The following is a 61,871-nucleotide window of genomic DNA, read 5'->3' as shown; positions in this document are numbered from 1 at the left end:
AAGTAGCTATTATTTACCTTCAAAAAAATTTATTTTACAATTTTGAATGTTATAGTAGCATAGATACGTTTGAAATCACTTTATTTTAATAATTTCTCAAAATCGGCTGGTCAGCTGCGTGTGCTCTAATTATTTTGTTCTAACTGGACAAACGAATAAGATATACCCAGTTTTGACTATGTTTCAAGACACTTATGAAAACATGATAAGGCGATTCTACAAACTAAGAAACCAAGCTATTAATATTAAGGACTGTAGTCTCGGTCGATTACCAAGTTAGTATATTAGGTATGTTGACGAATTTTGAATTAATTAAATTAAATTCCCTGCCACCTGAAAGCGTTACATACTAAAGAGGCAACTTTCAGATGTTTAATGTCCTTGAAGATTTTAATTAGATATGGATGCTCAATTATGTATTTCGTAAATGTTTTTTTCACAATTCACGTTCTGCTTAGTTTTAACATTCTGTGCCATTGCCAAACCCGTTGGTCAGATATGCAGGATCATCACCTGCCTCAACTCATGAACTTATAATTTCCTACTTAAATGCAAAGTATAAACATTAAAATCCTGACTTCATTTGATTTTGTTCGACTAATGAAATTAAATTACATTCCTCGCTTACCTGAAAGCGTTACAAAATGAAAATCAACAGCTTTGGCATGTTTATATCTTAGAAGAATTTAATTTATGTGGCCGCTCAAGTTTATATCTCGTATATTTTATTCACAAGTCGCGTTTTACTTTTTTGACGTTTTGTGACATTGCCAAACACTCTGAGATTTTTGACAGGATTATCACCTGTCTCCATTAATGAATTTTAATCTCATCCCTTAACGCGAACTAGAAACACAAAAATGCTTGATATCAACTTTGATCTTTTTGACGGCCAGAATGTAAAAGCTACCATCAACTGTAGCATGCTAAGTCTATTTTGGCAAAAATGAAACAAAAGTTGCCATTCATGTAATCTGCTTGATTAAGAGTAATAAAATGACTCATTAAATTAATGTATGCATTGTATATTATTATAAGGTGTCTTTCGGTCATGGAATTTGTCACCGTAATGAGTATGTACAACATCCTGTTTGAATGACTGCGAAAAATAAGGCCTTGATCGAGCAAATTAACTTTATACATTGTAGTTACATTTATTAGGATGGAGAGGGTGTGAAAAATCTGCCATCTCCCATCCGACTCTATCGAGTTGCGGGCGTACAATTGTTGTGAAGCTAAGTTATTAGAGACACTTATTGTGATCGCTGTCCGTATGACCTGACAAACCTCATCTGACGCAGAAAGCAGTGGTTTCATGCAAGCATTCATGTGTCCCTGAATGATAATTGTCTTGTTTTTGAAATGCTCTTTGTTCCACTTTTCTCAACATCTCATAAATTTAGCTTGTCTAGTAGTCTTACACAGATTGCTTTTATTCGAATGACTAACGACCGTGAAATGTAGTGGGTGTATTTTATGTGCGCCTGTCAGCCAAATGTGGTCGCGAAGTGTCATTCTGAACGCAAACAATGTAAGCAAGAGATTACGAGGCCGTCATTATTTACATACTGTGCGCTCGAAAGAATTTATGTAGGGTGACGCAAGCAATCAAATACTAGTACTTTAATTGCGGCGGTGCGGGTACTACTCAAACTTTGTACTATTGCAGAGGCCTACTCAAACATTTTGCACACACAACTGCGTCATGACCTCTAGCATACCTAAGTACTACAGAATGTATTGTTATCTTTACCTGAATAAGCCGAGTAGTCCCGCTTTCGGTCGTTTTCAACGGCAAAATATCACATTTTAAGTGTTTTGTTGAAACTGAGGAACATATACTGACGATATGAGTTAAAATAAATAGAAGGCAGATATTTGTAAAGCCATGTGTGACCAGAGACCTGGAACGCTATCAAGAACCACTCCTAAGAAATACCCAAGGCGGCCTCTCAACGTTTGATTGTACATGCCAGGTACACTAACAATGCGTTACGTCCCTCAAGGGATACTTGACATGGCCTCCCTCTGCACTTCGCAAGATCTATTCATTTATGGCCACAGCGCAATGCTTTTGTTTCATCTATTGTTTCACAAAAGCGAAAGATGATCCGAAAATGTCATCACATCGGAACTTTGAAAAAATATCTGTTTAACTGGCCCGGTCGACTAAGATTTGACCTGTTTCACAATTCCCTATTCAATACTACATTCTGTAGTTGTGAGACCGGAATCGTGGTGAGAAAGTACAATAGATGATGCCTACTATTTATACCAGGCTCTGTATGCGGTGGTGAAGAATTTTCTATACCGTCTACTGATATTGAATATATCAGTGGATTGGAAGAGAAGTATGTATTTGTTCGTCCATTATGCAAAATCTAATGCTAATGCAGCGATCATATGGCAAAAAGCTCTTGTAATGCAGCAAATCAGTGTCGACAAAAATGTGAAAATATGAAGATGTTAACACTACCCAGTATATAAATCTGTCAGAAGACATGAATACGAAGAAAACTCGTACACGCTGCATGTTCTTTATAACAAACGAAATACATTAAAAAGAAACATGTTAAAATCTGTTAGGTACATGTTTCTTCTTAACATACGGAAGCCAACAGTACAGAAGATATTTTGCAACGAATTTAGGAAAAGCAAACAGAAACTTAAAAAAAAAACTTGTTGACTGACCTACCTACCACTGCTGTCAAGGAGGCGCAAGACCTCTTATTAGTTTCCCACAGGCCACCACAGCAGCGTTTAGTTCAATTTTTCTACTTTAAAACATTCAGCGACACGAATCCTCTTGCTAGGTGTAAGATCAATGTCACGTTGACTACCGATTATTTTTGTGTGCGCAATCCCATGGAAATTTCGAGCTAGTTATGAAAATAGCGCCCTCAGTTCTCTTTTTGCCGAAATTCAGGCTCATTGCTATGATTCACATGGGCTTTATAAACTCCTAATATTACTACGGAATGCTATATCCATCTTTCACAACAGAAGACTGCATTTTGCTTGAGGCAGACGATTATCATTACAAAAATACTTCATTTTAAAGTTTAAACAAAGCAAGCGCCAATGCAGAAACCGTAACTCAAAGGTCGATACTATGCCAAAAGAGCTGTATCCATAAAGAATGTGGATTCTATTAGAATATTTTGGAATCCTGAGGGAATCCATTATGTATTCTGGTACTGGATTCTCGCTGCTGTAGAATCTGTATATTGTACGATTCCATTAAAATTGATCATGCCTTAGCTCGCTGGATACGGAACATTTTACTCGGCACTATTTTTCACTCGAATTACCTTCACGAACCAGGAAGTGAATTACTGATCTTGTGCAATATAAGAAAAGAACTTGGAACTGTTTACGAAAATCAGCGGGAATTTATCCACCCTCTATTCAGAGTGCGATCTGTTTAATGCGTCATATCCGACGTCGTTGTATCATTCCGATCGATATATGCCATGTAAGTGAGAATCCCCCTTTAATAATCATTCGGCAATCATAATGAAATGACTCAATAAAGCTGTCGGACTGATCGTACCGGTAGCGTGTGTGCGTAATTACGAGGCAGGCTTTAGCATTATCGCTTCAGTGTTTGGTAATTTTTAACCAAATATCTCGTTAGATAAAAATTCCTATGTATCAAAAGGTAACTCTGAATAGTTATGAGTGTTGTCTTTCGAATTATGCAAGGGACCTGCCACCGTACTCAGCAGGCTGTTAGGCTAGCAATAATGTCCTTCCCCGGAGTAAGGTGTGGTGGGGGTGTTTTGTTCTCAGTACAGGGGTTTCTTGTTGTTACAGTTTATTTATTTAATACATTGGACCACGGTATTTTCAATAGAAACTTATACTATAGACCTTAGGAGCGTTGGCCTTATATCTTAGCACTAGGTTTGTAAGGATTTCTTTTTCTGTTTCACTTTGTCATGTATTTGTTCTCTGATTGTCTTAAGTTGGAGATGCATGTTACCAATACAGTTTTTTCAAAGCAATATTTCTCATCTAAGATGACAAGGAAACCCCCTCATACTGTATATTTTCAAAAAAGCCGATGCTCTAAAGTTTAGTATGGTAGCAATAGATTACTCGAAGGATGAAGTTAGTATATATTTGGGGTAAAAATCCTCAATTTAAGTATTAATGATGAAAATTAATTAGAAGTCAAAAACTTGATGCTATTTTCTGAAATGTAATATATCTCGACTATTTTGTTTTGCATTATCTATCCTCATTCTAAAATTGCATGGGTTGAAAGACTGACACCCAAAAAGTTATTAAAATCATGATAAGCAAATTTAAAATGCGGCTAATTCACAATGTAAGAACTTTATTGCCAAACAAAATAGTCGGTTTTTATACAGCATTTAAAGAACATAATGTGAAAATTTCAGAACATAATTTGATCCGGCCAGAGTGGAGTTAAATTCTTAGGAAATCTTGAAATCTGGAGAAAAAAATGGATGACTGCATACATTTGCAAAAATTAACACTTGTTATCATGCGGCTTATGACTGCTTGACAAACTAAACGATGAACCCAACCAATATATGAATCTAGGGTTAACAAATTATAAATGAATGAGTGTTTGCAAAAAAGTGATTTTTGAGAAAAATACACTGTGTTGGGTTCAGCGCCCCCTTACGCTAGGTTGTATCACTAAGGTGAATCTATTATCTGATGCGTTCGATTGCCTAGTGCGCCAACGCAAGCAAGGGTAAGTTCTGCGGACGCTGCCACAAGTTATCATGGGATTAGCTTTAACAAAGTCAGCATCGATCGAACCAGAAAGGGTATAACAGAAGAAAGAGGAGAAATTCTGAAACGTCGTATCAAGAGGACATCTGTAAACCCTGTGAACACTTTATTTTCATGCGTTCAGAAGCAAACAGGAGGCAAATCAAGCTCTATTATATTACCATGCCCTGTCCGTCGCATTTTGATTGGTCGAGCTGAACCAGGTGACTGACCACAAATACACAGTAATGGTTTGTTTACATGCCCGTGAATATGAATAATAAGATCAACAACTCAAAGTATCGTAACTTTACAGCTCAAACGTAAATCATAATCAATCACAAAATAAAGTGGAGCACTTGTAGGTCAAGTTGAGATACTTCTTTCTGAAAACATATCCGGATTTGCCAATATTTACAGCGCGCGTGACAGTGCGTCCCGTATTGCTCAGTTTATGGGGCCAAGTTCAAGATGTCGTTCGCTCCGGAAATATTCGCAAATTTTGACGGTTTTCTCGGGTTCGCTGATAATATAATGGAAATAACAGACTCCGCTCTGACCATTAACGTTTATTTGTGGGCGCGGGCTCGGCTCTTGCCCACAAATAAACTTTAATGGTCCGCGTGTCGCCCGTTATTTCTATAATATTCATTTTTAAACAAACACATAGGAAAGATGGGCGGTATGAGTTCCAGGCACATTTGGAACGCATCGTCGGTATGTTGAAACTCTTTATAGTGGCCAAGCGAATTTGCGTTGGTCAATGTGTCTAACACCGGATCAAACTAAGGCAGTCAAGTGGGGTCATCAAATGGGCAATGTAAAGATTCCAAAAATAGTTTTTATTAATTCACAAACACATTTTAACTATATAGGTCAACTGAAAATTCAAAACGAAAAGGATTTACTAACTTATGTTTACTTTTAATCATTACCTATGCAGTACTTATCAAGCACTTTCATTTTAGTATTTTTTTCAGATTACAAAACAAAATAATCTTAACATTTTACATACATACTAATCAGCAGAGGCTGTGGACAATAGATATTTGCGTGTAGTAGAAAAACATAAGGAATACACATTTCATAAAACTGACAATTCCTAGGCACCCCGAGTGTAGATCATTCTATGAGGCTTCCATGCGGTCACGTTTGGACAATTTTGGGCAACTGCATTGGACAATTGCTCGAATATGTCTTGCGCTCTGTAGTTGTACAGGGTGTCGGCAGTGCGTCCAAGATAGTGACTTCCATACTTGCACTACGAATCAGAGGAAACACTTTTTATAATGCATGAAAACGGTCACTACCGTACTTAGACCGTTTTGTACCTCAATCATTCATGTGAGATGAATAATGAAAAGGTCATTTTGACAATTTCGATATGGATGCACTTTGACATTAGAGATGCCCGCGCGCCTGTTTTGCGTTGGGCAATAAGCTGTGCATGCTAATATCCTCATGCATTCTATGCAGTGTTTTCATAATCAATTTACGATATGGCAGAAATGCAGGCAGTACAATGAAAACCAGAGTGTATATAACTCACTTCATCACAGCAATGAGGATTACAAAGTTAAAACTATTATCATAATGATATGTACCCATTTTCGATGAAATTTCGCCTTTCATTTTTCAGGCACTAATTAAGTTTACTAGGTTGTCCTATGACTTTTGTGTGTACTAGTAGTAGTATGTGATTGTCCTTTGACCTAACAATCTCAGTATATGCTGTGTATGTCAATGGATACATTCTCTCTCTCAACGTCATCTCTCTCTCTGCCTCTGTCTCTCTTTGTCTCTGTCTCTCTCTGTCTCTGTCTCTGTCTCTGTCTCTCTCTCTCTCTCTCTCTCTCTCTCTCCGTGAACTCTATACGTAGTGATGCGTGGTTGCTTTTGTAATTTGCGCTGTGTGAAGTTGGACTGCACCTCACAGATATACAGGACTCATAAATTTTACAATACTTTTCGGTTCCACTTCTGGGATCACTTTTAAGCCCTTGCAGTAAATAAACGTTTCACCATGTTACTCTTGGGAAACTCAAGATATACTTTTTTCCTAAAGAACTAACGCAAGGATGGTGATCCATTTTGAATTTCAAATATCAGTAAATTAGAGGTAGCTTGTTTTTGTGGTATCAACATTTACTCTATTCTTGACTTTGAAAGAGAATTTTCAATATGTCCCAATGGGAGAATTTGAGCAACAGTTAAGTATTTCAGTTTTGAGGCTCACACTACCTTACTACTTTCAGTGTTAGTTGGTGTAAACTACAACAAAATGGCATGTCAAGTAACTGTCTTTGTCGTCGAGGGATACAAGAAATGTGGATTCGTTTAGAAACCAATACGTCTTGTAAAATTTCCATGACTGTTCCATCTTACAGGTCAGACTGTCACAACGGTTGGAGGAGAGTTGAAGTACAACCCAAGGCTGACGAACAAAAAGACGAATTTATCACTATCATGCAAAATTTGAATCTGACTTCCCAGAAGTAATCGGTAAGTACGACGTAGAGGGCGCTGTAACATTCTGTGGCCACACAGGTACCAACAGATATTGTACAATTTTTGCAGTTTTTGAACCAATCTGAAATCATTGACATTAAAGCGCAGTGGTCGTCGCGCTGCGCATGCTCCTGAGGGGGTCCCCCCTTGTTGACAACATATCCGAGAATGCCGCATGAGGTTACGGGTTGATTATTATGTTTGCGATATTGCCGCTGATATGGCGGCTGATTTGTCACAAGCATACCACCTTTCCATATCTAACACGCAATAAAAGGTCAATTAATTAAAGTTAAATATCTGCTGAATATTTAAAACCAGTAAGGCCAGGAAGAAAAAATAAATTGTTCATCGGAATCGCCGCTTCTACTTTGGCATATTTGGAATTTTTTTTTTTTTTGATCGCGGCAAATTCTTACTTCCGCATTACAAATATTTTTAGTACTGCCGCTGGTGGCGCCCTACACTGTGTCGGGTTTTCGCGGGCACGGGATTTTGAATGAGACTTCATTCGTGTTCGGACTTAGTTGACCGCCAACACGTTGTTGTTACGTCTGAATTTGGCGAATCACGACGCAAAGTGGGTCGATTTGGCCAGAAATTTGCTCGTTTTGTCAAGGTTAGTACATGTCACATGAGTATTAATTTGATCGCCAACATTCGACGTGATGGCCAACAGTTAGTTCCAGAGTCGCTATTCAGTGCAGTGTTTGTCCTGATATTATACGTTCGGCGATTTGTTCAACAAGATCGTGACAGCAGATGGACGGTGCATCCGATTGAATGAAAATTGCATCGAAAGTATAAAAATTTACGGCAATGACAAAACACATGGTTGCGTCGATGTTAAAGTACGATCTGAATGATGACTATATAACTTCACTCCGATCACAGTACAGTGTTGTTAGACCATTATGTAAATAGACAGTGGTAAAGAGGCCAAAACATGGGGCCAAAGTAAAATGAAAAACTCAGATGCTAGGTCCCACCAGGACAATATTAAAGGACAATACTGAATTGTTGAATTTCAGTGATTTGCTGTACATTTCAGTTTTATTCTGAGAGAATGTTGAAATGCTCAGAATATGTTGTGCAAACACTAACTGTGAATGTAATGGCCTATGTTATTGTTGGGAAATATAGTATTGAATTCAGTTACCAGTATCAGTGTTTCTTGTCTGAGATATTTCTGGTAAAAAGGGAAACAATTATCTTGCCTTGTCTGCATCTGTGCAAAAATGCCAGAGAACCGCGTTTACCTTCGGCCTAAAAAAAAAAAAAAAAAAAAAAATTCGCTCGCCGCTCCTGGGACTTGGTCCAAAAAATCCGATGAACAAGATTTTGTTTTCCTCTGGCCTAATCAGAGTAATTACACGCTGGATTGAGATCACATTTGATCATGATTTTCTTGAATCAGTTGAATGGGGCTCGCTCGAGCCATGGAGCTAAACACTTACCCGTACGCGTGTATATGCCAACCCCGGTGGTGGCAGTCCCCGGGTTGGTGGGTACCCATGCGGTTACCAAATTCACGGAAAACGGGGTGTTTTTCTTCAGTCATCTCGGAGATTCTAGGTCCGTGAAATCATGAAAAAGGGGTACTTTTTCAGAGTAACCTAAGCCAGATGAACTTAAACTAAAAGAATTTGTGAAAAACATAAATGCAAAATCCAGAAAAAAGACTGACAATGTGAAGAATAAGCAAAGAATCCTAGAAACACGAGGGACGTGTATTGTCACACAGGAGCCAGCAGAGAACTCCAGATCCAAACGGATAAGGAAGATGATTGTGTATGAATGTGACTAAAATCAGGTGAGGACAAACATTTGTGATGTATGTACATGTATACAAAGTCAACCTCCAGGGTCAACCCTGGAAGTCAACATACTACCTCCTAGATTTCGAAAATAAGGGTGTTTTTCTCAGAAAATTCTAGGAAAGGGGGTACTTTTCAAACTTGGGTAACAAGCATGGGTACCCACCAACCCGGGGACTGCCACCGCCGCGATGCCAACAGACTATCAATGACCGGGTTCTGGTCTACGACATCGCTAGCAAGGACGAGAACTTTCATTTCAAGAGGCCCAACAGGAGTACAATTGACAAAAACGCAAGCTACAGAAATCTACAGCTCGCAGAGCAATGTCCGCTGCAGCAAGACACATCTGTTCCGTGGTCTGCATGAACGTCGGTGTCAAGAGGACCGGGTATATGGCGCGCTACACTCGGCAGTGGAGAATCCAACTCCACCACGAAGTTTACCCCATTGGGGGACCAAACGAGAATTCCAAGCACAGGTATCAAGTCAAGCGAAGGACCTTTCATAGGTCTTCTTGTTATGTGGGGGTTATCTCATTTGAAAGAGGATCTGACCTACCCGGCAATCAGGAGGTACAACAATAGAGTGTGCGTAGCACCGGTAGGCCTACACTTGCTAGCCGTTGGATCTCTGCCATGACAGTGCACAGGATCGCTCAATACGTCCCTATGTGTAGCCGTGCAATTTTCCTGCCAAATGCCGCGAAAACCCGCTCGTTTTGTCTATTGTGTCCTGTCATTTGACTATTCCTTGCCACGTATCATTAGAAGAAGTAAGAAATAGTGATCAACAGTGGGTCGTGGGCCAAGTCGTCGCGGGACCGGTATGTTGTGCAGCTGGTTGTGGGACCGGATTCTCTCATATATCCGTGTGTACACAGTGTACACGTCAACGCGGTGACCTTTTCCCTTATCGAAGCAACAGCATCTCCCGTGTCTTGCCGATCATGGTCTGTGAGTGTAATTTTTGTGTTAGGCATTGTGCTTGTTGCTGGTCTACATATGATATGTACAATGTTGATCATTTAGAGATGTATTTTTACCGTCACGTGCTGTACATAGCATTGTGTACAACCAGCGTGACCGCGCGCGATCAAACCCATATGTTCACTGTGACTGCATTCAGTAAACTCAGCGACATAATGTGCAGAGTGTCTCAATGTTCGTAGCCTAAATGAGTTTGTAAATAGAAATACACCACTGAAGTTCGTTTCCGATCTTGATATTTTACTATTGCATTATGTTGAGTCTAACAGCGGCGTTATCAAAGTGGGGGACCGCTCCCATCTCAGTCCGATTGAAGTTGAAAAGACTTATGTTTACAAACATTTATGTTTATCAACAACAAAAAACGCGCACGCGCAGCGCGACGACCACTGCGCTTTAATTTTGTATTGAATCTGATTGTGAAAATATACTTATAGCAAATATAATTCAAGTTGTGAGAATTTTTTTAAGCTTCTGTAAAACGTGAGATATTGCGGTTGCCGTGACAGTAGAGGGAAAATCCCAGCAAAAATGATATCTTCACTTAGGTGTGTTGCGCAAGATTCACAAACCGTTTTTGTCTCGACTTGTATCTATAGTCTAGTACTTTTTTTAACATCCCCTCAAAAGAGAGTATTTTCACTGTGCCCCATATCCCAGATGAATGCACCCGGTCAAAGGTTCAAATATTTACAGTTGTTTAGAGTTATGTCATACCATAGATTCTCGAGAGTCTATGGTCATACCAACATTTTCAAAGAGCCCAAGATACCATGTTTCAGTCAGATCATTGGCCACCACTGTCCGTGTGTTCTGGGTCTGTGAAATCATCCTTAAAGTACCAATCATATGCTTTGTTTCTATTTCTAATTAATCATAAGGTCAAGATAACAATATCAGCAAACAAATGTTTTGAAATTACATAATTTATATATCCATTCTGACCATGCCATGTGATTCTTTCTATCGTGTTTCAGATCGAGCATTGCCGGCTAATTTGGTGTGTGGATTGTACGAGGTGGAGGAAAACAAAGGATAATTTGACTTTCATGGAGTATGGAACGCGGTGAACAGACTTGAATTTGTAGTGCTAACTTTGGACAAATAATGCCAAACCCCAAAAAGGAATGTTTTAAAAATGTAAATGCGATGCAATATCTTCTGTGAAAATTCAGAATAATACATTATAAGGAGGCTGTACTCATACGCATAAAATACGATATTTCAAAGGGCAGAATGAACCTTTTGGACAGATTTTTAACATTGTGTAATTCTTTTCAAATCTTCAGACTATAAGAAGAATATACTTTTTTACTGTCTTAATTTTAAGGAAATCACACATTTTTGGGAATCGTACGTTTATTATTTAGGGTTATTACACAAAGTTTAGGCGATACCGCGTCCTATTCGAGTGATGTACCCGTATTTTGACGAGTTGCGCAGCAACTCATCAAAATGCGGAGACATCACGAGAAATTCCATGCGGTATCGCCCAAACTCCGTGTAATAACCAATTCATGCCAGGAAATGCCAAGAGGATTTGACCGGTTAACCTCGCTGTTAATTTTATGCAGGAAATTACAATAACAATGCTTGGTCGAATAACGCAGTGCCTTGAGGGCGGGATCGCCAGTGGTATAGGGGGAGGAGTACCTTCCCGATGGTGATAAGTGGTGCGGATTACCGTCGCCTAGGTGACTGGCGTATACGCGTGCCAAAAGACACCTATGATTGATTTCCTGTTGACCAGTCGGATGGCAGAGTTGCAAATACCTGGGCTGAACCATTTTGTTTTTTGTGGGGTCGGTGGTACTTTGACAATAAAAGTAAAGATGCACACATATGAGTTTATTGTCTTGTTTATGAGCGGCCAGTATTTCCAACAGCATAAATTATGTGCATTTGCCCTAGAAGAAATAATTTCGAATAAAACATCGCGAATGTAACCAAATTCCTTAAGCTCGACGTACACTTAAGTGCCCCAAAGAACCATGAAATCGCCCGACTTTCGATTGAAGAGATGAGTTTTGCCAAACCGCGTATAAAGAATTTCAAAGTGGCAGATGACTTTATTTTTAGAATCATAGACAGTATAGCGAGATGTAAAAAATGTGAAAGATCTCCCAACCCAACTATCCTAAATGTTTTTTGTGTCGACTTTGTGTTTGATTCGTTTCGAAAATGTGTTCCTACATTCTTATCCGATTTTTGTGTTAATAAAATGTTTGTTTCGCTTTGGATATTTGTAGGGAAGTTGGATTAGTGTATACGGTAATGTTTTGTTTGTGTGGGGAAAGCTTATGGCGAGACGCAGCCGGGCCTATGGTGTTACAAAGCTGATAGAGTGGCCCTTTGACGCTTGCGGCGAAACCCGAGTGTGCTTTCTTATCAGTCGCAGTGTAGATTCTCTCCTTAGTTTGTGTTTGTGAAAATTTATTTTAATGCATTTTCGTGGTCTTGTTCTTCGAGTAGCGAGGCAAGTGTATTAATTTTTGGTCACGTTGTGAGTCCGTTTGGTGGTTCGGTTTGTTTGTTCTATGTTTCTTTACTTCGTTAAATTTTGTTTTGACTGGTGTGTCTTTTAGATTTTTGCGGAGGTTTGAGAATTTTTAGGCAATATAAGTACCACTGCGGGGTACGGAATTTATGTTTATTGGATCAAGATACTTACAAGTATCATGGTCGATGTGCTTGTTCTCGCACATTTTGATTAAAAGTTCGTTTACTTTGTTTACTGTTTGTTCTGGCTTGTTGTGTATAATACTGAGTGTAATTGCCTTTCGCATTCGAGTAGGTAATCGTTTGTATTGACAATGACGAAAACCCGACCCTTGTCGAAGGTTTTTTGTCCGAAATTCGTCTATTGTTTGCAAGCTGGTTTATCGCGATTCTTTTGGCACGCGACATGTTTTGTTTCCTTGTTTGGAAAGATATGTCTAGAAGTGCGAGTTTAGCAGCTTCAGATAGCTTTCAAGTTTGTTGTTGTTGTTGTTGTTGTTGTTGTTCGGGGAGTCCAATTTGACGTTTCTTTGAATTGGTGTTGTTGCGATTGTTTGTGTCTCACGATGTAGCGTAGTCACATTTTACGACTGTATTTGTCGAAATCCTTGGGTGGTTTTATTCTGTTTGGTTTTGTTGGCGTCCGAATGAATTTTAAGGCTTTTGCCTAGAGCTACTTTTCGGAGTTTCATAGTTTGAGCGATGATAGGTTCTTGCTGAATTTCATGTTGTTGTCGGCTTTTCTTTGGAAATAGCTGATTTCTTTCCACGGCCATTTTTTCTGTTACGTTACGGTGATTGTTTATTTTGTATTTAATGTTGTGTTTCAGTTGTTTGTTATGTCATAGACTCTCGAGAAAACGGGACAGGCAACTGCTGAGGTTCTTTGTGCGATCTATCTTGGAATACATTAAAGTTTACTAGCCAAGAGGTCCCCGACAACAATACTTCGTACTTAACACTGAATCTCATTAACGATCAAACTGACGTTCTGAATATGTACACTTTGCTCTTGCATGGCACGTTCCGAGTAATGACACAGAGAATTTTGAGGGTTTTTTGATACTAGTCATGGTGAATGTTCTGGTAACGATGAAGATCACATTTTGGATTCAAGCCGAAGCCAACGGGGAAAAAAAACCCAGATGATAAAAACAGTGTACATTTAGCCATAGACGCTACAGAAAACTCTTGCTAGATATCGACAATATAAGTTTACATTCCCTACCATAAAAATCTCCGATAACAACAAACATTTACAAGTTAGACAGGTTTACACTTCCCCAGTCCTGCGAAACAAAAATCTGACCTTTATTTCATCTGTCACGCAACATTTGACGAAAATCAGGGAACACAAAAAATGACTACTCCATCGGAGCTCAAATACACGACCTCTAACATTTTGGTACTGTTTTAGCCTAAAGAAACACCAAAGTTCGGATAAGCTACACATGTTTACATCCGCAAAGTACTAGAAAATACATTTGTAACACTGACTTTCGCTGTCAGGTGAAACTTCGCGATCAATCGGGACTATCCATCGGATCGAAACAGTAAGGTAGACATGCATTTACACAAAGCTGAACGCTGTCCTCGTAAATTTGGCCGTTCACAGTTTTCAAACAACAACATTTCAGTAGTTAACATACATACTTTACCGAATCATGGAGCACTCCTCGCACAGAAAATATTCCGACGGTTAAAAAACTGCAAAAACGAGGGAAAATTCGGAGATACACGGACGATTGCGGAATGTAAACAACTCTGTGATGTCAACTGCAGCGGTATGTGTTTCTGATTTCTATTCGAAACTTTGTCACTTTACAGCAACATACTGACTCCCTGCAGACTTCTAGTTGCATCGAATCTCGCTACCAATATGTAAAAAGTAATTTAAAACCATTTTGACGAATTCTTCTCAAAATAGTTGTAACACTTTTCTTTCTAAAATTGGACTTGCGGGTAATCCGAAATAAGTTGTAATCCGAAAACATTATTACCGTATACCCGCATGCAGGTGTCTGTGAACCGCCGTTGTGCAGTCGATCGGGTCCAGCTTCATTCCGTCCCCGACCCATTAACACCTCTTAATTATTCCAAGTAGGATCGCGAGCTGCTAATCCCTTACACCCTTTGTTCTCTATCGCAGTTACCTGTCCCGTTTTTCTCTCGAGTCTATGGTTATGTGTACGATTTTTGTTATTTCTTTTAAGTGTTTGTGTGTTCTATGTCATTTTATGTTTATTTTGGTAGTTCTCTTTTTGGAGTATTTGGTGATCCTGAAAAGGGCCGCTTGGTATGGGTTTTTGTTAGCACTTGGCGCGTTTGTTTTGGCGATGAGCCTAGCTTTTTATGCTTCTTTTCGCCGATTCGATGTGCTTGGTGAGTAGGTTTTTGCCGCCTTCTTGTCACTGTGTGTGCGTACATGGACAGTCTGCATAGCCCTCGAATGTGGTCTCGATTTTTAAAAAACTTACAATTTAGGAGTATATATCAAAACTGATAAATGATTTATGTTTGCACATGGATTCACAAAACGTTTCGCCCCCGGTGTTCATTTTGGCTCAGGAATTCCATCTACTCACCCTTACCAGAGTAGTAAGCTTATGGGGCAAGTAAACATGGATGCGCCGGTGCGATTCAACGATCAGCCTGTATATCGGATCGAAAGTCAACAATTTTGCGGCTCGGACTATGATTTTATAAGTTTATATAAAAAAGTATAAGGCACGGGGTATTATATATTGACTGATTACTGTAGCTATAGATAGGCTACATTCAGGACGGGCAGCGACGGGCAGTAATTAGTAGGCAAAACAGGTGGTTTTCACCGTGGGCAGAACTCGGTGCCATGATACTGAACTTTAATAGTAATCCTGTCACCTTGAAGGTAATACTGTAGGTGAAACGAGGACTTCAAACGCACGATGGTACAAACAACACCACAAGTGAAACGTACACATAGAAATACACGCGTTCCTACGTTGTTTCCACCCGACCACGCGATTAAAATAAGACTGATAGTGCTGGATCGGTAAACAGTCAATTAATAGTTTAATTGACTACCTGGGTGATTGGCAGGTCGTGTCCAACGACGTCATATGCAAAGCAGGCCAAAAGACAAAAGCCCCAAAGATATTGACAGCTGGCCAGGGGTCACCATGAATATATAATGAAGCTTCACACGCAGAAATTGCGGTGTCAAGCCCTTCTTAACCGATCAAATCCCCTTGGCATTTCCTCTCATGAAGACATGCTACTTAACTCAAATGACAAAACGTCAGTATTATAAACGCATGAAATCAATCCTTCCATTTTTTCTTGATAAAATAATTGACTCAAGAAGAAACCACTAGCCACTCACTGGTTTCGAAACGTAACAGCCATGAATACCACTTCACCTCCATGCTTAGACAAAAAACCCTACAATTCGGTGTAATAATGGCCGAGCTATATTTAAACAGTCATAAAGAAGAGAAGAGCAAAAAACACGGTTGAGACATGCCTGAGTTATGGCTCAGTACATGGAAAAATTGTAACAAAATGGCCGCCATGCGGCCATATTGGATCATATCATGAAACGAATTGACGTGCATATGTATGACATAGGTCAATGTCCTTGTACCAACTTTGAATAAAATCGGTTGAGATGTGCCTGAGTTATGGCTCCGTACATGAAAAAATCGTAACAAAATGGCCGCACGGCGGCCATATTGGATTGTATCACAAAACAAATCGACGTGCATGTGTATGACATATGAAGTAATCCTTGTACCAAGTTTGAATGAAATCGTTCCAGGCATCTCTGAGATATCTGCGTGAACGGACGCACGGACGGACGCACACACGGACGGACGCACGGACATGACCAAACCTATAAGTCCCCCCGGACGGTGTCCGTGGGGACTAAAAAGATTCAAAATAAAATGAAAAAATGACAGGACTAAATAGTTTGTTTGACAAACTGACTTCAGATACTTCAGAATGGAGTGCGAATACCTATGTCAAATTCTTGTAGTGGTCTCTGTCCTGGTTGATAAAAAAATACGTTTTCAGAGAGCTCTTCAAAGTTAATGCCCGAACGACCACATGGCCTTATGGTCTAAAAAGAGCATTCCAAAATAACATACACAAGATTTTGAAGTTCTGTTGTCTCTGCTTCTGAAATTGCTTTTAAATACACGTTTTATTCCGGGAGGTGATGTGTTGGAATCATCGACCATTATACCCGTCCTAAAGAAACCCAGTGCAAAGGTAATGAACGATTGTAGACCAGTAACACTGACATCGATTCTTTGTTTTATGCTGGTTGCACAAATCTTAACGTGTATGTGGCTAATCATATGGACACCTTACTGTTTGCCTATGAGGTAATAAGGTGGTGAAGGAAACGATGCAACTCTAACACTTTTTAATTTAGTGTGCTTTCATTCATATTCTTTTTCAGACTAATACTAACAATAACAGTAATGTGTGTAGCGTCATGAAAAAATCAACAAACCTTTTGTGATGTCTGGGTATGTCCTTCTATGAACTTTAAAAGAAATAATATCAGTCGCGGATCTCCGCATGACCAGTTGAAACAAAATGGTCCCCTAGTGTCCATATTGGATAGTAGTGCGAAACTAATCAATGGCGGACACATCTCCCGAGTTGCTATGTTCAACTGATCTTGCCCTTAATTAATAGGTATGGCGCTTCTTCATAAAATATCGAGTACAATCTTCTCAACGATCTTGTCTAGTAATTAAGGACATACTTTCACAGATGAGCACGAAAAATCACTTTGATCGATACACAAAAGCAGACGTTGATTGGTTGAAAGTTCTAGCGAACAATAGAGGTGAGTCTAACAATACAAGTCTAGTCTCTGTATCATCAGCGTTGCTGGCCCCAAACAGACGGAGGATGAAAATGTAATTATTGAAAACAGACTCGTTGATGAAAAGCTGTCATTCTTCTACTCAGTCAATTAGGTTAATATGTTTCAGCTGTGAACAAGTCCATTTGAGATAGATTGTTGGGTAGGCAATTAATTAATTGTGTACCTTTACATTTTGAGCACTATAAGAGATTAACACGTTTTCTCTGCGATTTTAAATAATAATAATTTCGCAAATTACCTTCGGATCGACAAAATTAAGGTGCAGAAAAAAACTGGTCAATGTCAATGGCATGTTGTATGTAATCTGATCAGATATTTCTTGACGAAGAAAAGTATATTAATCTGCCATTCATATATCAGTAAATGTTTGATTTTTGCTATTCATTGGATGTATGATCGCTTAAACTCAAGTCGCATTTGTTGTCAATTGCCTTGATGGTGTAATTCAAACAATGACAGGACATGTAAAGGATAAGATTTGTAAACTTCCTCATTGGATCAATATTACTATATTTAAATAAATCCTTCGTAAATAGTATCAAAGAATAAGTGGACAATTAACTAGGTTAAACTCAAACATTTTTACAAACGTTATAACTGCAAATGTTTAATTACTTTTGAATAAGGACAAAATGAACAAAGCATGTAAATCTCTGTGAAACACTTTTCTGACAGTCCACTGATGTCTACCTGTTACATATTAACTTAAAATTCGTTTTGCAATGAAAACAGTGGTGTCGAAGAATAAAATATTGACTAAAATGATAAAATTGCCAAAAATGAGTGATACTGATAAAATTTACTATAATCTTCAAACTTCATAATAAGAATATCCCAATAAAACCAGATTTCAAAGAAAGAGGAAAAAAGGTGTTTATAGCTGTAAGCTGGATTCTCGCTCAAAACAAAATGCTTTACAGTGTGTTTATTCTAATTTTACCGGGAACTGACTGCATTATAGTAGTTGGCTAGCCTTTATACGTAAAATTCGTAGGGCGAATGTGCTTTTCGACGAATTTTTAAAAGTAATTTTACGAAGCAAGTTTCCGTCTTACCGGTGTAAGACTGAGACGTAAAACAGATCCATTGATTAGAATAGTTCAAGGTATGTACTAAGTAAATTATTTAGCCAGTCCAAGGAACCTACAGAATGAAAATGACAATTGGGTCGTCTTGATCCATCGCTAAAGGATGATATCAGATATCCAGAATGTGTTAGTGTAGCCTGCTACCGTGAAGATTGACTTGGAGGGACAACTTTCAATTAAGGTAGAACGCACCTCGGGGACAGACATTCGGACTCTCAAACTTTTACAGTTCTCTTCTGATATACCACATGTGGGGGTTCATTTTAAAGCTCTTGGTGAAAGAAAACTTTTCACCGGCTTAGTTTTTGAAATTCGAAAATTTTCATTTTTCGCCATAGAGTTAACACAGTGTTGGGAATCACGTGTATGGTGTAGCTCCGCCCACCCTTTCCTTTACTAATTATGTAGATTATGCATTGGGCGTGTCATTAGTTAGTCGTGTCATTCATTGATTCTAATGATTATTCATACTACACTGTATATATGGACCTGTGATAGTAATAAAGGTCAAGATTTGAACTTGGTCATACTAAGACACAATACAAAGCTGTCTCCGGCCTATTCTGTCTCTCTCTAACCGAACCTATCCCCAAGTGTGTACCCCACATTTGTTGGTGCCGAGACCAGGATACGAAGATGTCCGACATAGAGAAAGACAAACGTTGCAGAGGGGGCCACCGCTCGCAGATGACCAGACTCATCAACAAGGCTGAAGAAATCGTCAAATCCAATACTCCACTACAACCCAGCAAAATCGATGTGCTGAAAGCTACCATTGCGAGTATGACGACGAAAATACAAGATATCAGAGCCTTGAATGAACGAATATCGAAAACGACGACGATTACAACAGAGAATTCGTAGAAGCAGACGACTACGTGATTAAAGTCAACGAGGACTTGGTGAGATTCGAGGGATTTCTACAACGCCTAGCAAATCCTTCAAACCCCAGCCAACACCAGCAGTCCACACCAGAGAGCACTCACGTAAGGCCAAAAAAAAAAAAAAATGAAATGTTTCTGGTCAGCGCGCGCGTCACTTGAACAACAGCGCGTCACCCTTTTTTTTCCTGGTTTGAGGCCGGCGGCTGTGGCAAACTACTACTGATTACTATAACACCAAACCAAAACGGCTGAAGAGAAAGAAAATTCTTTGGGGCACATGATCAGTGACTGCATGAACAGTTTAAATGTTACTATATTGATAAAACTACAAAACTCAGTGTTATCCCCAGGCCATAGCGGTCCCGCTACGCTTTCGCCCCCCCCCCCCCGCTAGCGCTACGCTTTGATTCTCTCCGCTACGCTTTAAAATATTCCCGCCATCCTTTAGTTCACACGCTCTGCGTAGCTACCAGCTGATGCATGCATTGTCTACACATAAGCGCTCACTGCAACTTTTAACCTGGTGAAAGAGTGGAAGGTGTGAAGTATGGTATGCATCAGATAAGTTGTCCGGAAGTGTTGAGAGAAACGTTAAAACAATAGAAGAATCGACTGGGTTGTTCACAAATTTTCATTCCAGAACGACTACTACGACCAACAAAGCTGCAGTATACATCGCGGACAAGTGTTCACAGAGGTAGCGGTGTAGCACTAGCAGGGCCTTTGATCACATTCCCATGCTTTGATCAACGAAATGGACCGCAAAAGAAACAAGAGTTGACTGGTGAGGTTGATTATGATTGTACAATGATGAGTTTTGTCTGAGTACGATCACGATCGAGATCGAGTTCACATTGCATAAATTTCAATATGGCGGCGGCCATGTTGGTCGACAGGTTGACATTGATCCTGGCGTCGCGTGTGGTTCCACTCTGCAGACTCTGACACGTTCTCTGAAAGATTTTACACCTGATTTCCGAGGGATTCTAGTTGTACTTAGTTCATGTCTTGTGATCATCTTGGTGGTATTTTTAAAATCAAGAATCGAACGACGATGTTCAGTGGAAGTAGAAGTTATGCGGGGGGGGGGGGGGGGGGGGGCCGCTGGTTGAAATCTATCCCCGTGATGAAAAATTATTCGCGGTGTTTGTCGTTCAAAAATGATATAAAACTCAATTGCATTTGAATTGTGTAAAGCTTAAATTTGTGAATTTTCCTCTTTGTTGGCAGTTTTGACAATTTATTAGCAATATAGGCCTATGTATTAATGAAACTCCAATCAGACGAACCATTTCTTGCTCTCAAAGTTTCAATCTGAATCTTTTGTTTTAATTGCAATTGTAATTACAATACTGTGATGATTTATTTAAGTGTAATAAGAGTTTCCATGATGTTCAAACTGCACACTTGTGTGTTACTATTGCATTTGTTGTGAGTGTACATGTATGTGTGGATGCATGTGCAAGCTTACATCCATATGCAAATATAAATTAATGATATGCAAATGATTATGCAAATAGCCGCTAAGCTTTGGCGCTTTAACTGACCCTGCTCGCTCCCTTGAGGAGGAGGAAAAAAAAAAAAAAAAAAAAAAAAAGCCGCGTCGCCGCACCATTTTTTAAAGAAAGGCCTGACCAGAAACATTCTTTTTTTTTTTTTTGGCCTAAGTCAAACCCCCAGATTCCAGTCAACAAACGACAAGAAAGTCAACTTGCCGAAGCTGACGCTGACTCCTTTCAGTGGTGACATTCTCACCTGGCAAAGTTTCAAGGATGGATTTGATGCTGCCGTCCACAACGATACAAGTTTAAGTGGTGTCCAAAAATTCCATATATTGCGGGCACATCTCCGTGACGAAGCAGAACGAGCCATCCAAATGTTACCACTGACGAACGACCACTACCTGCAAGCAGTCGACGTACTCACGAAAGGTTGTATGGTAAACCTCAGACTGTAATCAACGCTTACATGAAGGCGTTATGGCAACTCGAGAAGCCAACCGGAACTCTGAACAGTTTAGTAACATTTCACGACAATATGGAAGGCTACATTCGCGGACTGAACGCACTCGGCAAATCAGATGACACTTTCGGAGATCTGCTGATTCCGATAATCCTAGAGAAATTGCCTGCGAACGTCCGAAAACAGATCTCCAGAGACAAGGGAGATGAAGCTTGGACATTAACGAGTCTAAGAGAATCAATTCAACGAGAAATAGAAGCCGACAGAGCAGGTGAGACTACTATTGACTTTGAACTCGATCTTACCGATCAACCACCTGCTACCGCCGCCTTTCTGACAACAACTCGTCAGAAAGCACCGAAACCACAGCACTGTGCGTTTTGTAAGAAGACAGGGCATAAACCTACAGATTGCACGGTTGTCACCGACAAGACAAAACGACTAGAAATCGTCAAACGAGACAAACTGTGCTTCAACTGCCTTAGTGGTACTCATCGTGTTTCAGACTGCAAATCGAAATTCAAGTGTCAGGTCTGCAAGCGCAAACACCACACAGCAATATGCACCGGAGGAGAAACACCAAAACACCCAGCCGCAACGAGGGATGACGTTCGTACCTTGGTATCGTCCGATGTCAGCCGAAATTCATCGGTGCTACTGAAGACCGCCATCGCAGACATCAAGGCTAGAGGATCAACGATGTCTGAATCGGCAACGCTGCTCTTTGACGACGGATCGCAGAGAAGTTTCATCACTGAACGTACCGCCAGAGCAATCGGTATAGACTTTAATAACTGTGACTCTGAGCTCATAAACGTCTCCACACTTGGAGCGAAATCCACTGGTTTACGATCAATGAAGATTGCAGAAATTACGGTAATTATACCTAATGGTTGTAATGTTAATATACGTGCTTTAATTGTACCTCAGATAACTACACCACTTAGAAACCATTTGAAATCTAGTGCTAGTATTGTCAGATTATCATATTTGCGAGAGTTGGATTTAGCACACCCTGTATCTGATGCGTATGATTTCGAAGTTTCAATTTTGGTAGGAGCAGATTTCTATTATTCATTTGTTGGAGATCACGTTATCCGTGGACAGGGACCCACTGCTGTGTCTTCTAAATTGGGTTATTTGTTGTCTGGGCCCTTGTCACATCCAAATTCCAGTTCCCTCCCCACCTCTACTGTAATGCATGTTGCCACACATACTTCTGGGGAAAATAGCTTGCTTCAAAACTTCTGGAATGTTGAGAGTATTGGCATTACTGACGACCATGTTAGTCAACAGGAAGTTACTTATGACAGTTATACCAAAAACAAACTTCGCTCTGAAAACAACCGATACGTTGCTAAACTTCCCTGGCGCCAAGACCACCCCGCATTGCCGACAAATAGAAATGTTTGCGAAAAACGAACCCGCGCGATGGTACAAAGATTAACTCCGGAGATTAGACAAGTGTACGACAAACTAATCACAAATCAGTTGGAACGCGGTTTCATAGAGATAGTTACTAATGATGATGTAAGTTCAGGCCATTATTACCTCATCATCCCGTAAAGAAAAATTCCGATACAACGCCTATCAGAATAGTTTACGACTGTAGCTGCAAGTCGGAAACAACCCCAGTTTAAACGACTGCTTAGATGCAGGGCCATCACTATTAAATGATCTTGCTTCGATTATGCTCCGTTTCCGCATGCACAAATTTGGCGTTTCCGCAGATATTGAGAAGGCATTCTTACAAGTAGGCCTAGAGGAGTCCGATCGTGATTTCACAAAATTCATGTGGTTATCGGACCCTGACGATCCAAACAGTCCATTTCGTATTTACCGCTTTAAAGTCGTGTTGTTTGGTGCCGCATGTTCGCCGTTCATTTTGAACGCAACCGTCAAGTTTCACTTAGAAAATGACGGATCTGAAACTGCCGTAGATCTAAGCAAAAATATCTATGTTGATAATGTTTTGAGTGGACGCGACTCTGAACAGAAACTCATAGATTATCATACCGAGGCAATCAATCTCATGAAATCAAGCGGCTTTAATCTCCGTGAGTGGGCTACTAACTGCGCAGAGTTGAAAGAAATTGTTGCAAAGGCGAATATTCCGTGTTCAGATAGCATAGCAAATGTACTTGGTTTACGCTGGGATACAGATTCAGATTCACTTCGCTACCCAGATAAAGAATTAGACAAAGCGACAGAAAGCGAACCACTTGTTACGAAACGAGAAATTGTTAGAGCAACTGCAAGTTTGTACGATCCTCTCGGTTTCATTACTCCCGTACATATCAACGCTAAGATTTTCGTCCAGAAATTGTGGAAAGCACAAGTTCAGTGGGACGAACCGCTACAAAGCGATCTTCGAAACGAATGGGTTAAGATATGCCACGAATTACAAACAGTTTCCGAAATACAAATCCCACGTTACCCATTCAACTCAGATACCAAAGAAAGCAAATTCGAATTACATGCGTTTTCCGACGCTAGCAAGAAGGCCTACGGCGCAGCAGTTTATTTACGCAATCCGCAGACGCGCGAAACTGCCCTTGTACTTTCCAAAAGTAGAGTAACTCCAGTCAAACCTTTGACAATCCCACGCGCAGAACTCATGGGAGTTTTGCTAGGATCTCGTCTTCTGAAATTTGTCCACTCCAGTCTCAACGAACAAATTAGTATTGACAAGTGTTATTTGTGGTCTGATAGTCAGGCCGTCCTATACTGGCTGCAAAACAATAAGAAGTTGCCATGTTTCGTTAGCAATCGAATTACCGAAATCAAGGCCAATGAACTCATTGGTGAGTACAAATACTGTCCTACAACTGATAATCCAGCCGATCTATTGTCTCGCGGCATTCTGACGTCACAACTGGCTGAAAGCACGCTATGGTGGCATGGACCACAATGGCTAAAATTGGGAGATTGGCCAGTTTGCGAAGTCTTTGATAGTCAAGTGTTACACGTCACTGATGAAATTAACGCAGCAGAAGCTTGCAAAAGTACGCGTGAACAACCTGTTACTACTCATGTCGGTATCTCCGAAATCATAGATTCTACTGACTATAGCTCCTTGACTAGACTATTACGCGTAAGTGCTTATGTTCTACGATTTGTGAACAATCTGAAGAGTGAGGAAAAGGACCGTAAACTTGATCCCTTGACCGCACAAGAAATCAACGCCGCTGAAAGTTTATGGATCCGTGACACTCAAAGGCGCGCTTATTCCACAGAAATTAAGGCGCTTAACGATAAACAGAAATCAGCTGGCTCATTAGCCCACCAACTTCGCTTGTTTATTGACAAAGAAGGCTTCGTTCGTGTTGGTGGTAGGCTTCACAATGCACCGTTAAGTTGGGAAACTAAATTTCCGCTTCTCCTTCCCCGAGAAAATCACTTCACAAAATTGATAGTGATCGCCGCTCATTGGCAAATAAAACACTCCGGATCACAGACAACAATCACACACATTCGGCAGAGATTTTGGATTCCACAAATTCGACCGTTTGTAAAATCAATATTGAGAAGATGCGTTGTCTGTCGGGTTGTTTGCGGCAAATCCTACAGAAAACCAATCCCCGCACCCCTACAGAGTTGTAGATTGAGCGATGCTCCACCCTTTACTGTTACTGGCGTGGATTTTACGGGTGCAGTGTATGTCTCAGTAGGAAAGTCTGAGCAAAAAGCGTACATTTGTTTATTCACTTGTGCCGTTACTCGAGCCATACATTTAGAATTAGTCGCAAACCTCAGTAGCGAGACATTTTTACGAGCCTTCAGGAGGTTCGCCGCCAGACGCTCCCTGCCGCGCAAAATTATGTCGGATAACGGATCCACATATTTATCAGCCGCGACGGAAATAGAAAACATGATGAAATCAGTACCAGTACGGAACTACTTTGCAAACTGTCGCGTGGAATGGACTTTCATTCCAAAACGTGCGCCGTGGTTTGGTGGCTTTTGGGAACGACTTATCGGCTTGACTAAAACTGCCCTCAAAAAAGTTCTCGGTCGATCGTTCGTATCAGTCGATGAGTTACAAACAGTTCTTGCTGAAATTGAAGCTACGTTGAACGATCGTCCACTGACTTATCTTTCCACCGATTCCAACGATCTTTCACCCTTGACCCCTTCACACTTGTTGCATGGTCGTCTTATCACAACTTTGCCATATTACTCAATCGATGAAGAGGAGCTAAATGACCCAACATTTGGTAGCCAAGAACGTCTCCAGAGGAGATCAGAGTATTTAGGCAAAATTCACACTCATTTCTGGAAAAGATGGTCTCAAGATTACCTCAACACATTGCGTGAAAGAGATCGAATTTCAGGGAAGGGAGCCATTCAGAATCAGATAAGGGTGGGTGATGTTGTTCTAGTGGAAGACAAATCTGTCCCACGGATAAGGTGGTCTCTTGCCATTGTTGAAAAACTTAACACAGGAAATGATGGTTTAGTGCGTTCCGCTTACATCAGAACGCGTACCGGCAAAACTAGTAGACCTATCACTAAATTGTATCCATTAGAAGTTAATTCAGAAGTTGAAAATAATGAAACGTGCGCCGACGCTGACGAAGGTGCACATACTACAAATAGTAGCGTGATCAGTTCACGACCAGTTCGTGAAGCGGCTATTAAAGCCCGTCAACGACTAAAGGAAATGTCATCAATTCTGTATTAGTAAGTTTTTGTTTCAGACACGCATTCACTATCTTCAGTGACTGCTTTGTAGTTAGAGTTTTCTTTAGTTTGTGATATTTGTAACTTTGAACTTATTTCAGTTGTGATTTCATTTGACGTTCGCTATGAACATCCGTTAGATTGTAACTTACAGTTATTTTTTGAATTAGAGATTAATGTAACGTTTACACAAAGTATTTCCGTCATCTTATTTGTAGTTTCTTTATTATAACGAACCAGTACTGTAAGAAGGATTTAATTAAGTATAGTTTATATAAGGATTTGCATTAGAGTTCTCTTTGAAGTTTGTATCACGCGCCACAAACAGAAGCAGATTGTGATTTAATCCGTACCAGGCGTACTTTCTTATCAGGCATGATTAGACACCAACCGCCATTGATCTTTCAGATTATTCTTTCCAATCTTACGCTTACATGTATCATAGACACTTTACTCTTGAGATTTATTTCGTGTTGTTTTTGCATTTTGAATTCAGTTGTGTAAGATTTTTGAAACTCTTTATCTTGCTGGCGGGAGGATGTTGGGAATCACGTGTATGGTGTAGCTCCGCCCACCCTTTCCTTTACTAATATGTAGATTATGCATTGGGCGTGTCATTAGTTAGTCGTGTCATTCATTGATTCTAATGATTATTCATACTACACTGTATATATGGACCTGTGATAGTAATAAAGGGCAAGATTTGAACTTGGTCATACTAAGACACAATACAAAGCTGTCTCCGGCCTATTCTGTCTCTCTCTAACCGAACCTATCCCCAAGTGTGTACCCCACACACAGGGATAGCGGCCCTTTGAATTTCTAATATCGGTAAATCTTGGGTTATTTGTTTCTCTAGTACCAAAATATGCACGGTGACCCCCTGTTTTTATTCTTGAGTTTGAAAGAGAATGATTGAAATATTCCTTGAGGAAAGTTAGAGCAAAAGTTTAAGTCTTTCACTTTCGAGGTCCATATTACCTTAAGGCCAAATAAAAGAGATAGTGCGATTCCGGTAACATACCCCCAAAATTAGGGTAGGTTGGTAATCCGTGGCACAATTCGGCCAACCAATAAACCAATTTGCATTTTCAAAAAAGAAAATCGAAATGGAGCTAATTTTCAAATTCAAATGGTTTTATCATCTTGATTATTAACTTTTAGGCCTATCTCTAAATTTAAAATCTTTGAACTGACATTGGAATATAGGAAACAGGTGTATAGGCCTACTGCTGTGAGGATGGCACTTTACGGCCATTAAAATTTCCCTCTGACAACTCTATTTCCCACAACTCGTATTGCCGTTTTTTTCAATTTCCAATATACCAAATGTCCGATTTTCCCATTTCATTCGGGGCATGACCCAGTATCTTTTCATACTATGGCGGAAAAAACTGTATCGAATTGGTAACATTTATCTCAGTGTGACCAAATGTACTGGGGCGGGGCTTGGTTACGATGATTGGCACAAGATACTTTTAAAAATTAGCGGGAATGAGGGACTGGTCAGTTTCTTCGGCCTTGGAGGCCGGTGGATTCATGGGGTCACCCTGTTTTTCACTTTGGTGATGGGGTCACCTATTTTGAAATGCCCAATTGGGGGTCAGTGTGTTTTTAAATTTCGACACGGGCTCATACTTGCCTAATATGCATCGTGCTAGCCGTGGATTTCATCATTCAGTTTCATTTTTCGGCGCGCCTTTCGGGCGCGTAACTTTACTAATATGAGGTTATTACGAAAATACCGCAAAGGATTCACGAGGACATTGCATTGGCGCAGCGTATGGCTCGACGCGAAGCGGAGGGTGACGCACGGCGCCAATGTCCTAGTGCATCCTTTGCGGTATTTCGTGATAATCTTATTATTATACATCTTACATTCTTCACTGGGACATCAAATTGTCTAGCTGTGCAGCTATCTGTTGGCGGGTAGGTTGCGTGGCTATGCAGGTCATCAAAAGGTCATCAAAGGTCAACCCCGCCTTTTGATGACCCGCATAGTGGCGCACGCTACCCCGCCAACAATAGCTGCGTTTCCACAGCTACAAATCGTCAGAGTAGTGACCGTTTTAGTGCAATGTCAACATTTTTTCTTCCGATTTATAGTGCAAATGTAGAACGCTATCTCAGACGGCTTCTGCAAACTCTGGAGTGTGTGTACTAGTACTACACACGTACGTACAGAGCGCGCGAGGCTGAACAAACTGGCCAGTCCCTAACATCGTCTCACATACTGGAAGACAAGAAAAAAACTGTTCTTTGGTTGGTAGAGTGCGGGTGCACGTTCAGCCGAAGGAAATTCAAGAAATGGGTGATAAAGGAAGATGTCACCGCGAAATAGGTGTTCATCTCCAAAATGTTTTGCCCAGGGATAGTGGTATCTCTGAACGGACTGTTAGACGATGATGTCTCAAACATGATATCAAACGCCTTTAATAAAAGGTCAAGATTTGGATCGGGTTGGAACGGGTGCAATTTATAAAGTGAGCCGGCATACGGATTACATGATATGATATGAGGAGAACATCATTGCATACAAGGATTGACAGCTGAATAAATTGATCAGATCAATAAAATACTCTAATTCACATAGTTTGTTTTGTTTTGAGTGATTTTTTCAGCTGATTTTTATAGGATTGTGTGTGCACGTGAGTTACCGGAATCACACTCTAAAGCCACCAAATCACTGTATTGAGTCAAACCCGAGTAATACTATGTTACACATAATATTGTTAATACCCATGTAACACTGCTATACAAAATGTGCATATCTACATGAGAACATCTTAAACGAGTTAAGTTATCTGCTTTCCGTGAATACTCTCCTTACAATTTCTGTACTTATAGGCTGTGTCTTGCTCGAAGTTATATAATATTATACACACACACACACACACACACACACACACACACACACACACGAAAGTTTAGGATTGGTACTGTACCAACATGGAGAAACGTTTGGTGGAGGCATCTTCAGAGGCTCACTTGCCATGATCAACTTCTATTTTTCTCCATTCATTATTAAGGAGCTTCTTTATGAAACAGTAAATAAAATATTTCAACGATAATGCCTGATAATTATTTGAAATACTTTCTCTGCTTTCTCTGAGTAGAAATGCTCACTTTGATCGATGCATAGAATCAAATGATTGGTTGAAAGTTTCCACTAACAATACAGTTGAGTCAAACAAAACAATACAAGTCAATGCATAGTCAGCGTTGTCGGCCCAACAATGGAGGAAGAAAATGTCTTTATTCTCGTTCGTTAATGCAATGCTATCAACCGACAGCTCATTCAATTACACTAATATTTTACGCAGCTATAAACGAGACGAAATGAGAGTACCAGTTGCCTTGGGAACAAATTACATTGAGTAGCATTAAAGTTTTAGGACAATTAGAAATCGATATACGCGACATTTCAGTTGTATTATAAAGGCAAACTTGATCAAACTTTCGCCCCTGGGGGCTGATTGGGCAGACTACGTGACCCATTGTCGGCAGGTTTATTCAAAATAATCTCCTTTTCTCTTTCACAAAATAATCCCGTTGCCATGGAAACACGGTTTCAATAATCTATCTTTATTTAAAAGTTTCCTCTGCAGCAGAAAATTCATCACTGATAAACTTTAATCATGTAATACAAAATAATATCAAGATACTGGTCGGAAAATAAGTGATGATTGGGTCAGGTAATCATTGCGTTTGTTTGTAATTCTACTAACTGTTGATGGCATTCACTTTCTCGTGCTCTCATAGACATTTTGGTGGTTGAAATAAATAATCTGTCTGAGTTGTCTAGGGGCAATGATATGATGAACAGCAAAACGAGTGTTTGCGTCTCAATAAATATTCGTGACTGACACATAACCATCGCCATATTTAAATTAGTTTTGTTCCCTTTGTAAACAAACTCACGAAACGTAATGAGAATCTGTGTGTTTCTGCAGCAAGCCAAGTGTTTTTTCTCTTTTGCATACATATAGACTTACAATAGAGCTTTTCCTGTTTCATTAATAATATTGGTGTTGATGTCCCCTAAATTAACTTCCTGACAATGTATCGTATACTAATAATGTCCGTCGAGACATGAAACCCGGTAAGATTATCGAGAATAGCTAAAGCTCCAGCGACTTAAAAAATCCACTTAAATGCAACAGTCTTACGTGGTGTTGAATTTCTACAAACAATTTTTGAGGCGAAAGTTTGAAAGCAGCTCAGAGCGTTTGTCTAACAGAATAAATTTATTAGAATCGATTTTATCATACATGCTATGCCTGTATTGTCATTCTCCTATTGTTCAGAGCGGTACTGATATGAACCCGCATTTTAACTAGTGAAAATACGAATTATATTTTCACTGTAACCGAACTACTTACAGCTACGCGCACGCGTGGACCTTCGGTGGTATGCATGAGAATAAGACTCTCAAGATTACTGTCCCCGTTTGACAGTGCATCATGATAGAACCGCTATACGACAAGTTTCCTGTTGACGAGTTTAAGTATCTAGATGGTGAATTACATCGTTTACAGCCATAAATGAGCCACAAAAATCCAACCGCACTGAAAATACTCGCGACAGACAAGGTGCACATATTATATTTCCGATTTGTACCTGTCAGTGAGATTCCCAGGGCTTGATCGTGTCCGGTGCGGGTTTCGGATACAATGTAAGATACTAGGGAAAGTCAAACTTTCGTTTAGGTTCTTCAAAGAAGTTTAGTTCTATTTAGGCAAGCCAGTAACGAAAATATGTGAGCGGACCATATAAATCCTTTAAAATATTTTATTCGTACAGCAACAAAATCGTGAAAATCGCTACAGCTTACAGTGTACTCACTTCACGTTTTACCTAATCCGCTCACAAATTCCTTTCTAAGATGGTAAATTCGGCATATTTGACGTCTGAGGACATGTATAATTCTTGGAGATAAACTGACTGGTACGGCTATTATTAGTAAATCCACTATGTATCCATAGATGTCGCAGAGTTGCTTACTCAATCTAAGTCTATCATCTGTTCATACTCGATCGAGTTTGAAATCGAACGCTGGCGCGGCACGAGTATTTTGATCCGATTTTGGCGGTGATGTATCCGCATTTTGACTCGTTGCTGCGCAACTCGTCAAAATACGGACACATCACTCGAATACGACGCGGTATTGCCAAAACTTCGTGTTATAACCCCTAAATATCTAGTTTTTCTGATAGACATAGTTTATATCGTTTGTTTATATTAGAGTAACTGGACACTCCCATACTGTAGGCGCATCCTAGGTGACACACTTTCCTTCCTTTAGGTACAAAACGTTTTCGATGACAAAGTAAACCCATGTTATTGTGAAACTAAATCCAAAATATCACAATGAAGTAAAAACTATCCGTGTACATTGTGTTAAGCAATGTGTGTAGCGTCATGAAAAAGTCGACAAACCCGTTATGATGTCGGGGTATGTCCTTCTGCCAACCTTAAAACAACACCTATCAGTCGCGGTTCTCGGCATGACCAGTTGGAACCAATGGTCGCCTAGCGGCCATATTGGATAGTAGCGCGAAACCAATCAATGGCGGATGCATCTCCCGAGTTGCCATGATTAACTGCTATTGCCCTCTGTTGATGTGTAGGGTGCTGCTTTATGAAATATTGAGTAAAACGTTGTCAACGATCTTTTCCATTAATCAAGGAAATACTTTTAAGATGGGCGGAAAAATAACACTTTGATCTATTGACAGAAGTAGACGATTGATTGAAAGTTCTTAGAAACAATACACTTGAGTCTATCAAAACGTTTTGAGTCTCTGTATCATCAGCGTTGTTGGCCCAAAGAGACGGAGGATGACAATGTAATTATTCCAAACAAACTCGTTAATGAAAAGGCTGTCATTCTTCTACTCAGTCAATTAGGTTAATATGTTTCAGCTAAACACAGGTGGGTGGATTGTTGGCGAGGCACCTAATTACTTGCGTATCATTGGAGTGTCAGCTCTACACAGGGAAACCCGCACATCCCTGAATGGGCCAGCGTGAAAACCGGAAGCAACGTATGTTTCTCACATCTTTGGAAAGAACGATCTCTTGCTGCGGGTGAACTGGAACTGTTAAAGTTACCAGAATTTCGTATGCAGACGCACGCAGACAGTGTCACCCATAGTCTTCAAAAGACGTGAGAAACTTACGTTACTGCCGGGTTTTCACGCTGGGCCCATTCGTTCAGTACGGGCCGGGCTCTGCTATTGGTTCGATTTGAAATGCGCCTACGTGACTTAATGTAACGCGCGGTCTTTTAAATCTGGAATGTAAGAGACAACCAGATGCGCTAAAAAACCTGCTGATTTCTCGACTTTTTATCGGTAAGAGGTAAAAATGTTTGAGTATATGATTGAGAAGGACCAATGTGCTTTGACCCTACATCGAATTTTACCGCTCTCGATGCTTGCTGGGTGCATTTTGGCGAGCTCTGCTATTGGTTCGATTTGAAAAGCGCCCACGTGACTCAATACACCGCCGTGCCTTTTAAATCTGAAATGTAAGAGACGTCCAGATACGCTGAAAAACTTGCTGATTTCTCGACTTTTCATCGGTAAGAGGTAAAAATGTTGGAGTATTATTGAGAAAGACTAATGTGCTTTGACCCTACGTCGAATTTTACCGATTTCGATGCATGCTAGGTGCATTTTTGGCGATCGAAAAAAAGTGTGTGGCAATGAAGTGACACCCTTGGGTTATGTTAGGCTGTATTAAATTGGCAGCAACGTACATGTATAGTTAGGCTGTGTTGAATTTGCGACGCACATGTAGGCCTATAGTTAGGCTGTGTTGAAATTTGCAGCGCATACTTTGTTTTTTCTGCAAATAGTATCAACAACGACAACAACAATAACAACAAATTTACTGAGTCCAAATATATGTTTATTTATCTTCATTTTTAAATATTTAATCATCATCATCGTCATCATCGGAGATTGAATCCCCTGTGCATGGCTGTGTACACAGCTGTAGCAGGGCTGTGCAGCTACCGACACTGTACCAGATATGTAAAAAATTTAAATGTTACAGCACTGGTTGAAACGTAACTGTGCACTATATGCATTTCATACCTATGTACTTTGCGTTTTTGCAGCTGTGTACCAGAGGTGTGAAAAACAATACCAAAGCATCGATTTTAAAGTAAAGAAGGTGCAAGTTATTTCTTTCCCAACCCTACACAGTAAGTGAGGCTACCCACAATTCTCCATGATCTGTACACACGGAGATCACTCACTGAACTGAAGCAAATTTCTTCTGTACACAGAACAACTCGGTCCATATTTCAAAATTCTGGCAACATAGTTCTGATCATCATAATTCTCTGATTTCTCACTGTGAATAATGAGAAGATCAACCCCTTTTCCGCGGAGGAGATAGCAATTTTGTAATTTTGTTGACATAGATTTTTGACAGCCATACACAATATTTTCAAGGAAACTAAGGGAATAAGTTGCATCTGTGTTGGCAAAAGAAAGGGTATTGATTTTTTTATGTTCGTAACAAAGGAAATTTGCATGTCTGACAGGTGGTATGATGAGACCATCTTAGTTGCTGATAACTTTATCTTGACAAGTGTGCAATTTGCACCTCCAAACATCGACTTGTCCTTCAAGTTACTCTTGAAGAAAATCAATAATTTTGAAACATAGTTTTAACAAATAATCCTGAACTTAAATTGTAAATTAAAAATTGTTGAGAAACTGATAAAATTGAAAAAGCCTTTAGCAAAAAATGTCTGAGTGAACAAATCAAGGGGAATTGTTGGTAGCTACACTTACTGTGCCCTGTACAAGTCCTTTTTGCAGCGCTGTTACAGACGTGTTTTAAAAAGTCCTGTAATTGCCATTTGCTCAGCTATGTGGGAGAGGTATTTGGCACAGCTCTGTACCAGTGGTGTGCACAGTCCTGTACCATGGATATTTTTACACATGTGTCGTGTGGAGTACAGGAACCTGTGGGGTGGCCCTAAAACGAAGGGGGAAGGGGGAGCTACGAAGGGCTTATGACCCTAAAACGAAGGGGGAAGGGGGGTTACGATGGGATTATGATATTCACATTCTAAGTAGATAAAACTTGGGTAAAACTATGCAAATTTAAAATAGAATATTGTCCTGACTATGATAAATATGAAATTATATTATATCATGCTACCATGCGCCATTCTGATTGGACGAGAGCTCATTCCACCGATGCTAAAATACTGTTTTAGCACTGATAGCAGTGCTAAAACGGGCCCCTAAACCAGCATTTTCGAAAATTGCCCGGTCGGTGCATTTGAACGTACCTATCTAAACCATAGACCCTCGAGAAAGACCGAAACAGTCCACTTTGTTTCAAAGACCGAAGACCGAATTTTGATACACAGATAAAGTGTGGGTCTTTAACTCACCTTTTGGTGTAAATAAGTTGGGATCGATGATGAAAGACATCTCTGAAGCAGCACGTTTGGGGTATGATGCACACAAATATTAGGGCGACAGCACACCGTGCACTTTGCGGGAGTCGAGACGCGATATATCCTAGTACCGCTCTTTAAAATGAAGATAGTATACGTTCGTACACAAATAAATTGACACTTCTTCACAGTAACGGTATGTCAGATATTAGCCTATTTACCAAAGTTTGGGCTATAAAGATCGGGATGTCCTAACGACGTAGACCAAGAAGTTCAAAATAACAATGGGATGACTCCTTGCGACTGCGACGATATTTGACATCAAATCATGCATCAAGTGTCAGCGTCCAGCTCTCCCTTCATCGGGCAACACACTCAGAATCTGCACAACTGTTCATCACAGTTGCAGTCATAGCAAGTCTGGATTATTTTAAAACTGCTTGTTTTCTGGTACAATTAACGTCCAAATTATCCATCAAAAATAGATCCTGTAACTTCACTGTGCCACCACTGAATGTCGCGACGGTATGTGCGGTACAGAATGAGACAAATCTTTTTTAGTATGCCAAAAACGCCAGGACTATTGTTCTTATGTAAATTTACGAAAAAGATTGTTACTTTTCTTTTTGATTTGAACTCTTGACACATTTTCTGTGTGAGTGCAGCAGGTATTTTTCGACAAGTATCGTTCGTGTTGCATGCGAATAAAATGCAATGTCGATATGGACCTAATGCGTATTTATCGTAGGATATAGTCCGTGGGCTAGAGGGGGTCTACGTGCACCCCCCCCCACAGGATAACAAACCTGTATTTTTCAGAACCCTTGGGATCCCTAGAATACGAAATGGAATTTTAACAGGAAAAAGGGACGCAATAGCTGTTATGGTCATGTTTTGAAGGGTACCGCAAAATCACGATTTTCCAAGCCAAATGCATTTTCGTCAAATCTGTCTTCTTGTAAGTCATGTGCTGAGCTCATTTTTTAACATAACCTCACTTGTTTGGTATCATTAGAAAGGGAATTTATTCCTCTTTAAGATGACATATTGCATTATGCAATATCTTCTACAGTTTTTGTCAAATATAACCAAAACTTACCCCTTACCCCAAAATTTAACATTGCAAATTACAGTAAAACTCAAATTCTACCAATTTTTTAGCTGGGCATAATAAAATATGCATTGCTTTGTCTGAAATCTGTTTTATTTGATACAGGGACATGTCGGAAATATGAAATAGACTTTTAACAGAAAAAATATTGGGAATCTACAGCTGTAACAGTCATATTTTGAAGGGTACCGCAAAATAACAGTGTTGCAGATTTGCATGCATTTTTGTTAAAACTGTCTTCTTATAAGTTATCTGCTGAGCTTGTTTTTGGATATAACCTGGCTTGTTAGGTATCATTAGAAAGATAATTTACTAATCTTTGAAATGACATATTGTAACATGCAATATCGTGTGTAGTTTTCATGATATATAACCAAAACTTACCCCATACCCCAAAGTTTACATTGAAAATTTCAGTCATAGCTAAAACCAAATTCTACCATTTTTTAGCTTGACACAAAAAGTCTGGCCGTTTTTGCTATGAAATCTGTTTTATTTGGTACAGAGACATGTCAGAAATATGAAATAGACTTTTAACAGAAAAAATATTGGGAATCTACAGCTGTAACAGTCATATTTTGAAGGGTACCGCAAAGTAACAGTGTTGCAGATTTGCATGCATTTTTGTTTAATTTGTCTTCCTATAAGTTATCTGCTGAGCTTGTTTTGAATATAACCTGGCTTGTTAGGTATCATTAGAAAGATAATTTACTAATCTTTGGAATGACATATTGTAACATGCAATATCTTGTGTAGTTTTCATGATATATAACCAAAACGTACCCCATACCCCAAAGTTTACATTGAAAATTTCAGTCATAGCTAAAACCAAATTCTACCATTTTTTTAGCTTGACACAAAAAATCTGGCCGTTTTTGCTATGAAATCTGTTTTATTTGGTACAGGGACATGTCAGAAATATGAAATAGACTTTTAACAGAAAAAATATTGGGAATCTACAGCTGTAACAGTCATATTTTGAAGGGTACCGCAAAATAACAGTGTTGCAGATTTGCATGCATTTTTGTTAAAACTGTCTTCTTATAAGTTATCTGCTGAGCTTGTTTTTGAATATAACCTGGCTTGTTAGGTATCATGAGAAAGATAATTTACTAGTTTTTGTAATGACATATTGTAACATGCAATATCGTGTGTAGTTTTCATGATATATAACCAAAACTTACCCCATACCCCAAAGTTTACATTGAAAATTTCAGTCATAGCTAAACCAAATTCTACCATTTTTTAGCTTGACACAAAAAATCTGGCTGTTTTTGCTATGAAATCTATTTTATTTGGTATAGAGACATGTCAGAAATATGAAATAGACTTTTAACAGAAAAAATATTAGGACTCTACAGCTGTTGCGGTCATATTTTGAAGGGTACCGCAAAATCACAGTGTTGCAGATTTGCATGCATTTTTGTTAAATTTGTCGTCTTATAAGTTATCTACTGAGCTCGTTTTTGAATATAACCTGGCTTGTTAGGTATCATTAGAAAGATAATTTACTAATCTTTGAAATGACATATTGTAACATGCAATATCTTGTGTAGTTTTCATGATATGTAACCAAAACTTACCCCATACCCCAAAGTTTACATTGAAAAATGCAGTCATAGCTAAAACCAAATTCTACCATTTTTTTAGCTTGACACAAAAAATATGGCCGTTTTTGCTATGAAATCTATTTTATTTGGTACAGGAACATATCAGAAATATGAAATAGACTTTTAACAGAAAAAATATTGGGAATCTACAGCTGTAACAGTCAGATTTTGAAGGGTACAGGAAAATCTCAGTATTCCTGACTTGTGTGCATTTTTGTTGAATCTATCGTCTTTTAAGTCATCTGCTGAGCTTCTTATAGAATATAATGTAAGTTGTTAGGTATCATTAGTAAGATTATTTACTAGTCTTTAAAATGACATATTGTAACATGCAATATCTTGTACAGATTTTTATGAAATATGACCAAAACTTACCCCATACCCCAAAATTTACATCGAAAACTACTGTCATAGTTACTGTCAAATTCCAGCAATTTTTTACGCAGACATAAAAAATTAGACAATTTTTTGTATGAAATCTGTTTTATTTGTATTTTGCCATATCAGAAATATGAAATGAACTTTTAACAGAAAAAATATTGGGATTCTATAGCTGTAACAGCTGTATTTTTAAGGGTACAGCAAAATCTCAGTATTCCTGATTCGCATGCGTTTTTGTTAAATCTGTCATCTTATAAGTCGTCTACTAAGCTTGTTATTGATCATAACTGGGTTTGTTTAGTATCATTGAAAAGGTAATTGAATATTTTTTACAATGACATATTGTAACAGGCAATATCTTGTATATTTTTCATGGAATATGACCAAAACGTACCCCATACCCCAAGGTTTATATTGAAAGTACTGTCATAGATAACGTGATCAAATCCGTGAATTTTTAGCTAGACATGATAAAAATAGCTCTTTTTCGGTATTAAATCTGTTGTATATGGTACTGGGTCATGTCAGAAATGTGAAATAGACTTTTAACAGAAAAAATATTTGGACTGTATGGTTGTAACAGCCATATTTTGAAGGGAAATGCAAAATCGCAGTACCGCAAACTGGCACCTTTTTTGTTAAATTCTTCTTCTTGTAAGTCATCTGCTGAACTTATTTTGTGACACAACCTGGCTTGTGAGGTATCATTAGTAGGGCAATTTATTTTTCTTTAAGATGACATATTGTCATATACAATGTCATTCATAGTTTTCCTGGAATATTCATAGTTTTCCTGGAATATGGTCAAACTTTACCCCATACCCAAAAAGTTCAAATCGCAAATTACGGCTTATCTTAAATTCTACCATTTTTGCTGCACATAATACAAAAGGCAATTCTTGTTTAAAATCTGATTTATTTGTTACAAAAGTATGTCACAAGTATAAAATTAACTTATAACGGGAAGATGATACAAAGTAACTTATAACGGGAAGATGATACAATTAAGTAGTCATTAGATCATTTTAGGAGGGGGAACCCATATATTGCAAATGTATGTGTTTCGGCAAATTTGCCCTGATACCTGGGTACCCTTCCAAATATGATCCAAAAGGCTACAAAATCATATTATGTTCCTGTTAAAAGTTAGTTTCATATTTGTGACATACTTTTTAACAAAAACAGATTTCATAGATTGCATACAAGCATTGCCTTTGGTATATAAAGTTAATAAATTGTAAAAAAGGGTAGAGTTTCAGATTTGCAGTAATTTGCTGTGTAAACCTTGGGGTATGGGGTAAGTTTTGGTCCTATTTCATGAAACCTAAACAAGACATTGCATATTACGATATGTCATTTTAAAGACTAGTAAATTACCTTTCTATTGATACCTAACAAGTCAGGTTATGTCAAAAATCAAGCTCAGCAGATGACTTATAAGAAGACAGATTTAACAAAAAAGCAAGCGAGTTGGCAATACTGTGATTTTGCGAGACCCTTCAAAATATGACTGTTACAGCTGTAGAGTCCCAATATATTTTCTGTTAAAAGTCTATTTCATATTTCTGACATTCCTCAGTACCAAATAAAAAGATTTCATATAAAGCATTGCCTTATTTGTTATGTCTAGCTAGAAAATTGGTAGAATTTGACGATAGCTACGAAAGTAATTTTCGATATAAACTTTGTGGTATGGGGTAAGTTTTCGTCATATTCCGTGAAAACTATATCAGATATGGCATATAACAATATGTCATTAAGAACAATAGTAATTAGCTTTTTAATGATACCAAATAAACATGGTTATGTAATAAAATAAGCGCAGCAGATGACCTACAATGGGACAAAGTTAACAAAAACACATATGAGTCTGCACTGCTGTGATTTTGCAGTACTCCACAGAATATGCCAGTTACAGCCATAGAATACCAATATTCTTTCTGTTAAAAGTCTATTTCATATTTCTGACATGTTTCTGTACCAAATAAAATAGATTTAATAGCAAAAATGGCCAGATGTTATATGTCTAGGTAAAAAAATGGTAGAATTTGGTTTTAGCTATGACTGAAATTTTCAATGTAAACTTTGGGGTATGGGGTAAGTTTAGGTTATATATCACGAAAACTACACACGATATTGCATGTTACAATATTTCATTCTAAAGATTAGTAAATTATCTTTCTAATGATACCTAACAAGTCAGGTTATATTCAAAAACAAGCTCAGCAGATAACTTATAAGAAGACAAATTTAACAAAATGCATGCAAATCTGCAACACTATGATTTTGCGGTACCCTTCATAATATGACTGTTACAGCTGTAGATTCCCGATATGTTTTCTGTTAAAAGTCTATTTCATGTTTCTAATATATCCCTGTACCAAATAAAACAGATTTAATAGCAAAAACGGCCAGATTGTTTGTGTCAAGCTAAAAAAATGGTAGAATTTGGTTTTAGCTATGACTGAAATTTTCAATGTAAACTTTGGGGTATGGGGTACGTTTTGGTTATATATCATGAAAACTACACAAGATATTGCATGTTACAATATGTCATTCTAAAGATTAGTAAATTATCTTTCTAATGATACCTAACAAGCCAGGTTATATCCAAAAGCAAGCTCAGCAGATACCTTATAGGAAGACAAATTAAACAAAAATGCATGCAAATCTGCAACACTGTTACTTTGCGGTACCCTTCAAAATATGACTGTTACAGCTGTAGATTCCCAATATTTTTTCTGTTAAAATCTATTTCATATTTCCGACATGTCCCTGTACCAAATAAAACAGATTTCATAGCAAAAACGGCCAGATTGTTTGTGTCAAGCTAAAAAATGGTAGAATTTGATTTTAGCTATGACTGAAATTTTCAATGTAAACTTAGGGGTATGGGGTAAGTTTTGGTTACATATCATGAAAACTACACACGATATTGCATGTTACAATATGTCATTTCAAAGATTAGTAAATTATCTTTCTAATGATACCTAACAAGCCAGGTTATATCCAAAAACAAGCTCAGCAGATAACTTATAAGAAGACAGTTTTAACAAAAATGCATGCAAATCTGCAACACTGTTATTTTGCGGTACCCTTCAAATATGATGTTACAGCTGTAGATTCCCAATATTTTTTCTGTTAAAAGTCTATTTCATATTTCCGACATGTCCCTGTATCAAATAAAACAGATTTCAGACAAAGCAATGCATATTTTATTATGCCCAGCTAAAAAATTGGTAGAATTTGAGTTTTACTGTAATTTACAATGTTAAATTTTGGGGTAAGGGGTAAGTTTTGGTTATATTTGACAAAAACTGTAGAAGATATTGCATAGTGCAATATGTCATGTTAAAGAGGAATAAATTCCCTTTCTAATGATACCAAACAAGTGAGGTTATGTTAAAAAATGAGCTCAGCACATGACTTACAAGAAGACAGATTTGACGAAAATGCATTTGGCTTGGAAAATCGTGATTTTGCGGTACCCTTCAAAACATGACCATAACAGCTATTGCGTCCCTATATTTTTCCTGTTAAAATTCCATTTCGTATTCTAGGGATCCCAAGGGTTCTGAAAAATACAGGTTTGTTATCCTGTGGGGGGGGGGGGTGCACGTAGACCCCCTCTAGCCCACGGACTAATACTGTGTGCCTGAACGGAATCCTTATAAAAATGCTCGGTCTCGGGCGCAGAATTTCCGACGTTCGATCTCTAAGACGTCCGTTTTCTGCATTTGGTGGAGCTTAGAGTTATGAAAATACCCAAGTAAGACAACAAATACACGCAAGTTGATATAATATAATAGCAATAACCCCCTTTGCAGTCGGGTATACACTCGATTTTGGTACAATTCGCTCCATATAGCACTCGCCTATCGGCTCGTGCTATATGTCGCGCATTGTACCAAAATCTCGTGTATACCCTCCTGCGGCGGGGGTTATTGCTTAAATAAAGAAATATTATCCTCACACTTAAGGGACTTATGTTAGTGGACAAGGTGGGGTGGCTTTATGTACAATGCAATATAAAAGAACCATATGCATGATCAATAACTATCACTGATGCAGTGAAGTGGGATATGATATTGACAGTAATAGAAGAAAATACTTTGATAGCGATATGCAAAAATGAAATATTGTCCTAACAATTAGAAACTTATGTTATTTGGTGACCCCGGGTTTATGTACAATACAATATATACAGGCACTCACGCAATGCTTAAAGCAGAACCAATAACTATCACTGAAGTCATGAAGAGGGACATGATATTCACAGTGTAAGTAGAAAAAAGTTTGATAAAAATTGAAAAATGAAATATTATTCTCACTCTTAAGAGACGTATCTTTTTGTCTGAGGGGGTTTACATACAATGCAACCTGTAAAAATACTACCATCATACAAATCGGGGCCCTATAACTATAACTGATGCCAAGAAGGGAGCATGATATTCTAAGATTTAATATTGAACACATTGACAACAAGATTCAAAAATGAAATATTGTCCTCAGGCATAGGGCACTTATGTTATATAAAAAATGGTGGGAGGTCTTGTATATGATGTACATGTACAGACACTAACCCCACACTGAAGACGGGACCAATAATTTTAAATAATGCCACGAAGGGGGACATGATATTCTCAGTGTCAGTAGAGAACACTTTGATAAAAAGATGCAAAAAAGAAATATTATAGTCAGCCTTAAGGGACTGATGTTATAGGGCGAAGGGGGAGGGCTTTGTGTATAATGTATAATATACAGGCACCACCACCATACTGAAAATTGGGCTTACAACTTTCACTGATGCCATTGGCATGATATTTTCAGCGTGAGTAGCGAAAAGTTTGATAGAAACACGCAAAGTTAAATTATTTCATCGGGAATAAGGGACCTATGCTATAGGACTGGGCAGGGGGGCTTTGCGTATAATGTATAATACGTAGGCACCAGAAGCATACTATAAATAGGGCCTATAACTTGAAATCATACCACGAAGGGGGACATGATATTCTCAGTAGAGAACATATTGATTGCAAGATGCAACAATGAAATATTGTCCTCAAGCTCAAGGGACTGATGTTATAGGACGAGGGGGAGGCTTTGTGTATAATGCATAATATACAGCCACCACCACCACATACTAAAGACGGGGCCTATAACTTTAACTAATGCCAGGAAGGGGATCATGATATTCTTAGTGTCAGTAGGGAACACTTTGATAATAATATACAAAAATGAGAAATATTGTCCCCAGGCTTAAGGGAATGATGTTATAAGACGAAGGGGGAAGGGGTTCTGTGTACAATGTATAATATACAGGCACCTCCACCATACTGAAGACATGGCTTATAACTTTAACTGATGCCACGAAGGGGACATGATATTCTCAGTGTCAGTAGAGAACACTTTGATAAAAAGATGCAAAAAAGAAATATTATAGTCAGCCTTAAGGGACTGATGTTATAGGGCGAAGGGGAGGGCTTTGTGTATAATGTATAAAATACAGGCACCACCACCATACTTAAAATTGGGCTTACAACTTTCACTGATGCCACAAAGGGGGACATGATATTCTCAGTGTCAGTAGAGAACACTTTGATAATAATATACAAAAAAGAAACATTGTCCTCAGGCTTAAGGGACTGGTGTTATAAGACGAAGGGGGGAGGGCTCCGTGTACAATATATAATATACAGGCATCTCCACCATACTGAAGACATGGCTTATAACTTTAACTGATGCTACGAAGGGGACATGATATTCTCAGTGTCAGTAGAGAACACTTTGATAAAAAGATGCAAAAAAGAAATACTATAGTCAGCCTTAAGGGACTGATGTTATAGGGCGAAGGGGGAGGGCTTTGTGTCTAATGTATAATATACAGGCAAATGGTTATGATTGTCGAATATACACCATTTCGAATGCATGTAGTGTCATCACAGGAAGACTGTATGACATTATTGACAGTATTACAGTTAGAAGATGGGTGTCGACGCTAGCAATACGTCAATATGATCATATTTTTAAGTCCCTTAATCTATATCCAAAGAGCCATACCACAACCAATAAATTATGCGATATGTACACGATACTGACGGAGCTATTTCGTGTAGGAGAAGAGCCTAGAGTTATAAATAGGCCATAAGGAAATAATTCACCTGTTGTAAAGAAGACCTTATGCTGAATAGAAATTTGTCTGTTTGTCATGCAACAATATGTCCAGGGAAGTTATCATATGCGGAGGAGATTATATGTTGTTCATGCAGAGAAGTTAAGATGTCATATTAGTTGTGTTTCGCTGAATCTCAACAACATTCACATTGTATTACAAATTTATGTAATGTACTTGTAAATATTCTTGATGTAGCAAATGTAAATATCCCAAGGCATGAAGCTGCAAAGTATACTTAATAACATACTTAAATAATAACACGCCAGCAAGGGCAAGATCACGATTTGTTGCATATAGAGCAGCGTAATCAATCTTATTACATTAGTTAGAGTACTGTAGCCAGCCTCCATGTGAGAGCATGAAAACATACTTAAATAATAACACACGCCAGCAAGGGCAAGATCACGATTTGTTGCCCGCCCAAGGGATGGTGCTCATGACGGTAATATTGATGATGCCCGAGCCGAAGGTGAGGGTATCATCAATATTACCGTCATCTTGCCCGTGCTAGCGTGTGTTATTAATTTTATTACACTGAACAAACACTTGCTTTCGAAACTTTGCTCAGAATGCAGTCAAGTGTCGAACGAGACTCGCCACAGTGAAACGTTCTATTTGTTGCTCGATCGCAATGCTACATGAAGTTGAATTAACGTCTAAAAACGAAGACAGTGTTGTTCAAGCTTTTCTTGTTTAATGTACTAAACATCGTCGTGTACTTCAGGTCGAGCTAATTTCTTGTACCTTTTCAAAAGCCATTGCTTTACAGAAAATACCAAGCAAATGTACGCGATGATGTGGTACGCGCAGAAAGGACGCGCGGTATTCCAGAACGTGGTAGCGGGCTATATCACAGCACGCGACAGGGCTATATCAGCGCACGCGACAGGGCTATATCACCTTAGCCATGTTCTATCACTTTTTGTTCTATATCACGTGAGTGAGGCTCAGCCAATCACAGTACCTGAATAATACGTGAGGTGTAAAAATTAAACTAAGGGAGCGTTCAGTTTTTACGGCCTGGGGAGGGGGGGGGGCGGCAAAATCTTGTCGCCGGTGTTCAAAAAAATATAGACCCCCCTGCATTTTTTGTGAAAAAAAGATGACCCCCCCCTTCATCAGACGAAAAAAATTGATGACCCCCCCCCCCTGAAAAATAACCAAAACCCATATGTCAAATTTACCCGCATGGTTTGGATTTGAACTCTGGTACGCGGTGCACTTTATTCGATGCCAGTGCACAAACTTCTCAGCCACATCCATTGAAACGTCTGTTAATTAGGACGACTGTAAGGCAATTTTTAACTTCATTTCCATAGACAACTCATGTCCATGGACACTCTATAAAGTAAACTTTATTGGAGTGGTTCGCCAAAGGCAGCCCTCCGGTTAAGAGGGTCATGGGCCATTACGTAAAGTCAACTTTATTCTAGTGGGCCACCAAAGGTGGCCCGCCGGTAAAGAGGGTCAATCATGGCTATTGCATAAAGTAGACTTTACTGGACAGGGCCGCTGAAGGCGCGCGGCCATTACCATTATTCAGTGCATGATCCCAAGGTCCCTCAAAAATGTTTCTAATACAAGCCGCGGCTTCAATTGGGAATTTTACGGTAAGATTGCCGTGGGGTATTGCATAAAGTCATTTATTGTAGTGGGCCGCCAAAGGCGGCCCGCCGGTAAAGAGGGTCAATCATGGCCATTGCATGAAGTAAACCTAATTAGAGTGGGCCACCAAAGGCGTCTGCCCGTTAAGAGGGTCATGGGTAATACATAATGTATATTTATTGTAGTGGGCCGCCAAAGGCGGCCCGCCGGTAAAGGGGTCGATCATGGCCATGGCATAAAGTGAACTTTATTGTTGGTATTATGTTTTTGAAAATGTGGTGACCTCCCTTTCCTACCAGTGAAAAAGCGATGACCCCCCCCCTTTGCGGATTCCAAAATTATGATGACCCCCCCCTGGATTTTGCCGGCCCCCCGGCCGTAAAAACTGAACGGTACCTAAGCACAGCTGACATGATAACGTGCCTAACGTGATAACGTGTGGACCACGATGCCGATTTTTCAGACAACGCCCAGAGAATCCGAAACTTTCCACACAAAATGAGTGATTGACAGAAATGTGTTGCAAACAAATTTCGTCTGGTTGTCGCCTAAGCTCAGTCGTGGGGAGTGCTTTTGGTGTTATCCTTTGCGTATAGAAAACGCATAACGATGAAAAAAATGCGTAGAGAGTCAATTTCAATGCGTAAATACGCACGATTTTTGCGTAAACGCGAACTCTGCCCCCTTTCCTACCACTGAAAAAGCGATGACCCCCCCCCTTTGCGGATTCCAAAATTATGATGACCCCCCTGGATTTTGCCGCCCCCCCCCGGCCGTAAAAACTGAACGGTACCTAATGTCCGTATAAACTAATGCATAACTGTGCATTACATGTATGCACAATGTGTACATCTGTATTTTTCATACAAACGAGAGACCACAACATTGTGAACAATGTTGTGACTGTTATTTATATTAAGTACAAATAATGTAAATCTTTGTATGCGCATACACAGAATTTATAAGTCCCTTCATTTAGGTCACTTTACACGATCCTATGAACGAACACTTAGAGAAGGTGACAACCTTTTGCCAAGAACATATATCCAAAATTCGTGAAAACCATACTTCGGCATTCCGTAAATTCCACAAATTGATCTCTAATACCTCTGTATATACCCTCTTATCCGTCAGATTATAACTGCAAGTCATTGAAAGTTTCGAGATCACACCACGATAGTCCTTGAACTATTCAGGGTCACATCTGGGGGGTCCCTGAAAGTTTCAAGACTAATCTGGGTGGTCCCTGAAAGTTTCAAGGACTCATCTGGGTGGTCCCTGAAAGTTTCAAGGTCACACCAGGATAGTCCTTAAACGATTCAGGGTTACATCTGGGTGGTCCCTGAAAGTTTCAAGGACTCACCTGGGTGGTCCCTGAAAGTTTCGAGATCACACCAGGATAGTCCTTGGACTATTCAGGGTCACATCTGGGTGTCCCTAAAAGTTTCAAGGATTCATCTGCCTGGTCCCTGAAAGTTTCAAGGACTCATCTTGGTGGTCCCTGATAGTTTCAAGGTCACATTAGGATAGTCCTTGAAAGATTCAGGGTCACATTTGGGTGGTCCCTGAAAGTTTCAAGTCAGTGTGGTTTCTAAAAGATTTAGGGTCTCCTCAGAGTGGTCCCCGAAATCTGTAAAGATACTATTTACAGTCCCTACACATTCCAGACAACAACTGTTGGTACCTGGCGTTAATATTTTAAGGTTCCAACAGACAGATGATATTGATAACATTTCTTTGCATCTACCAAAAAAAGTTCATTTTTAATAGAAGGGCTTAAATAGTTCAGTGATTTTTAAAATTTTCCAGCATTAATTAGCACACGCACAAGAAAAGGGTAGTTTTATCAAATTTACCAGGTCTCATTTCCTTGTATATGAAATAAATAAATGTACAAGTCATTTTCTTAACATCTACCAAATCATTTGAAAGAGAGATCACCAAAAAAACATACACTACAGCAGAACTGATTTGGGTAGAGGTAGAAGGCCATTTTACCATCGAAAATTTAAAATTTTATCATGCATCGTTCGGTGAGAAAAGCAAATGCCTACAAATCAACCTTGGAAAGGGAATTTGTATTTTCACTTAAACCTAAACAAAATTGACAAATCAGTTACATTTACTGGGTTCTCCTTTCCTGAGAGTGCGAAAAGCTAGACAAAAATGTAAAATTTGTTAGAGATGTATTTGATGATTGTGCAATTATCGATAATTTATAAAATTTGCCCTCGTCTTCACACAAAAACACTGTTAGATTGATGATTTTTAAATAGATTACAACAAAAAAGCTCAAGATCTTATAATCACAAAATAGTTCCAATTGTGTTAAAGGTTAATAAATGATTTATTCTGCTCAAGGAACACACAGAAATAACAATAACAAGTTTATGGTCTTGAACCATTGTTTAGCAATGGTATCAGGTACCCTCTATGGATTAATGTAGTCTGCTAGCGTATTACTCGCGGGAAGATTGGCTAAGAGTGAAGAAATTCGAATAAGGCCAAATACAAAAATTAGTGCGTCTCCACTAACGAACGTCAAAACTATGAATCGGCAAGTCGTAGAAAATATTCGCCATTGCTAATTTTGCTGACTGCAATCAATAACACACGGTACAATTAAGATACTTTACTGATTCATATAAATTGTAAAGTTGGTCAAATTACAGGCACTGCACAAATTTAGTTTTCGTTTGGCCGAATCTAAAGTCACCAAATTACTTTCATGTGTCAAAAGCATGAATAATAAGCCTTAGCCGTGTAACATTTCTTTACGATATCTCCATACCTACCATAGAACCTCTTCAATGATTTCATTTATCTACTTTTTGAGAATCTATGCCTCGCTAGCTTTTTTACTGATTGACTGCGTGGAAAGTCGTCATATAAGTCATGGTGACATGACCTTCTTTCATACATCACACATCGATTTTCACTCTTTGTTGATTACGCACAGGCCCCGTTTAAATTGCTTTCATCTTCGGATACATGTCAACGGAAACGATGATGATCATTTCAAAAAAACAATATTCTACAAAGATTGACCTACCTGGTACATGTAAGAGAGCAGAAAGTATAATCCAAATAATAACGTTGATAAGGAATCCGGGAAAAATTTTTCGCTTTCTTTGTTTCATGGTGATCACTCTACCTTCATGAAAAGATCATACTTGCAACGGTGTTGAGTAATCTGCTCATACTCGGACATGCAACGACTTACAATAATGAAGAACCGAAAGTGGCGGATGAATATAATTTGATGTCTGTCTGCCTATGTAGTGAAGGCTGACAAAAAGAGAGGCAGGACTTGACAATTAATCAAGTCATCTTAATTTATTATCAATCAATACCAAACTTTACTTATATGTACGGCTCCGCCAGAACAGCATTCGTATTCTATGACATCAAATACAAACAGTCATTGGATTACATATTTGCCACATGAACAGTTTTGGTAGTTTTCACTTGATGTACATTTATAAAATTATTATCACAGATTTCATATCAATGAGTGTGTTTATTTCACAGGACTACTTTCTTTTGATGAGTAAAACGACCCATTACCAAGGAGATATGCAGATAAGGCACACGTACTTTATTCATAAATTCTATCATGTTAAAAGTTTGATACAACGAATGGCAACGGTACCAATATTTTTATAAGTATTTTCTTTAGATTAGCTTTTCTAATAATTATTGGAAACACTTTCTCTGATGAGCGGAAAAGGTCACTTTGATCGATGCACAGAATTAGATAATGGTTGAAAGGCTCCATGAACAACGTACATGGGTCAAACAAAACAATACAAGTCACTGTATAGTCAGTGTTGTCGGCAAAAACAGGCAGAGGAAGAAAATATAATTATGTTTGCTCGTTAATGTAATGCCATCAACCGACCGTTCAGTCAATTAAGTTAATGCTTTAACACAACTATACACTTGACACTATGAGAGCGCTTGTTGGCAAGGAAACACATGACCTTGTGTAGCATTGACTTGTCAGGACAATAAGAGCGAAAGAGAATAAGAGAATAAGAGAACTGTTCATGTCTGCTCTTGTTTTTAATTTTAATTGATAAATCTTCTTTGTGGCGTCATATTTTAATGATATTTCGCCTGTTACGTTTTGGTTAACAACAGTAAAAATGTTTAATGTATCTTTTAGTTGGCTTTTCAAATGGAGAATACGCAGCACAATGAATCTATGCTTGAAGGTGACCGCGCTTTTTGTAGCTGGCTACCCTTTACACATAAAATCGAGGCCTTCGGCCTCGTGATGCTTACAAGTTCCTTACCATAAGTATGGTGATAAGTGTGGTGATTACAACTGTAAGAGCTCACCTACGAGGTGCGAATTAACGACTTGTACCACGAAAACAGGCCAATCTTCTCTAAAATTTGAAAATTACTACCAATAAATTGTCGACTTTTCATTTGAACACCCACAATGGAATGGAGCGACCCCATTGTACGTCGAAAGGTTCACAGAGGTCATTATGCACCTGACATGAGAGTTTGGGGAGAATGACTTATTCCAGACAAATAGGACAAGGGCTCTGGTCAACTGCAAATCTGCATTTTAATAAGGGCTACAGAATGGTATAATGCACCTGTGTAGAAGGAAACTGTTTTAGTCTGATTGGTTAAATAAAATGGCTTGCCTTACTCTGTCGTATTGGCTATCGGCTATGGAGAAGGCATTCAATCTGTAGATGCATGTGATTGCCTTGTGGATGCTTCAGGCTTTCAATGCCATTTTGGTGTTTTTGACTGGTCAAGATGGATCTTGTCAACTTGTCTGATCAGATGACTCTAGAGACTTCCTAGAGGTCCATGGACGGCCATGTAAAAACAACCAATGTGGATTTTACACGGGCAAACTGCCCTATGAGAGCAGCCGCTACTACAGAGTTCATCCAATCCACGATGTGTAGTTCAACTTATAAAGAGAACTTGGCGATGATACCGCCGACAGGACTGTACTATCGACGACCCTTGCCAAGTTCTCCTACCAGAAAGTAGGCGTCTTTACGTGAAGCAAATGTGCGAGATGGCTTGGATAGAAGGCCATCACACTGGACATTCTGGCAAGGTAATTTATTCTTTTACTAAGATATTTATACAATCATAAAATGAATTCTGTAAAGTTATAAAATTAAATTTATTGATCAAAATATTTTGTTGTGTGTGTGGCAATATCACAGAATTTCTTTCCTCTATTCAACACACGTATAAATAAAAAGGCTGTACTTATTTCAATGCTATTTGTGACATATGTTTTGTGTTTGATAATTTCAGGTGAATGTGGCAACATCTTTGTACCATCAGGGATTCGATGAGCAGCTTATTAAAGAACAAACAGGTCAGAGATCAGATGACCGTTTACACACGTCAAATGTTTGTCAATCTCACTACAAAAGCATGTGTCGAATACATCTACCATTTTCATCTAGTGTTAAATCAGAGGAAGCTGTAAGTAAACCAGTTTCTTAAGTCGCTACGAAACAACATAACAAAACAGACAGGATTGGTTCAACCCAAGAAGACGCCGGATCAAAAAATAGACAGATCTTCATCAACAAATCATGTTGCTGATATTGAGCATTGTTCAAAGAAAGTTGAAATTGAATTATAAATTTGATGTTATAACATATCAGTTGAAAAATTGTCTTTATTTTGTTATTGAATGTGTGTGAATGCTTAAGGCATCTCGACTGGACTATTGTTCTCATGCACATTAGTAATCGTTCATACTTTTTTTCATATTTAAATGAGTAATCACTACACTTTTATTGATATAATAATGATTTTCTTTCACTAAAGTGTGGTGATTACTTATTTACATATGACTAAAAGTGTGACTGATTACTAATTTGCATGAGAACAATAGGTGGCAGTCGTGATTTCAGGGATAGATGGATGGCAAGAACAATAGGTCACATGACCTGGAGTGGTATAAACGGAAAAAAATTAGAGAATTTCCTCTCTGTTTTTTGAATAAAAATGTTTTTGGTCGGCGACTTGTGTAACGGTCGAGTAACAAATGCATGTTTTTATTTGGCCTTATCTAAAGCCACGACATCACTGTCGTGAGCCAAACCCAGCAATACTGAGTAATCCTTGTTTTTAACTCAGATGAATTTGTGGACTCGCCAAACTGCTCCTTCCGTCCTTCAGAAACTACCAGACGTAGCGTGTCCCTTGAGACAAATTTGTCTCTCTGCTTATCAGCTCCTTCTGTGCACACGACACTGAGCGTCAGTCAGCATTTGTTCTTTCGACGTTTCATCCTACACAATCATATATCAATGGTCTTTATTCAGTACTCTTAGGCCATCGGCCCATAATACTTGACAATATTAAGTAAAGAATAAAAAACTGACAGGAAGAACGGAAAGTTAAAGAATACATTTCACATATCGTTAATTTCTTTTCTTAATTTCATTGCATGGTAAGTAAAAGCCGCTAGACATTGCTGTGTGTTTACATCGGTTGACGTCATTAATTTGAGAAAATTCCTTTCGATGGGAGGATTAAGATATATAGCAGGGATATATTTCTTCCTAAAACAATCAAAAAAAGAACAAATCATAAGAAAATGACATTCGTTTTCAATCTCATTTCTTTCACATAACAGACAAATTCGTTCATTTCTATCTATTTTATGTTTTCTATCGGTTTCTATTCTCAAATAATGTGAAGAACAACGCAGACGAGCTAACATTTGGGCATGTGCAACAATTTTATCCATCGTACATCATAGAAAGCTCATTCACAGGATGAGGTACCCTTATGCATTACCCATCTCCAGCTGAAGTAATCAGAAGTAAACCGTCTTGCTGATAGTCACACGATCATATTAGAGTCTGGGAGGCAACGTCAGATAGTACTAGAAGTCAACGCCAGATAGTAAGCCTAGTTGTATGGACCTACCAAGGTCTCCCGAATAGAAAATAGAACGTCTTGTATAGATAAGACACCGCCACCAAAACTATGGCTCACCTATTTTGCCAGTAGTTGTAAGTTGTAGTCATGCAGCAGTGGCAACATAAAACTTATAACAAACTTTCCAAACCACTTGAAAACTCATTCTTATGGAAATCAAGATTGATTAATTGTTCCAGCTTAGGATGAAAGTCCTGTAAAGTTAGTACTGCATGACAAATTTCTGCCATTGCCTTTTCGGCAATAAAATATCAGGGCGCCCTCTATGGTATACTTATTGATTGCTTTTGAGTACGACAGATTGAAATTTTTCGTGACTGGGATAAATTCGTCGTGTGATTTTATCAACTTTGATCGTACTTCAGCTCTTCTCTTACTTTCGTGACAGTCTGACCTGAGAGGTGCAAACCCTGATTTCAAATGTTAGTGATTCATGGAAATTTACACGATCAATCTGCTTCCAAATATATACTCACTCATTGTCCTCTCAACAGTACTTATTTTATTTATTTATTCATTATTTAATCCATAATACAACATACAAACCCTATTCACAGAATGAGGCTCACATATGCATTAATACCCATCTCCACGTGTAGCAGTCGGATGTAGACTGTGATGCTGAAAGGCACACCATCACACTAGGGTGTGCCAGTCAAATAGCAAGTCTACTAGTATGAACCTACCAAGGTCTCCAAACACAGGAGATTGCTAGACTGGTATACAGAAGATGCTGCAACCAGATCTTTGGTTCACCTCAGATGAGTATAGCCCTCATCCTTGTATGAAATTCATTTTGAAATTAAAATGAGCAAAGCTGGTAGTCATTACTACATTGCATCCAGTAAAAGCATTCGTGTATAAATGTACAGCATTTCTTTACGACTTTCAAAAACACCATATAAAAATATCAATGAACACAATTGGAAATATTTGGGAGAAATGGATATTGTACTAATGCTGTTTTTTTTTGCAATTGTTTTTTTTTTGGGGGGTAATATGACGCATTGCAACTTTCAGCTATATGTCACCTAACACTTTTGATAAGGCCAAAGTAATTAAAGTCTTTGTTTTGCGTCCCCACCCGCCTAGGTTTTTAAGGTTTTCATGAAAACACACATAGTGTATTTGAATAGGACATTTTAGGACATAACCGCTTAGCTTTTCTGATCTAAAATTTTGTTACAATATTTTATTTGCTGCAATCAAATAACATTGTGTTAATTTTCTTGTGTGTGTTTTTTCAGCCGCGTAAACGCGTACCTTTTCCCATTTAGAGTGGACGCAAAACAAAAAATTTAATTACTTTGGCTAAATTTGAACGATTAAAAGACCCTATTTTCCCAAATTAGTTCTGATTGTGTTAATGATACACAAAACCAGTGTAAAATAATGCTGGGTCAGATTTTAACTTGTTGGTTGTCCAATGAAGGAAGATATGTGTCATACAAGCTTAGCATCTAGCAGATTCATTGGCATGACCATGTTGGATGTACCTGTATATGATTAAAATGGTGCCTAAACTAACAGGATATTATTGTAAAATTACATCTACATGTCAACAAAGACATGGATACATTGACACTGTACTCTCTATTGGTAATCTGCTACCATACCTATGAAAAGTGTACACTGAAAATGAAAGCTGTAACCTGTTCACCCCCATTCCCTGTAAACAGTTCCAGACTCACCATTGATAACAGTAGGGTTTGGGTGATACCATAGTGGCGAAAGGGTTAATGTTTGCGCATGCTATACCCAAGGACGCTTTCAATACTCAGGATAACCAAAATTAAACACCAGAGGTCATCAAAATTTGTGAAGGATAGAATATTATCATACATGCTATGCCTGTATTGCCATTTTCCTATTGTTCAGACGATACTGATATGAACCCGTGTTTTAACATGTTAAAATACGAATTATATTTTCACTGTAACCGAACTACTCACAGCTACGCGTACGGGTGACCTTCGCTGGTATGTTCATATATAATATATCAAACAGCTGAGCGAATAAGGCTTGTGATACACAGTACTGTAGATTTCCCAAAATTCATTGCGATTTGTATCCTCGGAGATACCTGAGTGAAGTCTACTATATCTCCCATGTGTAGACAAATACACAGACTATTTATCAAAATTTTGAAAACGTACTTTTATGCACACCATTCTTCTCAATTATCATTTTAAATAATTTGGGGGAAATAATGCATAATTGAGAGAGGAGATAGCGTTTTTGTGAAATTTGCCAAAGATTGTGTCCTCAGCCATAGCAGAATAATATGATGGAAAGTAGGGGGACTAGTTGCACCTGTTTTATGAAACAAAAGGATATTGATTTTTTGCAATGGAAGTGACAAATGAAATTTGCATGCTAAGTTTTCTCAGAGAATGACCCCTTCAGTTCGTCATAACTTGCTGCCTAAAATGTATGGCATTTGTAGTACCTGCACAATGTGACTTTTCTGGTTGTTTAGTGATTATTGTCAAACTTTCACTGAAATATCTAAACGTACTTTTACTATATATATTTAAAAATATATTCTGATGCTGCACACTAGTGCTTACATACAGAACTGAAAAAGGTTTTTAGAAAAGTAACCTTCAAGGATACAAATCAAAGAGCATTGTGGGTAATTTTTTGTACTGTGTGATACTCAGAAACGTCAGATAGTATGGTCAAAATTAGTTGTTGGCAGTCAGTTCACGGGCATTGCACTTAGGTACAAGTACAGTTGTACCAAAAACATACAAACGAACGCATTGAGAATTTGTATCTTTTGCCGGACACCTGCTACTGTTCACGGTTGGTCCCATACAGTGCAGTGTTTTCGTGTCGTCTACGCTGCTGATACCGGTTGGCAGTGCATCAGGATAGAACCGCTTTACGACGTTTCCTGTCGATGAGCTTAAGTATCTGGGCGGTGAATTACGTCACTTACAGCCATAAGTGAGCCACAAACATCCACCGCAGTGAAAATACTAGCAACAGACAAGGTGCACATACTGTATTTCCGATTTGTACGTGTCAGTGCGATTCACAGGTCATGACCGTGCCCAGTGGCACCGGTACGGATTTCGGATACAAGTAAGATCTAGGGAAGTCAAATTTTTGTTCAGGTTGTTAAAAGAAGTTTAGTCCTAATTAGGCAAGCCAGGAACGAAGCTATACGAGCAGACGTCTAAGTTAAATACCTTTGAAATGTTTTAGCTGGTAAAAATTCTTTCTTATGATTTCGGACACTCTGTCTTTTATTCACACGGATTCCTAGGGCTTATCTATTTCTCTAACTGTTTGACCTTCTGTGTGAAAGTCGCTTTTGTTGTTGTGTGTTCGATATATGTATAACTATTGGACTGCTGTAAAAATCATTAATTTCCATCGGGATTTAATCAAACTTTTTGATGTCTGAGATATTTCACTGGGATTAAATTCACTTATTTTGCCGGTAAACCAATAGATTATCTTATTATTATTTATCTTATTATTATCTTATTGCCTTTACAGAAACGTGGCTGGACGACACTATTCCTGATTCAGAGCTATTTCTTGACGGGTTTGACAATCCAGTCCGCCTTGACCGTAACAAAGAAACCAACAGGTAAAGTCCTAGGAGAGGAGTGTGTTTATATGTGAACCAGCGCTGGTGCAAGACTGTTGTTATCAGGGAAAAGTATGTACCTGTGACATCGAGCTCTTGACAGTCTCCCTCCGTCCTTTCTACTTACCTCGTGCATTTCAAAAACTGTTTGTTACTGTAGTTTATATCCACCCAAAAGCCAATGTAAACAAGGCTGCTGATAAAATATTTAATGTTATCCAGAAACTGCAGACAATTTCACCTGATGCGCCAAATTTCATCCTTGGCGACTTTAACCAATGTTCTCTCAAAAAGACCTTACATACTTTTCATCAGTATGTTACCTGTTCAACACGCCGCAATAAGATCTTAGATCTGTGCTACGGATCTATCCTAGGAGCTTACAAATCTTATAGAAAGCCACCTCTCGGTTCTGCTGACCACAATACAGTGTACTTAGTACCAGTCTACAAATCTCTGCTCAAGAGAGAAAAGTTGCAGACACGACAAGTTCGCGTATGATCTGAGGACAGCATACAATCTCTACAGAGCTGTTTTGAATGCACAGACTGGGACATGTTTAAGGATACTTGCCACTACATAAATGAACTTACTGATGTTGTTAGTAGTTACATATCCTTTTGCGAGAGTAACGTAGTACCACAGAAAGTTTGTAAAATTTACCCAAATAATAAACCATGGGTCACTAAATCTCTTAAAATGTTATTAAATAAGAAGAAAAAATGTTTAAAGAGGGTAATCTAAGTGAGTATAGGGATGTTCAGAGAGATTTGAAAATAGAAATCAGGAAAGCCAAGGGTAATTATAAAGACAAAATTGAGAATAAATTAAGCTTAGGGTCTTTGAAATCAGCCTGGGATGGGATAAAAACTATGGCAGGTCTAAAATCCAAGGGGAACAGAGATAATATTAAGTGGGAAAATAAATCTGATAAAGAGTTTGCAGATGCACTAAATAAGTTTTACTTAAGATTTGATGTCCATGATTTTGATCGGGAACAGAGAAGAATTAGGGAAACTGTTGTTACAAATGAGCAGGTTTTAATTACATTAGATGATGTGCGCAAGTCCTTGAAAAATACAAAAACTAGAAAAAGCCCTGGCCCAGCAACATTAGCGGTTATATCCTTAAATCATGTGCCAATCAGTTATGTGACATTTTTCATTTTATTTTCCAACGGCCCCTTGATCTCCAGAAAATACCTAACTTGTGGAAACAAGCTACTGTAGTACCTATTGCAAAGAAAGCATCGCCTAAGGTTCTCAATGATTTTAGACCCGTGGCCCTTACATCACTAGTAATGAAGTCCTTTGAAAAAATCATCAAACGGTATATTTTAGATAAAAGCCAGAATATGTTAGATCCCTTGCAGTTTGCTTACAGAGCAGGTAGAGGAGTGGAGGATGCCTCATTGACCTTCCTTAATTTAATTTATATCACATTGAAGGAAATAAAACACATGCCCGGGTTCTATTTGTTGATTTTTCATCTGCATTTAATACTATTCAGCCGCACATCTTAACTGGTAAATTATTGTCTCATTTTAACATTCATCCTAAGATTGTCGGTTGGGTTTTGGATTCTTAACTGGGAGATCACAACATGTTCGAGTGAACGGCACTTTTTCTGATGTATGTATCTCATTCTACTGGCTCACCGCAAGGTTTTGTACTGTCCCCACTTCTGTATATTCTATATACCGATGATTGCAGATGTCACCATGATGATAGATTTATAATTAAGTTCGCAGATGACTCTGCCATAATCAGTTTACTCCAAAATAATGAAAGAAATCATGGGCCAGTGGTTGATGACTTTGTAGAGTGGTGTAAAAGTTATTTTATCGAACTTAACATTGATAAGACCAAAGATTTGTGTATAGATTTCAGGAAAGACGCACCATTAGCTGATGTAACACTATTAATGGTAAAGAAGTGGAAATTGTTGAGAAATACAACTATCTGGGTTCTATTTTGGATAATAAGCTGCGGTGGGAGGATAACATTAATATGATTTTAGGTAAATGCCAGCAGCGTCTGTTCTTCTTGAGGAAATTGAATTTTTTCAAAGTTGACAGAAGAATTCTTGTGCTTTTTTACAGATCATGTATTGAAAGTGTCTTAAGTTTTTCACTCATTTGCTGGTTTGGAAACCTCACTGTACAGTGCAAGAACAAACTTGGTAGAATAGTAAACATCTGTAGTAAAATAATTGGAGTACAACAAACTAATCTCAGTACATTGTATAAAAAACAAGTTTTACACAAAGCCAATTCTATAGTCAGGAATCATCACCACCCACTTTACAAGGAATTCAATATTTTACCATCTCGCCGGCGTTATAGGGTTCCAATAACTAGAACAAATAGATCAAAACATTCGTTCATTCCCACTGCAATTTCTGTACTGAATCAAAACAGAAACGACTAGTCATCTCTGCTTTTATATAATGTGTTTTAACGTCACTGACCTTTTTTAAATATTTTATACATGTCTTATTTGTGTAACTTTTTGACTTGTCCGCTGTCGTACAAAGAATTGCCCATGTTTTGGGATAATAAAGAGCTATTGTATTGTATTGTATTGTATTGTATTGTATTGTATTGTATTGTATTGTATTGCATTGCATTGTATTGTATTGTATTGTATTGTATTGTATTGTATTGTATTGTATTGTATTGTATTGTATTGTATTGTATTGTATTATTTTCACTGGGATTTAATTCAGGAGATTTCATGTTTCAGCGAAAACAGCGAAATCAAATCAAGGTAATCAAGTGTAAACACATTTCAAGGCTCTTTATTGAATACCCTCAATCTTTGTTATACCAACGATTATACACAGACACAAGCGAACAAATAGTTGAAATGGTACTAGCTTAGGAATATCTTAAACGTAGAAGATCAAGAAAGGAATCTGCCAATTCTCTGCAACACCTTCAACTGACCGCGAGCTTTTTGTTATAAAATATCGATGAGGCGAAGGAAAGCTATCTTACTGTCGATATTTACATTAAATAGTAACTTTGAAATTTGGCTAGATTAGCTTCCATTCTGCTTACGCAGAACACCCTGATGGCATTGATTGAATCCTGTTAGATTATCAATTACCCCTTGCTTTGTATTATATAATATTTAAAGCCTTATCACTGCGCTCAATAATATTACCATTGTATTAAGTATTGGAATCGAGATGTGAAAGTTGGTAACTTGAGCGAAATGATCCGACTAAAACAAGGGTGGGTGGGTGGGTGGGCGAGTTAGCATCATTATCCACAAATACCGCCTACCCTGAAAAGGGCCTCCCATTTCCCACTCCTACAGTGGCGTGGCCAAGGAAAGTAATCTGTTTAGCATATGCGTGTATGTGTATATCTAGACCTTATGCATATTCATTACTAATTTACATATGGCGGAATAATCTCACTTCGTGCTAAGGCTTTGAATAATATAATATTTAAAGCCTTATCACTCCGCTCAATAATATTACCATTGTATTAAGTATTGGAATCGAGATGTGAAAGTTGTCCACGCCAAGCTTGATGAAATCCTAATAACCTCATTCAAATCTACTCTCCAAACCTTACCAATACTTATATCTTCATACCCACCCTTACTCCAAAACACATACAAAGACAACATGTTAATCATTTCTACTTTAATGTTCGTAAAGTTTGTCTGTACATATATACGTTACACCCCCATACTCAAGGAAAGGCAATTGTAAAATCGGTCAAGGTTTCCGTGTGTTCATAAGCGTTCGAATTTTGTGTATTTTTTAGCATTCCTTCAAGCCAATTATCAGGTCGTTGAACAGAAGACAAGGCTGACAATTTCATGTAATGGTTAGCAGTTGACTTTCTTTTCCATCCGACATGATCCATAACCTCCTGGGTACTTGCACCCCCTAAAGCCATGGAAATGGCACACGCAGACCGTATGCTATGAGGAGTTTCCCCTTCATCAATATTTAAATGTTGAAGGTAGTCTTTTAATCTCTGATACACCACCTGAGAGGACAATGGTTTATTATCTACATTTCCCGCTGGCGTTGTTGGCCTAAAGAGATACCCTGTACGTATATCAATGCCTAGATCACTTGATAGTTGGATGTATTGTTCCAACGCGTTCACTGCACAAAGGCGTCTATCCTCGCATCGCTTAATAGCGAACATATTTGTTTCCGCACCCCTCAGAGTCTTTCCAAATGTGTGATTGAAAATCAAACCTGAATTGTCCGGGAAACGCAGAATTTCTTGCGTTTTGACCTGACCAAGATCCCCTGCTCGATCCCCGGAGAAATATAATAACTTTAAAAAGGTAATATCTCGGGCGTATAGATATGCATGAATCGCTGATGGAGATGCAACAATTAGATCCATGATAAGATCGAATACCATACGTAGCTTAGGCAAGAATAACGGTTTGGCTTGTCTGACTGTAACATGCGCCTTTGCCTGCTCCTCGGATATCTTTTTGATGTACCGCTGCACCATCAGTGCTTTAGTTGGATTTATTATGTTTCCGGTGTCAGATTTAATTGCCTGAAAATACGCGGACAATTTCGATACCATATTCTTAACTGTCCCTGCCCTCAGCCGTCTTGGACACGCGCATGGCATGTGACCAGTCTGTCCTAAATATGCGCAGTCGATTTGGTGAACCTGAGTCTTAGCGCTATTGTCCTTGAAAACCAGAAACCGTACCACATCTTCCGGATTCGCATTACCAACCGGTTTTGGCGAAGGTAACCTTGTCAGAAAGGCTTCAAAATCCTGTATCAGCCTGTCTTTTTGTTTTTCATATGCAGACCTATCTCCGAGTAGCCCATTTATTCTCTGATCAAGAGCCGTGATATCTATTGGGTTATCCTTAGTTACACAAGGTGGGTTTATCAGTTTGGAGGTACATAACCAACACGCCTGCAATGGGCCTTGGTTCCAAGCACCACAAATCCAGCACACCTGTCAATCAGATAAGAAGCGTACTTCAGCCGGACAATACATGTATGCACATTCACACGACGAAGATAGATATATATTGGTCTAAATACACACAGCACACAGGCTTTATTATTTATTACATAAATTGTACATGCATATCATTCTTACACATTTTAATTGCAAGACTTCTAATAACTCCAATCAAATGTAATGGCATACAAATCACAGGGTAGAGGATAATCTTTATAACCGTTTCTAGAAGGGGCTTGAATGATACCCATGTCCCCCTTGGCTCCAACGCTCACTATATCATGTGCCACCTGCCTCACCATAGGCCAATACGACGTCAAAAAACGCCCTCTAGGTACAATAACAGTAGCTCTGTATCCGCGTTCAAGAATATGCTTAATTACTGCAGGCACCAATGCAAAAGGTGGATAGACGTACATCTTATCAGCATTACCGAAATGATGTTGGAAGAAATTTACTCCCTCACAATCAATCTGATGAAATGGGGATACATATCGGGGTAACTTCTTATTAGAATAATCTGCCATTGCGTCTATTTGATGCGGACCAAATTTATCATCAAGCCACTGCCACGTAGTACAAGACAAAGTGGCATCTGACAAAGACATATTTCGTGATGGCGCATCTGCTTCATTATCGCGAGAAGCCACATGAGACATAGTAAGCCTAATATTGCTATGGAAACAGAAATTAAACAACTTCAAAATTTCATTCAATTCAACTGCTCTCGCGCCCGGACAACCACTGTTCCAAGCCTGTACCACCGGGAGAGAATCAACCATTGCATCGACACGGCCGTTCTTAATATTATTGTGGAAGGCATGTAACCCCCTATATATGGCCTCAGCTTCTTTCCGGATTATTGGCATCTCACTCCATTCCTGTTCCCACATGGACCCCTAAGCTATCTTCTCTTTACCCAAGTGAGCCACAGCACCCCATTTTGAATTGCTAGAATCAGTGTAAATTCTAA

At 38.7% G+C, this 61,871-nt stretch overlaps 1 protein-coding gene across 1 annotated transcript; it reads left to right on the top strand.

Annotated features, from left to right (window-relative positions):
• The first annotated feature begins 21,456 nt into the window (after positions 1-21,456).
• LOC139127890 (uncharacterized) lies at positions 21,457-26,065 on the top strand. Its single transcript, XM_070693749.1, has 2 exons — positions 21,457-22,159; positions 23,112-26,065. Exons 1-2 carry the CDS (start codon positions 21,457-21,459, stop codon positions 26,063-26,065), a joined length of 3,657 nt encoding a protein of 1,218 aa, XP_070549850.1.
• Positions 26,066-61,871: the final 35,806 nt, after the last annotated feature.

This window comes from Ptychodera flava, chromosome 3 (assembly GCF_041260155.1).
Source record: "Ptychodera flava strain L36383 chromosome 3, AS_Pfla_20210202, whole genome shotgun sequence".
Lineage (NCBI taxonomy): Eukaryota > Metazoa > Hemichordata > Enteropneusta > Ptychoderidae > Ptychodera > Ptychodera flava.
This window is presented reverse-complemented; position numbering and strand designations above follow the sequence as displayed.

What these genes read in the sequence shown, in the direction of transcription:
- LOC139127890 (XM_070693749.1), top strand. Translation starts at nt 21,457, where the DNA reads ATGGAAGGCTACATTCGCGGACTGAACGCACTCGGCAAATCAGATGAC. An exon ending in ACGTACCGCCAGAGCAATCG is followed by an intron (nt 22,160 to 23,111) that starts GTATAGACTTTA and finishes GCGTTTCCGCAG; the next exon opens with ATATTGAGAAGGCATTCTTA.